This window comes from Primulina tabacum, chromosome 10, assembly GCF_025594145.1.
Source record: "Primulina tabacum isolate GXHZ01 chromosome 10, ASM2559414v2, whole genome shotgun sequence".
NCBI lineage: Eukaryota > Viridiplantae > Streptophyta > Magnoliopsida > Lamiales > Gesneriaceae > Primulina > Primulina tabacum.
Genome location: NC_134559.1, coordinates 23501123 through 23573211, shown reverse-complemented (window position 1 = coordinate 23573211; position 72089 = coordinate 23501123). Strand labels below are relative to the sequence as shown.

General features: G+C 36.8%; 3 protein-coding genes across 3 annotated transcripts; 2 read left to right on the top strand and 1 right to left on the bottom strand.

The window, feature by feature from the left end:
* Nucleotides 1–24688: 24688 nt before the first annotated feature.
* On the bottom strand, nt 24689–26283 carry LOC142504983 (uncharacterized). Its single transcript, XM_075617815.1, has 3 exons — nt 25507–26283; nt 25219–25434; nt 24689–24994 (listed from the first exon to the last, which is right to left on the bottom strand). The coding sequence occupies exons 1-3, from the start codon at nt 26281–26283 to the stop codon at nt 24689–24691; spliced, it is 1299 nt and encodes a 432-aa protein (XP_075473930.1).
* An 8635-nt stretch (nt 26284–34918) lies between these two features.
* Nucleotides 34919–35659, top strand: LOC142505278 (abscisic acid receptor PYL4-like). The gene has a single exon (XM_075618190.1). The coding sequence runs from the start codon at nt 34955–34957 to the stop codon at nt 35582–35584; it is 630 nt and encodes a 209-aa protein (XP_075474305.1). The 5' UTR covers nt 34919–34954; the 3' UTR covers nt 35585–35659.
* A 17996-nt stretch (nt 35660–53655) lies between these two features.
* On the top strand, nt 53656–55502 carry LOC142505494 (protein trichome birefringence-like 34). The gene is made up of 5 exons (XM_075618482.1): nt 53656–54183; nt 54302–54476; nt 54555–54751; nt 54874–55032; nt 55108–55502. The coding sequence occupies exons 1-5, from the start codon at nt 53792–53794 to the stop codon at nt 55460–55462; spliced, it is 1278 nt and encodes a 425-aa protein (XP_075474597.1). The 5' UTR covers nt 53656–53791; the 3' UTR covers nt 55463–55502.
* Nucleotides 55503–72089: the final 16587 nt, after the last annotated feature.

The window sequence follows — 72089 nt, the reverse complement described above, 5'->3', positions numbered from 1 at the left end:
AGTTTTATTTGTCTTCTCTGTCCGTCTCTGGCTAACATATATTGGTCTTCTTCTGCCTCAGTTTCAGTTTCTTGTTCCACATGAGATATCCTTTTATCTGTTTCAAGTTGTTCCTGAGGTAGTTTTATGGAGTCCCCGGTATTCTCCACCTCAAATTTAGTACCAGAGTTGAAGAATTCCTCTTGGCTTGTTGAGGTGCTTCCCCTGATGTAGGAGTATCTCATTTTTGTTTCATCAAAAGTTATATCCCTTGTGATGATACACCTTGGACCAGCTGATTCTAGATTCCATGCCTTGTACCCTTTCACACCCGAGGGGTAGCCTATGAATATACACATGTATGCTCTTGGTTCTAGTTTATCTTGTTTGACGTATGCATATGCAAGACACCCGAATACCTTTAGGTTTGAATAATCAGCTGGTTTTCCATTCCAGTATTCCATGGGTGTCTTAAACTTTAGGGCACTTGATGGGCTTCTGTTTATCAAATAACAGGCAGTGACAACTGCCTCTCCCCAGAAAGTTTTAGGTAAACCATCATTTAGTATCATGGACCTTACCCTTTCAAGCAAAGTTCTGTTCATTCTCTCTGCCAATCCATTTTGCTGTGGAGTCCCAGGAGCGGTCTAGTGCCTCGTGATTCCTTTGTTTTTACAGAACTCTTTGAATTGGTCAGAGCAATATTCAAGGCCATTGTCAGTCCTGAGGTATTTTAGTTTCTTGTCTAAATGATTTTCTGTCATTATCACCCATTCTTTAAATCTTAGGAATGCTTCATCTTTGGACTTCAATACATACACCCACAGCCTTCTTGAGTAGTCATCCAATATAGTCATGAGTACCTCCCACCACCATGTGTAAATGTTTTTGAAGGCCCCCACACATCTGAGTGTACATACTCAAAAGGTCTGGTTGTAGTGTGACTTCCTATTCCAAAACTCACTCGTTTTGCCTTTCCCAGAATACAGTATTCACAAGTGTCCAGACCTTGTATTTGATCACCACAGAGAAGATTTTGTCTGGACAATTCAACTAATCCATGCTCACTGATATGTCCATGTCTTAAGTGCCAAAGTTTAGACTTGTTGTCATGGTTTTCAATGTAAGATGATCCTCCTAACACTGTATTTCCTAACAGGACGTACAAGGAGTTCTTTCTTGCAGCTCTCATGACAACTAATGATCCTTTGAGTACTTTCATGTTCCCATTCTCGGATTTGAAGGCATATCCTTCGGATTCCAGGGTGCCTAGTGATATGAGGTTCCTCTTGAGTTCAGGGACATACCTTACTTGTTGTAATATTCTGTCTGCACCATCATGCATCCTGAGCCTTATAGTTCCAATGCCCTTGACTCTACATGACTTGTTGTTGCCCAAGATAACCAATCCTGCATCTGATTCTTGCAGAGATTCGAACCAAGACTTCGAGGGACACATGTGAAATGTGCACCCTGAGTCTAGGATCCATTCGTTCATGGTATCTTGCTCTGAAATAGTGAGGGCTTCAGCCGATCCATACCCATCAGATACCACTGATGCTTGGCCATCATCATTTACTCTGTTTGTCCCCTTTTTGTTTCTTTCTGGACAGTCACGTTTAAAATGCCCTTCTCTATGGCATATAAAACACTTATATCTGATTTGACTTTTGGATCTTGATCGGCCTCTCTTGTCCTTGTATTGTTTTCTTACAGTCCTTCCTCGAGTATTCAAGCCCTCACCATGAGAGTGCCCTTGAGACTGAATGCTTCTTTGTAATTCTTTGGTTTTTATGGCAGATTGTACCTCTTCAAGTGTGATGGATTGTTCCCTCCCATACAACAAGGCGTCTCTAAAATGTTCATAGAAGCTTGGGAGGGAATTCAACAGTATCAGAGCCTTATCTTCTTCATCCAGCTTAACCTCGATATTTTCAAGGGTCATCAAGAATCTTGATGAAATCATCTATTTGATCAGGGACCCCTTTGCCTTCACCAATCTTGAATGAGTATAGTCTCTGTTTCAAGTATAATCTATTGGCAAGAGACTTTGTCATATACAGCTTCTCAAGTTTGCTCCACATGGCGGCTGCAGTGGTTTCTCTGGAGACTTCGCGTAGTGGTTTATCCCCTAAGCATAGTATTATGGCACTTTGAGCCTTCGCTGCGATGACTGCTTGTTCTTTTGATTCTTCTCCCGTTGGTTCTCCTCCTCTCTGAGCTTCGGCTAGCCCTTGCTGAATTAAAATAGCACGCATCTTGATTCTCCAAAGACCAAAGTCATTATTCCCAGTGAATTTTTCGATGCCAAATTTCATGCTGCCCATCTTCTTGTTTTGTCGATCGTTTGTTTATCGACCTTCCCACGGACGGCGCCAATTGTTGTAAGTATTTTACTCTATCTTCAGAAGGATGAACAAGAAACAAACGTGACGGCTTTTCTCGCTTAGCAATGACACTCACGAAAAGAAATAAGCATAAACTCAACAAGAAGAATTACGTGGTTCAGCCTGAACTGGTCTACATCCACGGGAAGGAAAAACAGCTCTATTAATCACAATCAAGAGTTTTCCAATTACAGAGATATCACTTTGCACTACACTAGAATTTTACCGAACAAGCCTAATCTCCTTGATCCGTTTTCTTCCTCTTGTGCATCAGTATCTTGCCAATTGTTTTCTGCTCTCATCTTTCGTCTCAGAGAGTTCCCGTATATTTATACCACATGCTGCTTTTGCAAGCTTTTCTTTCCAGCTCATCCAACCTCTTATCATAACGGCTCCTAATTCCCTTAACTACCAGAATCCATCATGCTTGAACTTGTTGGACCAACCAACGGCTTTTTAATACTCCCAATTGACTTATCATTCAAGGCATGCATTTATTTATGAGACACCAGTCTTTACAACAGTGTCAATAAAGTGTTGATGGAAGAAGGCCGGGGTTTCGACGAAAGTGTCACTGGAGAGCGGGAACGATGAAGAGGCTTTGTTGGTGCATGCAACTGCCGGCGAGGCGGCCGGTACGCTGGCTGCAGCCATAACCACGCTGCTTGATGTTGTCAAAACTCAGTTGCAGTGCTAGGTTAGTATTCCTATTGTTCTTGGATTGTTATCTGTATGTATTTATTATCTGTGCACTTTCTCTGATAGTATATATAGGACGTTTGTGGTGTGATCGATTTTTGAGTAGCTCGATAGGGAGGGAACGTTATTCAATCGATCTTGAAGAATGATGGATATACTGGACTGGTGAGAGGCTGGATTTTCAGAATGCTATTCCATGCACCAGCTGCTACAATCTGCTGGTCTGCATATGAATCAATGAAAAGCGTTTTGGAAGAATTTAATGGACAAGAAATAGCTCTTTGAATTGAGAAAGTTGTTTACTTTAGTTGGATGTTGGATATTGGCTAACTACTCGATTCGGTAGAGCAATTGGCTTCTTATATTGTACAGATGCTATTTTTAGCTCAAGTAAAGGAAGTTTCAAGCTGTATATAATCAAAATAAGCATGCATTCCAAATACTTGAGTTATCTCGCTCCAAAAATATATTTAACAGAAAGCCTTGCTTTTCTTTTTCTTTTTTCCGTTTCGTTACAAGAAGCAAGAATGAAGGGAGAGAATTTCATGGTTTTAATACTTCTCTAGGCTTATCCCATCACGTCTCTACTTCGAGATTTCTTCATATATACCAGCAGTGAAATGGAGTTTTGCTTTCTCAGATGATATGCAAGTCGATCACATTGACCCAAACAATCACCTTAGTTTTAATTCCCTCGATATCACTCAGTTTACCTTTATCCAGATATAACCTGCCTGTTATAACAGTAGTGAAACGCAGAACAAATGAATCCTTGTAACCAACTTCCCACGCTGACGGAATGTAAACAGTAAGCTTTCTTGTTTCTTCATTGAACTCATAATTGGTGAGGGAAAATGCCTATGGTTAGGTCATACTCATTCAGGAGTTCAGGCAATGGTTTTTGCATTTTTCCTAGAAAATAACAAGTTCTGTACGTATATTGAATATGTAATACTACCGAAAAACAAAGAAAGATAAAAATATATAAGCCATGGATGAGAGTGAGAAATCTTTTGTTTAAACAAGCAGACGAATCATGAAGCAAAAACAGAGAAAATAAAAGAACTAACTTTGATTTTGTTAACCAACCATTTGGCCCCTCCTTCAATTAAAAATTAGATCAGTGAGAAGGTAAATGCAAAGCATGTTAAGGACCAATCATAGCTTAAAATCTCTTCAAACTCGTAGCTTAGATGCCTATTCAATCTTCGGGATTTAAGCCATCCAGCATATACTCCAAATATTTGAGTAAAATATTGACAGTGTTAAATCAATTATCTACTTACTGCATGTCTCTTTCATGATTTTCAACAATGGAGGACAGACTAAAACCCACAATAAGATTACCATATCAATTACTGCACTATAATCTAGAACCACTTTCGATAATTGTGGCAGTAAATCAATCGTTGTTCCAACAGTCCATCGTAGCAATTGTACCAAGGAAGAGGAGATCTTGACCCTAATGTTTGCCGTTCTAACATAAGTCACAGTATATGATCATCATGAATCACAAATATTTTGAATCATATACCGTGCTAGCAGTGTATCTTTTGATGGATAAACTAGCAGCAATCCAAACATTAGGTTCTTCCAGGAACCCTTTTGTGCTACACATTCCCTCACAAGTCTCAAACATCAATTGTTTTGCAAGACATTATTCAGGGTCAACTATTAAAATTTTCAAATTTTCGTGATACAGAAAACTAAGCAAAGAAATTAATTCTTAAAATCGCATACCTTATTCGACTCATGATCGAAAACAAAGGTGGCTCTCATAGGGAGATTTTGCTAGAAAAGAGCGAAATCCAGGAATCAGCCCACCATGAGAAGTTATATAAGGTCGGTATGGTCTCATGAATTTGACACGAACAACACATTACAGGCTTCCATGGAAACATGATATTTTGGGAAACCGAGTAATTAATATATCAAAAGTCGAAGACTTTTATGAATAAACTTGCATAAAATATATAATTGCTCTTTCTAGTTACAGAAACATATATAATTTCAGCTTACTGGTAAGAAAAAATAACATTTGTCTATAAATCCCAATCTATAGCATTCAGAGTTTGGGTTTACGACTTCTCTAGACAATCGAGAAGTCCAGAGAAGCATTACATGCTATGATAATTGCTTGAAACAATGAGAATATACATATATAAGGTTTTTAATAGGTTCCTCAGATTATTTAGATTTTTTGTGTGTCTGATATGAATATCGTTTTCGATTCGGATTTTAATGGGTTCCATCAACTAGTTGATAGTAGATTTTCTATTTGCTTTCTTCCCCTAGCTCCTACCTCCCTGTGCCTTAATATATTTTCAGCTAACAACTATTCTCCTCTGTAAAATTTCGAAGTTTGACTTTTGCCTTATAGTTCAATCTTAAAAGTTTTTTTTTTTGTGCCTTGAAACTGGAATTAAGTTTGTTTGTTTTTTTTTTTTCCAGAAGTAATTTTGTTCTATTGGAGAAGCTAATAATTGTGAATTCCTAAATTTATACAGTAACTGTATGAATAGTTGAGATATGCTTTTGTCAGTTTCACTCCAAAAACGAATTCCTAATACAATTGAAACAATAATTTTTAAAATTTTCGCTTTGATAAATCTTAGGTACAAGATATGTGTCGATTGGTTGTCAAATAGGAAACTGAAATCTTAAAATATGGCAGTGTAGATATGATGATATAAAATTTTAGCAAATAATTTTAGTTAGAAAGGTGTATGAAATGAGATTAAGTCAAAATTTAAACTTAAGTTTGAAATAAAAGATATTAAAACAATAAAATATTTTTAATTTCCTTTAATTTATTTAGACTAACTATCTTACTATTGGATTTATAGTTATCATTACTAATATATGATGATAGTATTGTATATTAAGTCAAAGAAAGTTGAGTTATAAAATCATCATATTTTCTAAATTGTGCGTTTGTCATTTTTTTCCCTAAGCAGTGGTAGAAAATAGTGGTGATGATTAGCTATTCATTCCTCAAGTTTCAGATGATCGAAAACCGGAAATTGGGATGAAATTCGCATCACTAGAGGATGCATTTTCGTACTATAACCAATATGCACAAGAAGCCGGGTTTAGTGCAAGAATGAGCAATAATAAGAAACAAAATATGACAAATGAAGTTGTCTGAAAAAAATTTGTATGCTTTAAAGAAGGCCATACATATGAACTCCATTAGACGAAACATGTAAAAGACGATCAACCGAAACAGGAAAGAGCTCGTGGTGAAGTTAGAACTGGAAGAAAGTCAAAGATTTCAATTGTCAAGGAACAACTCGGTCCTAATTGAGTTGTCAGTACCTTCATGGAAATCCATAATCATCTACTCTCGACTCCTTCAAAGGTGCATTTGTTATGCTCACATCGAAATGTCTCAGCATCAAAGAAAGCATTGACTCAACAATTTTCAGAAGTCAATGTACCTATTTTTCAACAAATGCGATTATTGGAGATAAGGTATGGAGGACCTGTGCGTGTAGGTTGCACAGAGAAAGATATTAGAAACTATGAGTAAGTCCTAAGGGATGAACAAAAGGGTATTGATGCTGAAACACTTATTGAGTCCTTTGCATCTGAGAAAGACAAGTGTTCGGCTTATTTCTTTGATTATGAGACTGATTCAGATAACATATTTAGCATGTGTTTTTGCGCGGATCCTGTATCAAGGATGACAAACAGTGTATTTGGTGATATAGTGGTGTTTGATACGACGTATAACACCAACAAATATGATATGATTTTCGCACCATTTGTAGGAGTTAATAATCATCATTAAACAATCGTTTTTGGTTGCGGATTTCTAAATGACGAGAAGATTGAGTCTTTTATTTGGTTGTTTAACAAGTTAATAGAAGCCATGCCTAAAGATGCAACAAATGTGATCATTGCTAACAAAGACCCTGCTATGACGAAAGCCATTGCACAAGTTTTCCAACAAGTAGTGCATTGATATTGTTTGTGGCACATACTGAACAAATTTTCAGATAAATTAAATCATGTGACTTTTCGTGACTACTATCGAAGCATAAAGAATGTCATTCAAAATTCTACAACACCTGATGAATTTGATAAGTCTTGGGAAGATGTTATAAAGTGTTCTAATTTGGAAAAAAAATGATTGATTGTTATTGATGTATGAATTATGACAAAAATGGGTGCTAGAATATTTTAATCATGTATTTTGTGCTGGAATCTCAAGTATTCAGAGATCTGAAAGTTCACATGCATTTTTCAAGATGTATGTCTCTAATAAGAACTTATTGATGCATTTTACCACTCGTTTCAATAGGGCACTCCGACATCAAAGACATAATGAGTTAGTTGTTGACCATAATGATTTGAATGAGTGTCCCAAAATTAAGTCAAAGAGGCCTAAGGAAACTCAAATGGTTAAGGAGTACACGAAAAAAAATGGCTAGAGTTTCAAAGTGAAATGAATGAGAGTGATGGTTTTTTTGTGCAACAAACATCTGAATGAGTTGAGTTAGTGGTTTACAATGTGATGAATTTTCAAAGTTGCTCTTCCTCAAAACCAAGGGTGCTCACTCATAATAAATAGATGGACTATATATCGTGTAGTTGTATGAAATTTGAGTTCGATGGCATTCCATGCAGACATATGTTAGCTTTTTTTCGTATTAGCCAAGTGTGTCAATTGCCTGATAAGTATGTACTGAAACGATGTACAAGAGTTGCAAAGGTTGATGCCATATATTTTATGACTGAGCAAAATATCATTGACGATCCAGAAAAGAGTTTGATGTCAAGACACTCGAGGTTATCTTATAAAGCTTCCGTGGCAATTGATGATGTATCATTGACAGATGAGGAGACAAACTTTTTGGATGAACAATTAGATTATATTTTAAGCAAAATTAAAGAGATAAACACAAGTAAAACTTTCAGGAGTGAAAACCAAAAGAAGAAAACCATGGACGGGGTCCTTGGTATAATTGATCCTTCTAATATAAGAGCAAAAGTGTGTGGGAAGAGATTGAAATCATCAAAGGAGAACTCAATCTCAAAGGCCAGACTATGTCATGGATGCGGGAGTTGAGGTGTGTCTCATGACATGCGCAATTGTCCAATTTCCATAGCGGGTATGTGTTAATTAATTTTGTGTGTGTTTTATAAATTTTTTACAAATCAAATAATTTCATTAATTTTTGTAAATATGACGATGTGTTGTTTACTAGATCAAATGTACACGATCATCATAACAAAGATGACAACATAGATGAAAAAGATTTTTCATCGATGGCTAGTACTTTAAATGTTTATTTTTTTTAAAACAATAGTGTCACGAGAGATTGACGTTAAAAATTGTATTTATTATTGCAGGTTCTAACAACATGTTGACAACTGGGACACATTTGGATGAATGAATTAAGTTCATTTATGTACGAGAATCTCCTTTTTGTTTTTTATTTTTTAATCTTTTGGTGCATTGTGTTATTCTGTGTTTTCATTCAGTTCCACCTCTGAGATGGATAAGTTCTTTATTATTCAGTCTTTATTTAATTATTTGATTTTCAGAATTGTTTTTCTATTATATAGATTAGTTTTGTTGTTTTTTTACGGCTTCAATTCATAAAGAAGTTGTATGATGGATACAAAGCTCCTGTTAATTTGACTATTTAATTTTTTTACGGATGCTTTACGTGATAAGATAGCAAGAATGAAAACTCTGACATGTATTTACTGCACGGAAGACCATAAGGTTTTAATCGTTTGTAAACGGTTCTGTGATGAATTTTCTTAATTGTTGATATGAGATTCTTTGAATTGATGTATTTACCATTTCTATTGATTGCATTTCTAAGAATAAACTCCTCTAAGAGCATTTGAAAATGCCATATTTCAAGGACACTTATGTGTGCCTTGTTTTTACATTAATAGTCAAATGCCACCTATACTTAATAATTATTGATAATTAATTTATAATGGCCCGAAAATTCATGTTTGAAAATTTGCGAAAAAATTAAAAATGTTCTTTTTAAAATAATCAAAATTGCCTCATTCACAAAATCAACTGATAAATCAAGTTTAAATGTTTAAAGTAGCAGCGGAAGAAATCATTACTCGCCAAAATAACAAGTTAAAGTATCCAAAAACTGATAAAAATTGTTTGAGCATAAAAATGGCAAGTGCTGTAAATGAGGTCCTCGGGTTCCACTACTGCCGACCCAAGCTAGCTCACTGTCCCCGCCCTCGGCCCCGACATCATCAGTACCTACAACAATCAAGTCTAGTGAGCCTAAAGACTTAGCATGCATATATCGTAAATAACGAGTAAATAATATAATAAGTTGCATGGGAGTAAAAATATCATGTCATAAGGCATAACGTGAAATATCGTGTCATGATTAATTATAATACGTGCATAACTGAACTGAAAATCATAGTAAAAATGTTTGCTCCTTGGAGCCCTGTAATAAAATGGCATGTCATAAATTTTCTGTTGAGATTATGGTCTACGCAAGTGGCCCCTGCACTGAACTGAACTGAACTGACCGGTAACTGGCGACCGGACCGATAACTGGCGACCGGGTGAAATAATGAACGTCTAGTCAGACTAATGCCACAGTATACTGGGTGGTACATAACTGAACTGATCGGTAACTGGTGACCGGATAATACAATGCTCCCATGATAGTGAAATGGCCACAAGCAATATCGCATAAATCTCAAAAATGAATATTTTCTATTTTTATGCACGTAATATAATTAACTGGCATAATGAAATATCCTGTATTATTTTACCACATGGATTGAATTGTTCCCAGGCTCGCTGCAACATAAATTTATCATAAAAAAATATGCAAATGGTTTTCTTGACCAAACTTTGTAATTGAATCCAAAAACGAGACAATTACGCCCAACGACTTCGTATTTAATCATGACTCCGTGCCAACCCGAACCAACACCAAACCATCATTTAGTCATGATTAAAATACACTTAAAATGATGAAATAATACTCCTAAAATGACAAGGGCCGAAATTTTGGTGAATAGAGGCCAAAACATGAAACGCTCTTTCGAGATTCAATTTGGCACATCGCACCGTAAATTCTCGTACGACTTCTAAAATGATCCGAATCACAAACGGTCAAAAACATGACCTTCCTAACTCGATGAGGCACTGTTCAGTCCAAGGCCATAGGCTAAAATCCAACCAAGAACTCGAACGAGCCACTGAACCTAAGCAGCAAGTTGCTGTCCACAAAAATACAGCAGCTGTGCTTTGGTTTCCTTGCGTCGTTTGCGAGGCTAATGGCCATTGGGGCTTGAAACACTGATCAGAAACTCTTACCAACATCCTAAGAAATGATTTGAACCATGGCTAAGGGCCCTAGGCCAGCCACAATTCGAACCACACAAGAAACAAAACAAACGTCCCAACCGAGCACCTAATCTGCGCGTGGGAATGTTGCGGCGGATCTTGCTATCATGGACCATTCCAGTGGCCATTTGGTTGACCATGGCATGATCTAGACATCCAGAGGTAGGGTGTGAACCGTGGCTAAGGGCCATAAGCCAACCAAGATCCACATCACTACACAAGTTACTAAACAAATAATGGAGGGGTGGCCGAAAATTAAACAAATAATGGAGGGGAAATATTGTTTAGTTAGTAAATTTTTAAACCTTAAGAGCCTTACCTATCCTTTAATTAATTTAGTAAATTAACACCTCAATTAAGGAACCTAAATGAACTTATTTCCTACTCACCTCAAGTTACTAAATAATTTCTTAAACATCCTTTTAACTTAAATCAACTTATTAGCTAGCTAAAATAAACTCTGAGAATGATTTCTTAATCTTAAATTCTATCTCAAAACTCCAACTCCAGTCCGACCTCTCTGAATTAACTGAAAAGATAAAAATTAAACTACTGCATAAAATAATTAACTTTAAAGAAAATTATTTAAATACTCATGCAATAAAATCATTTTAATTTAAAATACTATAATTATGCATGGCTTATACGTAGTCTAATTTATGGGTTCTACAACTCTCCCTACCTTAAAAGAAATTTCGTCCTTGAAATTAAAACTCACCGAATAACTCGGGGTACCGACTCCTCATCTCTGGCTCAGACTCCCATGTAGCTTCCTCCTTTGAATGGTTGAGCCATTTGACTTTGACTCGCTTAACCAGCTTGTTCCGAAGCTTCTTCTCCTGCCTGTCTAAGATCTGCACTGGTCTCTCCTCATAAGATAGATTCGGAGTAAGCTGCAACGGCTCAAAGTTCAAGACATGCGAAGGATTTGCCATATACTTCCTCAGCATAGAGACGTGGAACACATTGTGTACTCCGGCCAGATTCGGCGGAAGAGCCACACGATAAGCTAGCGTCCCAACTCTGTCGAGGATCTCAAATGGTCCAATGAATCTCGGACTGAGCTTCCCTTTCTTTCCAAATCGCATGACACCCTTCATAGGTGCTACCTTCACGAAGACATGGTCGCCAACGGCGAACTCTAGATCTCTCCTCCTCTGATCGGCATAACTCTTCTGTCGACTCTGAGCAGTCCTCATCCTATCACAGATCTTGACTACTACATCGGCAGCCTGCTGAATGATCTCCGGACCCAACTCTGCTCTCTCTCCTACTTCATCCCAATGAATAGGAGATCTACACTTACGGCCATATAGTGCCTCATACGGAGCCATACCAATAGAAGACTGGAAGCTGTTGTTGTAGGTGAACTCTACTAATGAAAATTTTGACTTCCAACTCCCAGAGAAATCAATCACACAAGCACGGAGAAGATCCTCCAAGATCTGAATAACTCGCTCTGACTGCCCATCTATCTGAGGATGGAAAGCTGTGCTAAACAGCAACTTCGTACCCATAGTCGAATGCAAACTCTTCCAAAATGATGAAGTGAATCTGGGATCTCTGTCAGATATAATAGAAACTGGAATACCATAAAGTCGGACTATCTCCCGGATATACAACTCTGCATACTGAATCATGGTGAAAGTCGTCTTAATAGGCAAGAAGTGCGCTGATTTGGTAAGATGATCTACAATCACCCAGATAACATTTGACCCTCTAACTGACTTCGGCAATCCGGTCACAAAGTCCATGGTAACATTTTCCCACTTCCACTCGGGAATGGGAAGAGGCTTGAGCAAACCTGCGGGTCTCTGATGCTCCGCCTTCACTAACTGGCAAATCAGACACTCGGATACAAATCGTCTGATGTCTTTCTTCATCTCAGGCCACCAATACAATGACTGCAGATCTCGGTACATCTTCGTACTGCCTGGATGAATAGAGTACGGCGACATGTGGGCCTCTGATAGAATATCTGCTCGGATAGAACCACTACTGGGAACCCACATCCTGTCTCGGTATCTCACAATACCATCGCTGACTGAATACAAGACACTGCCATTGGCCTCATATCTCTGCTTTCACTTTGCTAACTGCTCATCTGCTGACTGACCACTGCGAATACGGTCAAGGAGAGAAGACTGAATAGTCAAGGTAGATAGACGGGGAACTCTACCTTGAGAATATGACTCTAGATCAAACCTCTGCATCTCAATCTGAAGAGGTCTCCGAATCGTCAAATGAGCCATCACTGCGACTTTTCTGCTCAATGCATCCGCAACTACATTAGCTTTACCCGGGTGGTAGCTAATGTCACAGTCATAATCCTTCACAAGTTCCAACCAACGCCTCTGACGCATGTTCAGCTCCTTCTGCGTAAAGAAATACTTGAGGCTCTTGTGGTCGGTAAAGATCTGGCACTTCTCTCCATACAAATAATGCCTCCAAATCTTCAAGGCAAAAACCACGGCGGCCAACTCTAGATCATGGGTAGGGTAGTTCTTCTCATGGATTTTCAACTGACGAGAAGCATACGCTATCACCTTCCCATGCTGCATCAATACTGCGCCCAAACCGAGCTTCGAAGCATCGGTATACAAAATAAAATCTCCGGGACCTGACGGCATGGCCAAAACTGGTGCTGAGATAAGGGCTTGCTTCAAAGTATCGAAGATCTTCTGACACTCCTCGCTCCACACAAATTTAGCATTCTTCTTGGTCAATGATGTGAGTGGAACGGCAATAGAGGAGAATCCCTTAATGAACTTCCGATAATATCCTGCTAGCCCAAGAAAACTACGGATCTCTGATGCATTCTGCGGCACAACCCAATCTCTGACTGCTGCAACTTTCGCTGGGTCTACCTCAATACCACTGCTAGAAACAATGTGGCCTAAGAACGCCACCTTCTCTAACCAGAATTCGCACTTACTGAACTTTGCGAATAACTTGTGCTTCTGCAAGGTCTGTAGCACTGTGGTCAGATGTCTGCTGTGATCCTCCTGATTCTTGGAGTAGACGAGAATGTCGTCTATGAATACTATCACAAACTGGTCAAGATACGGCTGAAATACGCGATTCATGAGATCCATGAAGATCGCTGGTGCATTCGTCAGATCGAACGGCATCACAAGGAACTCATAGTGGCCATAACGAGTCCTGAAGGCAGTCTTGGAAACATCAGCATCTCTCACCCTCAACTGGTGATAACCGGAACGCAGATCTATCTTGGAGAATATCGAAGCTCCCTGCAACTGGTCAAACAAATCCTCGATCCTCGGAAGTGGGTACTTGTTCTTCACTGTAACCCTGTTCAACTCCCGATAGTCAATACAAAGCCTCATAGATCCATCATTCTTCTTCACAAATAAGACTGGCGCGCCCCATGGTGGAAAACTCGGGCGAATGAACTCCTTGTCAAGAAGCTCCTGAATCTGCTTCTTAAGCTCTGCCATCTCTGTCGGTGCTAGTCGGTACGGTGCTTTTGAGATCGAAACCGTACCTGGCATAAGCTCAATAGAAAACTCTACCTCTCTCTCGGGTGGCATACCAGAGACGTCTTTCGGAAAAACGTCTAGAAAATCCCTGACAACTGGGACATCTGAAGCTGACTGACTGGGTGCCTCGGGGACAGATATAAAGGTCACTAAAAATGCCCGACACCCTCTATGCATGAGCTTCCTAGCCTGGACATAAGGAATAATGCGCGGTAAAGGAAAGTACCTGTCCGGCTCGAATAAGAACTGCGTCATTCCAGGCGGTCGGACTAGAACATATCTCCGCTGGAAGTCAATCAAAACTCTGTTCCGCAATAGCCAGTCCATCCCTAGGATGATGTCAAACTCTGGCATCGGCAACACGATCAGATCCACATAAACGAGGTTGCCACGGAACTCAAGATCTATGTCTCGGATCACATTGGTAGCTGCCATCTCCTCACCAGAAGGCAATACTAGTGAATAGGCTACATCTAGCCCAACGGTCTTGACCTTGAGGAAATTAGCAAAGACCTCCGAAATAAATGAGTGAGTGGCCCATGAATCTATCAAGGCCTTCGTAGCGGAACCAGATATAAAAATTCTCGCTGAAAGGTTGGAATACTAAGCTAAACCCAATAATCACAAGAACTAACTTATAGACATGCAAAGGTCAAAGTTCTTCTAACCTAATTCCCGAAAATAATACTGAGTAGAGCATGCAATCCTATCGCAATTCTAAGTTCAAGATCTCAATCCCGATTCCCAAAACATTAAATCCCAAATGTAAACTTAAAGCTTAAATGTACCTGTCATGAGCATCGTATCTGGGTTCGTCTCCGTAGCATGGAGAGCAAACACTCTGCCTTGGGTAGATAGATTCCTCTGAGGGCACTGCAGCAACATGTGGTCTGGACTGCCACACTTGTAACACTTCCCTGAGCCAAACATACATGCTCCAGGATGGCGACTTGAGCACTTAGGGCAAACTGGGTGCTCAAAAGTCCTCGGGGCTGGGCGTCCCCGCTGCTGCTGCTGACCTCTGTTTCTAGGCGGCCCGTGGAAAAACCTCTTGTTCTGCTGCTGGTGCTGTTGAGGAGGAGGGCGGTGTGGTACCTGGACTGGGTGCTTGCCCTGGCGGTCTCTCTCGATATCACGTTGATCCTGCTCTCCGGCTAGAGCTTTGGAGACAGCGACCTCATAAGTAGTAGGGTTAGACACCCTAACATCACGGCGCAAGATCAGCCGTAGACCCACCAAGAAATGCATCAACTTGGCTCTAGCATCATTCGCGATCATGGGCACAAAATGACAACCCATCTCAAACTTACGGATGAACTCTGTACAGTCATATCTCCCTGTCTCAGGCTCATGAACTCAGTGGTCAACCTGGTGCGCACTTCCTCAGTAAAATATTTGGAGTAGAATACCTTCGTGAAGCGTGTCCAGCTCAGCGTAGCCAAGTTCAGGGCTACCGATGCTCCTTCCCACCATAAGCGGACATCTCCTCCGAATAAGTAGGTGGCACATTGGACTCTATCTGCATCTCCAAGCTCCATGAACTCGAAGATAACCTCGAGGGACTTGATCCAGCCCTCGGCAATCATGGGGTCCGTCGTCCCTGAAAACTCCTTAGGACGCATCTTCATGAATCTCTCGTAGACAGCCTCGGGCCTTGTCGGCCTGGTCGCCACAACATGGTTCCCCGCAAACTGTGCGAAGAACTGAGTCATCCCAGCTAGCATCTGGGCATTCATGTCAGGTGGAGGGGGTGGTGGAGGTGGTAAGTCTCTCTCCTGCCTCTGCTCCTCCCTGTCCTCTTGGCGAAGCTCCTCATTTCTAGTGCGCTCGAGAATGCGTCTAGGGGGCATACTGTTCCATACATAACCCATACGTAACCAACATGCATAATTCCATAATTTATTTAAATTTAAATGCCGAACAATAAAATAAATCTGGACGTAAAATAATTCATAAAAACATGCTGTCAAATAATTCATGCTTTGAATAAAATCCGTAAATGTAAAACTTACAGACCGAAGACGTGACTTCATGAGCTTCTCGTGGTCAGTAGTAGTACAACCCTTTACAGAACCATTGCTCTGATACCAGCAATAATGGCCCGAAAATTCATGTTTGAAAATTTGCGAAAAAATTAAAAATTTTCTTTTTAAAATAATCAAAATTGCCTCATTCACAAAATCAACTGATAAATCAAGTTTAAATGTGTAAAGTAGCAGCGGAAGAAATCATTACTCGCCAAAATAACAAGTTAAAGTATCCAAAAACTGATAAAAATTGTTTGAGCATAAAAATGGCAAGTGCTGTAAATGAGGTCCTCGGGTTCCACTACTGCCGACCCAAGCTAGCTCACTGGTCCCCGCCCTCGGCCCCGACATCATCAGTACCTACAACAATCAAGTCTAGTGAGCCTAAAGACTCAGCATCCATATATCGTAAATAACGAGTAAATAATATAATAAAGTTGCATGGGAGTAAAAATATCATATCATGAGGCATAACGTGAAATATCGTGTTATGATTAATTATAATACGTGCATAACTGAACTGAAAATCATAGTAAAAATGTTTGCTCCTTGGAGCCCTGTAATAAAATGGCATGTCATAAATTTTCTGTTGAGATTATGGTCTACGCAAGTGGCCCCTGCACTGAACTGAACTGAACTAACCGGTAACTGGCGACCGGACCGGTAACTGGCGACCGGGTGAAATAATGAACGTCTGATCAGACTAATGCCACAGTATACTGGGTGGTACATAACTGAACTGATCGGTAACTGGCAACCGGATAATATAATGCTCCCATGATAGTGAAATGGCCACAAGCAATATCGCATAAATCTCAAAAATGAATATTTTCTATTTTTATGCATGTGATATAATTAACTGGCATAATGAAATATCATGTATTATTTTACCACATGGATTGAATCGTTCCCAGGCTCGCTGCAACATAAATTTATCATAAAAAAATATGCAAATGGTTTTCTTGACCAAACTTTGTAATTGAATCCAAAAGCGAGACAATTACGCGCAACGACTTCGTATTTAATCATGACTCCGTGCCAACCCGAACCAACACCAAACCCTCATTTATTCATGATTAAAATACACTTAAAATGATGAAATAATGCTCCTAAAATGACAAGAGCCGAAATTTTGGTGAATGGATGCCAAAACATGAAACGCTCTTTCGAGAGTCAATTTGGCACATCGCACCGTAAATTCTAGTACGACTTCTAAAATGATCCAAATCACAAACGGTCAAAAACATGACCTTCCTAACTCGATGAGGCACTGTCCAGTCCAAGGCCATAGGCTAAAATCCAACCAAGAACTCGAACGAGCCGCTGAACCGAAGCAGCAAGTTGCTGTCCACAAAAATACAGCAATTGTGCTTTGGTTTCCTTGCGTCGTTTGCGAGGCTAATTGCAATTGGGGCTTGAACCACCGACCAGAACCTCTTACCAACATCCTAAGGAATGATTTGAACCATGGCTAAGGGCCCTAGGCCAGCCACAATTCGAACCACACATGAAACAAAACAAACGTCCCAACCGAGCACCTAATCTGCGCGTGGGAATGTTGCGGCGGATCTTGCTGTCATGGACCATTCCAGTGGCCATTTGGTTGACCATGGCATGATCTAGACATCTAGAGGTAGGGTGTGAACCATGGATAAGGGCCATAAGACAACCAAGATCCACATCACTACACAAAAATCGAACTACACATGAAATAAGGGGAATGGCCGAAAATATGTTCTTGTTGTTTGATTTAAAAACCGATTCCACCATGGACCAGGCCTCGAAAGGGCAACTTTATCACGTCTTATACATCACAAGGAGAGGTTCTAATCATGGCTATAGCCCTTATGGCAGCCAAGATCAGATCCATTTCCCTTGGACATCAAACAAGAAAATCGAATGCAATTGGGACATGTTTGGGGAGTTGCTGTCATTTCGATTTCCAGCAAGCATGGGGGCTGAACTAATGGACCAACGTGGTCCTAATCCATCCTAGAACATGTCTAGATGTAGCCTTGGGAGCCTGGAATCGAACCATCCACCTGTACTCACAAAAACAAGCAAACCGTGAAGCATGTAAGAAGAACAAAATTCTGCACTTCATTTTCGAAAATGGTATGAAAAGATTTCGGTTTTTGAGCTTAAATAAATCATGATTATGATGTTTCAAAATACTACTATGGCTTGATTGAAGAGTTAAAAAAATATAAACATGCCTGGTTTTGTTTTGAAAAGAAAACGAACGAAACGCAACGACGCGGGGCGGAGGAGACGGTGCGCTTTGCTACCTTGTTTTCTACTCGATTTTTCCCTCTTGATTCTTGCTATGATGCTCACGTTTTTAGCTCTGAAATGCTCTCAATTTTCGGTCATGGGGGAGGGGAAATGATGGTTAGGAGAGTGAGGGGAAGGGGTTGCAATACAGGTGGGATAGCAAGACCAAGTCTCCTCTCTTTCGAATTTTGAATTTGTTTGATATCAAATGATTTTTGGAGGGATAAATGAATGGGGTGTGGCCGATTTTTACATGCCATATCAAGGTTAGGAAAATGATCTAATAATAAATAAATGGTGGTAAATAAATGAAGGGATTATCATGTTAAGAAATGACAAGGAATGGGTCAAAGGTGAGTTGGCAAAGAAATGTTTAATCATCTAAGAGGGGTGGCCGAAAATTAAACAAATAATGGAGGAAAAATATTGTTTAGTTAGTAAATTTTTAAACCTTAATAGCCTTACCTATCCTTTAATTAATTTAGTGAATTAACATCTTTATTAAGGAACCTAAATAAAATTATTTCCTACTCACCTCAAGTTACTAAAATAATTTCTTAAACCTCCTTTTAACTTAAATCAACTTATTAGCTAGCTAAAATAAACTCTGGGAATGATTTCTTAATCTTAAATTCTATCTCAAAACTCCAACTACAGTCCGGCCTCACTGAATTAACTGAAAAGATAAAAATTAAACTACTGCATAAAATAATTAACTTTAAAGAAAATCATTTAAATACTCATGCAATAAAATCATTTTAATTTAAAATACGAGAATTATGCATGACTTATACGTAGTCTAATTTACGAGTTCTACATAATTAGTAGTGTCTTCTATATAGATTTATAAGGACATCTACTTACAAACTCTCTACCTCAAAAATTGTCACACCAACAAAATGGAATCGAATTAAGGATCATTTTAAACAATAAATATAGTCAAACAAACAATGATTCATCTAATTAGAAAATTGATATTAGTAAAACCACACTCCTACCATACTTTTATACAATAGTCAACACCATTATTTACATCCACAAATTTGGGAAAGTCACTATAATCGGTAACGTAGTTGCTTTAAATTCGAAATGAACTCTTAATTAGTGTTCAAATATCTTTTAAGATTATTTTATCAATTTAATGAGAATGGTTAACATTGAACCTAATCATTGCTCATACCAAGAAATGGTAACTATCAAATTCGCAGTAAATGGTTTAGATTAGGAGACTTAATAAAAATTCATAGAACAAATTTTTTGCATAGAAAACCAAAATTTTTAACATTAATACACACACACACATACCTCTCCACACAAGAAAAAGAATTGGTTGATTATCATAACAGGCGTATCGTGGCATACATGATGCGTGTCTATCGTAAAAATCTTATATGCCAATTTTTTTTTTAAATATTGATCCTTAATATCGTCTAGCACTCAAGCACACACATCGTGTGTAAGTAAATATTGATTACTCAAGTTTGGGAATCTTGAAAATTAACATTTTTTTAAAAAAAAGAAGTTACAATTGAGACGATCGGAAAAATTCATATGATTAGTTTCTATATTGTATTATTGTTACATATTAAGTTATATTAGTTTTTGCGGTGTATCGTAAATTGTAAGGAATGTACAAAAAAATATTGCATGAAACTTTAATTTATTTATAACTGAAAGGGAACGTGACTTGCATTGCAACACAAAATTTCTTAAAATTATTTATTTTTTATAAGATTTTGCATATGACTTTTGTCTTTCTAGAATATTGAATGTCTTAAACTCTAGATTTTATCTTTAATATTTAAAAGATTTTTTTTCCTAATGAAAGAATATTTTTCTTATCTTGGAATCTATTCAAAGAATCTCATCGAAATCAATGCAAATATTTGTCATATATGTTTAATGAGCTTGCAATGTCACGACAAAAAATAGACATACAATCTTTCTGTGTCATTCAAGACCAAATCTATAATTTTTTTTTTAAAAAAAGATAAGCAATTTGGGTTCTCGAATATCCGATCGATGTCTATCCGAACCGCGCCAATTTACACGATTTATCCTTCCTAACAAAGATATTATCGGCGGTCAGAATTCCTCTGCTGCACCAATATGCAACATACCTATTAATTGTGTACAAGTATATCAAGTTCCCCATTTTGAATTTTCGGTCATTTACTTGCTAACATCTCTCAAGTAAAACTTATTAGATGATATTTCCGAAATATACTCAAAAATATATATGATGCGATCCAGGTGAAATGGATGAACAGGGTCGGATGCTCCACCGGATCGAATCAATAATTTATAGTGTTTGGGAATTTGAGTGAAGATAATGGCTGCGATGACACCTGAAAACAAGAAAAGAAACTCGTGAATGGGCGCGGGATGAGTGTCCGGCATAGCCACTCCGATGCTAAAGTCAGCAGGTTTTCAGATGAACACAAGCAAATATTTGAGAGAAAATATGTAAAATTCTTGAGAGTTTAAGGATTTCAGAATTTATAAATGAATTTGGTACCTGTTAGAAAATGGGGTATGTACCTCATTTCTAGTGTCACCTACTAAATATGTCAAGTCGGCTGCCCATACTTATAGCTTCTGATGACTTCCCGAACACTCCAAACCCAAGTGGTTCTGACAGATTAGGCGGTCTGTATCAATCACACTTGAGTGTGGTGCAATTTTTGAGGTGGCCCAAGTGGTAAGGTACCCGGGAACTCATAAGACAGTCCGGGCTCTTCAATGCCCGGGAAGAGAAGAGGTGCCTGGGTAATTAGGCAAATACCCGGTGTATTAGCTCCGATTCGGGCGGTCCAATTAATATCCCGAGTCATTGATGACCCGGCTCCTTATGGGGGTATCACCACCCATCCCTAAAATAGTCGGGCTAGAGTCTGACTCGCTATCCCGATTAGTCAAAAATAATTCAGAATGTGTAAGAGCATCGGAGGCTTCAAATATCCCATAGATGGGACGAGATACCGGGGTCTGATACCACCCGGGTTTAAGATAATATGCCGTGATTGATATATCCTGATATTTAAAAACTTTAGCAGGGGCTTCATGTCTCCCGGGCTTAAGATAAGATGCCGGGGCCTCACATCTCCCGGGCTTAAATAAGATGCCGGGGCCTCACATCTCCCGGGCTTAAATAAGATGCTGAGGCCTCACATCTCTCGGGCTTAAGGTATTTTGTCGTTTAATATTCTCGGGTAGTTAATGTCATGTAATTATGACGTATGCCCTAGCATTAAATCCCGCCGAAAATCGCTCTGTATTCCGAGAAATGGATAAGCCTGACGCCTCGATAACCGCATGCGTCCTTTCGTCTGCCTGCACAATTTCCTAGACTTATCCTGATCGTCTGATTTGATCAAGATATACGGTGGAGATTGATTCCCTCCCTTTATATATATTAGCTTACCTATTTTCGAAAAATCACTTGCAATTTCAAACCCTCGGCGAAGCCCTTGCAAAATTTCCTCCCGAAGCTCCTCTGCACAAATTCCCCCATCTCCGACAATCCTCTACCAACAACGCTTAATCAACCTCTCTTATTGCGAAAAACTCGTAAGTCTTCTTTCTTGAATCATGTTTAACTCCACTTCTTCAACCTCTAGAACCAATGCGCGAGGCTCATCTGGGTATGAGCCCACCGCGATGTGCTCTGATTCATCTCCTTCTCCTCCCGCCGTCGCCTTATTCCATTTTCCAAACAAACCCCAAGCCCAAAAAACTAAACCCTCCTCTCTCAAACCTTCTTCCTCGGGTACCTCCCGAGTTCTGAAAAAGGACAAGGGTAAAGGCAAAGCCCAGGCTTCTAACCCTCCTTCTACCGAGGCCCCAGGGGTTCCTTGGTTCTCCTCAATGAGCAGCACCTTGCGCTCGGCGGCAGACGAGGAGCTCCGAACTCTGGGGTCCATTCCTTCCACCTACTCCATTCTCATACCCGGTCCCTCTGATCGGGCAAATAACCCTCCTTTAGGCTATACAACCTTCTTCCGGGACCAAGTTAAAAATGGTCTCCGGTTTCCCATCCCTTCTTTTATATTTGAGGTCGCCAAGTTCTTTGGTGTACCTATCAACCAATTCCACCCTAATTCTTTCCGGATTATGGCTTCGGTCTTTGTACTCTTTCGGATGCACGACCTTGTCATCAACCCCTTAGTCCTTCATTATTTTTTCGTTTGTAGATTAGGTGATAATGCCTTTTCTCTTTCTGCCCGGCTTAATGCCCGGTTCCTTGATGATATCCCTTCTTCTCAGAAGGGATGAAAAGGCAGATATTTCTTCATTTGACTCCCAGCCCCTCTCTCATGTCAGACTGGCTTCCTCCCTTCACTCCCCCCTCAACCTGCCCTTCCCCAGACCTATAAACTTGAGGAGTTTTATACCCGAAGCCAAGCCTTGGTGGAGGGTCAAAAGTTCTCCTCCTCCACCCTCATTGCCCAAGAGAATTTAGTTACCTATCGGTTGAGCGCCCGGGCTGAAGATCCCATAGACCGAGTAATCAATGAAGTGGCTGGCTCGGGCTCTCAATCTGGTAATTTTTTTCCCTGTCCTCAACATTTTATCTTTTATTTGTAATTTGTACTAACCTTCTCTTTCCCCTTATGCAGACAAAATGCAGGAAGCATTCCTCAAGAAATGGGAAGAGGAAAGGATTGCCAAGGAGAAAAAATTGGCAGCCCGGAAGACTGCCTCTGAAAAGAAGAAAAAAGCGACCGAGGAGGCAGCGGCTTGGGCAAAGGAAACAGCCCGGGTCAATACTGACAAAGAGCGGGAGGTGCCTGGCTCCCAAGAAGACGCTGAAGACCTCATCCCTCTTTGCCAGAGGAAGCGTAAGGCTGTCACAAGCCCAGAGGTGATTCTTGCTGAGGGTAACCGGGAGGGAGACCAAGGGTCCTCCCAAGCCAACCAGTCTTCCATCCCTCCCCGCCAACTTCATACTCAAGAGCTCTTCCAAAGGCCTCTTAATTCTGAACAGCCCGCTCGGGCTAAAGTTTTTGAAGAAGGAGCTACCCCACTCGGGGCAAACCTCCTTAGGCAGCTGTTAACCTCTGCTGAGGAGGCTTTTCTGAAAAATTCTTCGCCAGTTCCTCGGTTCTTCGAGGGCTCGAACAGGCTTTTATCGGTGAGTTCTCCTTTCTTCCTTTTTTTTACTAACTTTTTCTTGAAATAGGGTGCTCTCATGCTGGTGTCAGCCTTCGAGGAGGTAGCTACCATAGCTACCCGGCAAGCTCCCCAAGTAAAGGCCGCCCGGGAGACTCATGATAGACTCCAAGGAGAGATTGTCCGGCTGTCAAGGCTTCATGAAGAGTAAATGGCCAAGCTTCGGGCTTCCTTGGAGTCATCCCAGGCGGACCTAGCCAAAGCCCGGGATGAAATCAACGATGGCCTCATCAGGGAGGAAAACCTTCGGAGACACAAGACTGTTATTGAAGGAAAAACCCGGTCCCCGATGGATGGTATGGAGCAACAAATGTCCCGGGCTGAAAGAGCTGAGAGGGCCCTGGCCGAGGCTGAACACCAGAGGGAGCAACTGCAAACCTCCCTCCTTATTTCTCCGGAGTTTAAGGCGGCTGTGGCAGATAAGGCCTACCCTTTATTCAAGACCGGCTTTGATAAATGTCGGGAACAGTTTGAAGAGGTCGGGCTCTTGCCTTCTGATAAGGGGAATTTTCCTGATTTCAAGCGATCTATCGAATCGCTCCCAAAAGATGGAGAGGAGGAGAAGGCAGACTCCCCTGCTGAAGAGCAGCCAGAGTCTGAGCATATAGATATAGATTAGGATTGTACTTCCTTTTGTTTCTTTCTTTACTTTCCTTGTAATTCCTGCCTTCGGGTTTTTTAATAAAACTTTATTCCTTCCATCCTTTGTGCTACTGATAATAATTGATAAATCTTCCAAAACCCGGCTAATACGATCATTTGTGAAAAATCAAAAAAAATTTCTAAGTGTTGGGAACGAACCGGGAACCTTAGTGAGTAATCGGGCTAATGAGCTCTTGAATCCACATAACAATAATAAACCTGATAAATGCCCGAGGTATAAGCCTTTTTAAATCAAAACATAAGGATTTTCTTTGTATAAAAAACTAGTGTGGAAACCTCTGGGCCGAGTAGCATGTCCCGGGACTTAGGAATGATCGAGATATGGTACCTCGAGCCAAGGTGTTTGTGCCCTGGGCTTTTTACTGATCGAGGTGTGGTTCCCCGAGCCTGGATGTTTATGCCCTTGGCTTTTTGCTGATCGAGGTGTGGTTCCCCGAGCCAGGGTGTTTGTGCCCTGGGCTTTTTGTTGATCGAGGTGTGGTTCCCCGAGCCAGGGTGTTTGTGTCCTGGGCTTTTGATTTGTCCGGGGCTTTGTGCCTCCCGGGTGAAGACATAATAAATAAAGACTCAGTACTTCTCTGAGAGAATAGATCTTTCATTAAATATTCCAATACATAATTACATCTGTCAAGCATAGTACTTCTTTAAATGAAAAACATTCCAAGGTCTTTTGAGAGAATGTCCTTGAGCATCTTCTAGATAAAAAGATCCTGAGCTGACCCTCCGGGTTATTCTGTAAGGTCCTTCCCACCGAGTTTCCAACTTCCCGACATCCCAGCTGGATTGACTTTCTTCATGACTAGATCCCCCACTTGGAAGTTTCGGATTCGGACTTTCTTGTTGTATGATTTCATGACCCGGCCCCGGTATTCTTCCATCCAAATCATTACTTAATCTCTCTTCTCTTCTACCAAATCCAACTCCATGGCCCGGCTTTGATCATTGTTATCCGGGTAAGATTCTACCCGGGAAGAAATTTGTCCAATCTCAACTGGTAAGACTGCTTCGGATCCGTATACCAAGTTGAAGGGAGTTTCTTGAGTAGGTGCCCGGGGAGTAGTTCTGTACGCCCAGAGAGCACTGGGTAATTCTTCCACTCAATCATTTTCTTTGCCTTGTAGCCTGGTTTTTAATGCTTGTACAATGATTCTATTTACCACTTCTTTCTGGCCATTAGCTTGTGGGTAAGCAACAGAAGTGAAATACTGAGTAATCTTCATTTCCCGACACCAAGATGTAATCCCTTTGCCCTGAAACTGTCTTCCATTATCTGAGATCAGTCTTCTAGGTACCCCAAACCGGCATACTATGTTCTTCCACAAAAATTTCAATACTTTCTGCTCAGTAATTTTGGCCAAGGGCTCGGCTTCCACCTACTTGGAAAAATAATCAATAGCCACCAGTAAGAATTTCTTCTGAGCCCGGGCAATCGGGAAGGGACCTACAATGTCCATACCCCACTGATCAAAGGGGCAAGATGCCCAGATTGGCCTCATAGGAGTGGCCGGGCTGTGTTGAAAGTTTGAGTGATATTGACAATCCTCACAAGCCCGGACTATTCGGGTAGAGTCCAGAGTTGGCCACCAGAATCCAGCCAACGTCTTCCGGGCCAAAGATACTCCTCCGAGATGCTCAGCACAACATCCTTCGTGAACTTCCCGGAGGACATAATCCACTTTTTCCTTAGACAAACATTTCAATAAAGGCCCTTGAAATGATCTCCTGTACAAAACATTGTTTAAGAGAACAAACCTGGGAACTTGTCTCTTGATTTTTTGAGCTCGGGATTTGTCTTCAGGTAATTCATTTGTTGTAATGAATTTGATTAAGGATGTCATCCAGGAGTCTTCAGGTTCTGGTATTGTCTCTTCATCTGTGGAGAGAATTAACCGAGAAACATGCAGTACTTCTCGGGTACTGGCCTCTGATATAGAAGCAGCCATTTTGGCCCAAGCATCTGCTTCATTATTCTCCTCCTGGGGTATTTGTTCAATACCCCAATCCATAAAGACTTCTAATTGGGTTTTGATGAGCTGTAGATATTTGAGCATCCTGTCATCCTTAGCTTCATACACACCCTTGATCTGCTGGGTAATTAATTGGGAATCAGAATACAAGATAATCCGGGAAGCTCCAACCTCCCGGGCAGCTCGAATACCAGCAAGGACAGCTTCATACTCGGCCTCATTATTGGTTACCTGGGAATCAATCCTTAGAGCCATTTTAATTTTTTCTCCCAGGGGATATTATCACAACCCCTACTCCACACCCAGCAAGGCTAGACGCCCCATCCACAAACACTCTCCATACTTCCTCTTCATCGGGCTGGACCATCTCGGATAAAAAATCTGACAAAGCATGTGCTTTGTTGGCCATCCAGGGTTTGTACTCGATATCATACTCTCCTAATTCTACTGCCGACTTGATCATTCGCCCGGCTACCTCTGAGTGAGTCATAATTCTCCCCAGAGGGCTATTAGTGAGCACTATGATTTTATGAGATATGAAGTATGGTCGCAGCTTCCTGGCGGTCACAACCAAGGCCAGGGCAATCTTCTCTACTTCACTATATCGAAGCTCGGGACCTCTCAGAGCATGACTGACATAATAAACAGGCCTTTGATCAGAGCTTTCTTCTTTTATTAAGACTGAGCTGACAGCATACTTCGTAGTAGATAGATAAATAAACAGTTTTTCCTCGGGCTCTGACTTCACCAAGACAGGAAGCTCGGACAGATGCTTCTTCAATTCTTGGAAGGCTTTCTCGCATTTATCATCCCAACCAAATTGATGGGCCTTCCTCAGAACTTGAAAGAAAGGATAAATTTTGTGCGCTGACCGGGATATAAATCGTGACAAGGAAGCAATCCTCCCGGTCAGCTTCTGTACTTCTTTGACAGATCGGGGAGACGACATGCATAATACATTTTTAACTTTCTCTTGATTTACCTCGATTCCCCGGTCTGTCACTATAAAACCCAAAAATTTGCCACTCTTTACGCCAAAGATGCATTTGGCAGGGTTGAGCTTGATTCCGTAGTGCATCAGAGTGGCAAAAGTCTCTTCTAGATCAACAATAAAGTCCGCAACCTCTTTGGATTTGCCCATAATATCATCCACATAAACTTCCATATTCTGACCCAGTTGTTTCTCAAAGACTCTGTTCATGAGACGGTGGTAAGTAGCCCCTACATTCTTCAACCCAAAAGGCATTACAATATAACAAAATGTACCTCTCGAGGTGATGAAGCTGGCTTTATCTTGATCATTCTTGGCCAGAGGGATTTGATGATATCCTTGGTATGCGTCCATGAAACTCAGCAGTTCAAAACCCGAGGTGGAATCCACCAGTTGATCAATCCTGGGCAGGGGATAATGATCTTTGGGACAAGCTTTATTGAGATCACGGAAGTCCACGCACATCCTCCACTTCCCGGTGGATTTAGGCACCAACACCACATTCGAGAGCCATGTAGAAAATTGAATTTCCCGAATGTGTCCGGCCTTCAACAGATCTCTTACCTGTTCGTCAATAACTTTGTCCTTTTCCGGACCAAAGTGCCTCTTCTTTTGCTTCACCGAGTGAGATCCCGGGAGAATATTCAGTGCTCCGATATTAGGGGTGATATCCCTGTCAACTCCTGTTGGGACCAGGCAAGCACATGAATATTAGCTTTCAAACAGTTAATCAAACTAACCCGGGTGGATGTACTGAGGTCCCGAGCCACCCGGATTTGCTGGCCTGGTCCAACTTCTATCCCCTTCTGCTCCTCCTCAGCTACAAAATGTACTTCCCCCTTCTCCACTATTCTCCCTCCCACTTCATCAACCCTTGCTTTCTTTCCCTCCATTTTGGTTTTGCTCTGATCAGCCCGGACTGCCTCCACATAGCATTTCCGGGAAGAAGGTTGATCTCCCCGGACTTCTCCTACCCGGGCTCCCACATGAAACTTTATCTTCTGGTGATAAGTGAATGCCACAGCCCTCAGATCATTCATAACCGGCCTCCCAAGAATGATGTTATATGATGATGGGGAGTCCACCACAGCTAAAGAAGTCATCACCGTCTTTTTGAGATATTGGGAGCCCAGAGTTAGTGGCAAGACAATCTCTCCTTCCGGGTAAACCACATGGCCAGCAAAGCCAAAGAGGGCAGTTTCCACAGCTTCCAAATGATAACCTGCAAATCCATCAGCATAAAGGCATCTTTAAAGATAACGTTGACAGAGCTGCCCGAGTCCATGAAGACTCTCAAAATATCTTAATTGGCTACCCGGGCTTGGATAACAAGGGCGTCATTGTGGGGTAGATTCACCCCCTTCAAGTCCTCCGGGCCAAAACTGATCACCGCCTCATTTCTCCTCACCCCCTCCACTTCCATACAATCCCTCCGACTCTTTGATTTCCTCGCCCGATTGGAGTCTCCATCAATTGAGCCTCCTGATATCATTTTAATCAACCCCATGGTAGGGGGTGAATTCTTCTTCCTCTCGGGCTCCTGCTCTCTCCTTTTCCCGGGATCATTCCTTGGGGTCTCTTGAATCTACCCAGGCACTGGGTCCTGATTGCCGAGGTGTCCAAGGTGGACCTCTCGGTCTTTTACTAGACTGATTATGTCCCTGGATGGTAGGAGAAACATAATCTCTTTTCAAAGTCTTGCAGTCCCCGGTATTATGAAAACAGACTCCATGAAGGGTACAGAACCCATTCTTCTCGGCCCTGGCGAACTGCTGTGATGGCAACAAATTTCTGCTACACTCTTGGACCTCTCGATTCCCTATTGATCTTCAAGGGCACGTGCTGAGAAAAGTGCCCCGGATTATTCCTCCTCTGTCCCCTCTCCTCGGGCTTTACCACCCGGTCTCTCCTCTCTTTCCTTCCCGCTTCTCTCTTCTGTTTCTGGACTTCCTCCATATTAATGTATTTCTCTGCCCGGGATAACAAGTCCTCGAAATCCCCGGGCACTTTCTTAGTTAAAGATCTGAAAAACTCACCCTCCCTTAGGCCTTGAGTGAAGGCAGTTGTCTTTGTTTCGGTGGCACAAGTAGGAACATCCAAAGCCACTCTATTAAATCTTCTTATATAAGCCCTCAAACTTTCTTCCGGGCTTTACTTGACCTCAAAAAGACTAAATGCAATCTTCTTGTATTTCTTGCTGCTGCTAAAATGGTGTGAGAACAGCTTCTAGAATTCTTTGAAGGAATTGATACTTGAGGGACAACCCCTCAAACCATCTCTGAGCAGAATCCACCAGCGTTGTCAGGAACACCTTACACTTGATTCGATCAGTGAAACAGTGTAACATGGCCATATTTTCAAACATGGCCAGGTGCTCCTCCGGGTCCGCATTGCCATCGTAATCCTTTACTTTGGCAGACTTGAAGTTCCCGGGAAGAGGTTCCCGGACAATGGCTTCAGTAAATGGGCATCCCTTGACAACTGCCCGACAAGTGCTTCGGCTTTCCAACTGCCCTTCTAAGACTTTCATCTTTTGTCTCAATTCCAACAGCTCTTCCGCCATAGTCGGGGATTTGGACCCGAAACTAGACTCATCATCCTCCTCTCTTACTTCTTCCTCTTCTCTCCTTCCTTGATCCTGCTCCTGCTCCTGCTCTTCTCTTGCAGGGGTGGCCTGGTGTGAATGATCTCTCCGGGCCATAGCTTTATCCACGGCTTCGGAGATCCTTCTAGCCAGCTCCTCTGGGACATGGTAATAAGATTGGGTCCTCCTGAAGGAGCACCACCACCTTGTCCCGAGGTACGCGCATTATCCCTATGCACCTGGGAATTATCCTGGTTAGTTCTTCGTGTATGAGCCATATCAACCTCTTAGTCTCAATTTCTCACAGACGGCGCCAATGATGCGATCCAGGTGAAATGGATGAGCAGGGTCGGATGCTCCACCAGATCGAATCAATAATTTATAGTGTTTGGGAATTTGAGTGAAGATAATGGCTGTGATGACACCTGAAAACAAGAAAATGAACTCGTGAATGGGCGCCAGAGGAGTGTCCGGCGTAGCCGCTCCGATGCTAAAGTCAGCAGGTTTTCAGATGAACACAAGCAAATATTTGAGAGAAAATATGCAAAATGCTTGAGAGTTTAATGATTTCAAAATTTGTAAATGAATTTGGTACCTGCTATTTATAGGAGAAAATGGGGTAGATACCTCGTTTCTAGTGTCACCTACTAAATATGTCAAGTCAGCTGCCCATACTTATAGCTTCTAATGACTTCCCGAAAACTCCAAACCCAAGTGGTTCTGACAGATTAGGCGGCATGTATCAATCACACTTGAGTGTTGTGCAATTTTCGAGGCGGTCCAAGTGGTAAGGTACCCGAGAACTCATAAGACAGTCCGGGCTCTTGAATGCCCGGGAAGAAAAGAGGTGCCCGGGTAATTAGGAAAATATCCGGCGTATTGGCTCCAATTCGGGCAGTCCAATTAATATCACGGGTCATTCATGACCCGGCTCCTTATGGGGTATCAATATATGTCTTGTTTTTAAGCTTGAATATAATAAAATTGATTATTAAATTTGAAGTTTTTAATCCGATACCATTTCTTGATATACTCAAAAAATATATTGTTATATTCTTGCAAGATTCAAATTAATTAACACTTACCATGCAAATATATTAGTATAAAGGGGTATGTGGATGATCGGGTTTCGTCTTTATTTGAATCAACTTTAATGTTGTCCCTTATAGTTGCGGTTCAATATAATGGATTAAAACTTGTCACCATATATGCATCTTTTATAACACAGAAATGACATGGTTTGGAAGGAACGAGAATTTTGTTATGTAAAATTCATTTTTTTAAAAAAAAATAAAATACAAAATTTTAAATTTTATTTTTTGAAATCCTAATATCTCTTTTCTTCTATTAATAGAAGTTCTTATTAAAGTGGTTCTCAATTGTATTTTTCTTTTTTGAGAAGAAGGGGATTGGAATTTTTTCCAAATAAGACTCTATCAACTAATGAATAAATGATTAGGTAAATAGAACTATCAGACTTAAATGTAAGCATTCAGAGAGATTGTGTGGGAGTGGACGAAATTATGATTTAACTATTTCCGGAGGGGATCAATGTAATTCAAAACTCGCCAACCTTTTTAAACATGTACCCCACTTCCACATTTTCTTAACATTCCCACCACCTCCAGACACCATGGTAGCCACCACCACCGTCGCGGCGCCAATCTATAAGGCGCTATGGAGATAGGTGCAGTTCTTGGTACCAATTCTATCTCAGCTTCCATTTTCTTTTCTGGGGAAATCCGGGAATTTCATCAGGAAATTCATCAACAACTGGAATGTTCTTCACGTCGATTACATCCTTCGATACATCTACAACATAGATGAGGTATCTATCTCCTCCTTGTTAAGATTTGGACTTTTTTTTTACTAAGATTGTAGGCAAGAAAATTGTGCCTATGTTCATATTTGCCGTCCAATGTGAGCGTCCGCACTACCGTCCAAACGATGCCCGCTTCCGTCGTCGCCTACTGATGATGTCTAGATCTGTGTGTCCGATTTACCGACTCATCGTCGAGTCGACACTAGCTCCAAAGCTTCCCGACACTAAACTGTCCTAAAAAGTGGCTAAAAACCTAAGGTATATAGCTAGAGGTCGAGAGAGAAAAACTGAGGGAAAGCAGTGTAGGATACAAATGAAATTAGCTTCCGTTTATAGGCTGCACTCGGACTAGTTCAGAAGATCCGAACTCAATCTTATCAGTCATGTGTTTCATTCGTCTAGTTGGATTTCTCGGGATAACATAATATGAAGTAAATTGGCTGGTTCATTTTAAATTCGGTGGATCCCAACATGTTGATAATCAATTAATCAGTTTCTTAATAATGTTAAATTAACAACTCTTTAATCATGTCCTAATTAGTACTTCATTCAAATAAAGATTCGAGTCATTACATTAATTGTTATCTACATTTGCTAACCCTTAAATAGGAGGGAGATTGAATATCTTGGCATCTCAAAAAAAAAAAAAAGACACCAAAATTTTTATGAGAATGTCTCACAGAGTAATTATTTGAGAAAAATCTCCTACCTGACTCCGACTCGACTGATCAACTCAAGAAAAGTACTATTTTTTACTACATATATGAATTAGATTGACTTGCATGACTGTAGCATAATTGATTTACTAAAAAAGAAATGAAAGGTTTTCATTAGTATAACAAATGTTTTTTTATTTAAATTAATATATATGTGGTTTATAATTGAGAATCACTTTCTCACGCACAAATATGCAGGGTGATAAAGAAATTTTGTTTTTTTGTTGGAAGATTCCTTCCACACAAGGATGATACATGAATCTTGGTTAATTCATCACTGTCAATGAAAAATGCCATTACTTTAACCAAAGAGCAGATGGATTGTTATTGTCCAGCTACCACGAACCAACCAGTTACCAATATATCATGTTATATATTGTTGTGGGAGTGCAATATTAATTGCTCAAATTGAACTATGATGTTTGGACATATATATAATTTAAAATATTTGAGTTACATCATTATCATCAGCTACAGTTTTTGGCAAAACAATAAACATTTAGTTCTACATTTGATATTAGAGTCAATATCACGAATTCGATTATCAGTGATTGTAAATAGTAATATTATTGTGAGCAAAGCAATACTCGTCCTTGGTGTGCGAGTGTAATAAATGTATTTATGAAGATGTAATTGGGTGCAATAATTGTCCATGCTTGGTAGAGCGATCGAACCGTGGTGCTTGAGCTTCTGTGCGGTTTAAAAGATTTGAATTGCACTATTACCACTAGCTATAGATTTTGGTAAAGCGGCAAGTGCTCGATCCTACAATTGATATCAGAGCCAAGGTCACGGGTTCGATTCCCATTGATTGCAAGGAGTGCAATTATTGGGAGGGAGATTGTTGGGTGCAATAATTGTCCCTACTTGGTAGAACGATCGAACCGTGGTGCTTGAGCTGATGTGCGGTTTAAAAGATTTGAGTTGTACCATTACCACTAACTATAGCTTTTGGTAAAGCGACAAGCGGTCGGTCCTACAAATTACAATATATATTGATATGGGTGAATATATATAATTCTAGGAATAATCTATACATATTTTTTTATTAAAAAAACAGACATGACATTGTCATTTAACACGAGCAAAGATATAACTTGATCAAAATTTCGGATACGGTTAAGAGTTATTCTATAGTTTTAATATAATATGACACCATAGTTATATTGAATTTTTTGTACGTAAATAACTGAAAATGATCAAATGAGCATATAGTTTGGAGAATTTGCAAAGACGAGTTTGCATTTTTGAGGGAATTACTTTATATTATATTGTTATTTTTTATTGACATTAATTTTATTTCAACTCGAACTTTAATGAGCTGTTGTACAAATTTTATATAGTATTTTATATGCATATAATATTAGTGCTTAACATGATATTAAATAGAATAAAATTAATACAACGTAACTATATTTTACAATTTTGTTGTGATTAAAAGTATACTCTATGTTGATATTTAATATGTACTAGTGAATCGACGTAATTGTTGCGTGCTTTGTATATTATTTATTTGGTTTATATCAAATTATTATTAAAATGTAACTATAAAAAATATTGAAGGATTACACTCCAATTTTTTTATATGAATAAAAAAATAAATAGAAAAACAAAGGGAAAAAAAAAGACCTAAGTATAAATTGAACTTGCAACTCGATGTTTAGGAAATAGGTGTTCTATCCACTAAGCTACATGTGTCTTGCATTAAAGTTTTGGTTTTTTTTATATATATATAAAATTATTAAATATACGATGACACAAAAAATTAGTTATTCTTTGTGTTTCAAACTTAATAATATAGTGTGTGTATATATATATATGTATGAAATCATAATAATAATTAACATATATATAATTGTTGTAATATTGCAAATATCTAAAAAAATTTAAAATTATTTCATCATGTGTGTTCATCCGTTTGAAAAATGTAGGTATTATTGGACAATAGCTCCAATGGGGTTGAAAAATTTTATATGGTGATTATATATGTAGATAATTTTGTGGAATGAATTTTGTCCCGACTTTTTAACATTATTAATCCCATGACATCCCATTAATGCATGCGACAAGTTGACCGCCCCATTAATTTTTAAAGCTAAAAACGGCTGAATTCAATAGGGGCAGTTGAGCCCGTTTGCTCCTTTTTACATTATCCCAAATGCTGCCTCCCGTGATTGATTTCACCTTTTTTCCAATTTGACATGAACACGTGTGCCATTCAAGGATTTTTCGTCCAAAATATATAAATTTCCCGAAACAATATTATTGAAAAAGTTATATGTATATATGTTGCTTATTTATATAGAAATCAGGATATAAATATTACAAGATTAAGATTTAAATATATATCTCAAATTTCTAAACAATAAACATGCATAACATAGCTATTTAATTTATGTATTATCCTATGTTGTTAGTTTTCAAATAACATAATATGGAAATATATGGACTGGTTTTTTTTTTTTTTTTTTACTATTTTGATCTAATTGTTAACCTAACATTAAACAAATCAATAATTTTCAATATAATATAATGTTAACTGTTTTCAATATCATGTCACTGGAACATGAAAACCAAATCCAAAATAGGAAAAATTTAAAAAGTTATTTTGATAACTACTTATTAAATTTTATTTGCGGATTAATTAATCTTACATTGTGTATGATAAATGGTATTATTTTTGAGCTTGATCATTTTTAAATAATAATGTCACATGATTAACTCATTTAATATCGTGGAGCCCCACTTGTGCAAATGGATCCTCTCACATGAATATAAATCAATACTCTCCCATCCCATCTCCAAAACAATCCATGAAAATGCCTTCCCAATCCTCCCTTCTGCTCCAGAGAATCAAAGAAACCCCCACCACTTATGCAGCAGCCGTGTGCAAGCAAACCTACCGCCATCCCTCCGCCGCTCAAGTCCCGGACCACGTGTTACACCACCACAACCACGCCGTAGGCCCGAACCAGGGCTGCTCCGCCGTCTCCCAGCACGTCTCAGCTCCTGTCTCCACTGTTTGGTCCGTCGTCCGCCGATTCGACAACCCGCAGGCCTACAAGCACTTCATCAAGAGCTGCCACGTGATCCTCGGGGACGGCGACGTCGGCACCCTCCGGGAGATCCATGTCATATCCGGGCTTCCCGCCGTGAGCAGCACCGAGCGTTTGGAGATCCTGGACGACGAGCGGCATGTCATCGGCTTCAGCGTCGTCGGCGGGGATCACCGCCTGGCGAACTACAGGTCCGTCACGACGCTGCATGCGGCGGAGGACGGAGGAGGCACGGTGGTGGTGGAGTCGTACGTGGTGGACGTGCCGCAAGGTAACACTAAAGAAGAAACCTGTGTTTTTGTGGACACAATCGTGAAATGCAATCTTCAGTCCTTGGCGCATATTGCCGAGGCTTCAGCTAGGCGTAACGCAAATAAATATATTTAAATTACGAATCATAATTATTAATTAAATATGTATAATGTAAGTATGATAGATGTAAGTTGCTTTAATTTTTTCCTATATTTTTTTTGATTTCAGCCTTTCGGCAATAATTTCTACTTTCTTAGGAAAATTTAAAGGCCGACGACCTTTGGAAAATTATGGCAAAAAAAGCAAGAATTAAATTTGTATAATATTCTTAATAAAAATGAAGTAACATATAATAGTTGGGGAAAATTAAATTAAATTATTATCGATAACATATGCGTGAAGGGAATCGATCGACAGCTAACTTTTGTGAAAGTTGCAACAATAAATTAAAAAGCCAGTTGGAATTCAAAGTTATCCAAAATGGTAAAGTGTGTAACATACAGTAGGTTAGGCAAGTTGGACGTAATATTATTTATGGATCGTGGTTATTGATTAATGTATGCAAGTTGCATATTGTGTAGATGTGCTTTGGCTGACACTGGAAGAGCAGGTGGTTCGAGGGATTTGGATTCTCTACTGTGTTGAAAATACAGTACCAAGTAATGTGCATTTTTTACACGACATGATCATCTTGTTTAATCTGACAATTTTTTAAATTTATCTCGTATGTCGTGATGTCCACAAGATGATCACGTGATCATCTCGTGTAAAAAATACACAACACCAAATGCTATATTTTCAATACAGTAGAGGATCCAAATCCGTGGCTCGAGCTACACAACACCAAATGCTGTATTTTTTAATAGCTTTGCTTCTACTTATATTATAATAATTGTTAGGATCAGACATTAATTTTTAGAATCTCAATAAAATTTATAAATATTTCGGTTTAGTTAACAACATTGAAATGAAATTTTTGTCATTTTGTTTTTCGATAAGTCAATAGTGAAAACTATGCAGGAATACACTTATTGAGACTATTGGAACAAAATGGCTTATCAAAAATCAATTGGGCTATCAAATGGAAAGTAAATGCACATAGACTGAAATGTATATATATGTACATGTTTTTTTCTAGATGTTCGAATACTTAAATACTCATACGTCTCCTTTTCTTCGTTGTGGAAAGATTGCACTAAAAGACTTTGATAATTACAAATAATTTGAAATCATCAACTTCAGTAGGACTTAATACTATCTAACTGAAACTCTAGTAAACTTCAATCTTAATTGAATGAGTAGTAAGACATCTTACTCTCAGTTACAAGGATTTCAAAACGAAATTATAAGCACAAATAGATTCTCGAATGATCAGATAATAATTTATAAACACATGCTTGCTTTGATCAATTTGACTAATAAAAATATTTTTCAAGAATCACATAAGTTCGAAGAATTCAGATATTCAGAGAGAATTAAAAGCTTGTCTAACTTATTTATTTATAGACTTCATATGCAATAGTCATCTTTCTAAATCATATATCCATTTCAAATGCAGATATCTTTGTTATCATGTCATCGTACTTTCTGACAGATCGTATATTTCTGTTAGTATGCATGAATTCTGACATTTTGTTGGGAAATCAATTAGCATACTGATAATCTTCAGAGAATGGTTGGGGTTGGGCTGACTCATCGACTGTAATAAACTGTTATTAGTTGGGCTCCATCAGTTATTTTTTGATCAGTTTGACTACTAGTACCATTTTTCAGCTTTGAATAATGCACTGTCAGCTTGGCTCGATAGTCAGTTGGACTTTGATTGTCTTAGAAAACTTTTGCTCATGAATATTCAGTTTTTTTATTGAATTCACTTTAGTTAGACTCTGTAATTATCCATTGGATCAACAGTTTTTTTAAATCACAAAAACTTAAATGTTAACAATAATGTTCATGGTCTCAAGTGTGCAAACCATATATAGAATTTAATTATTTATTTTTTCTAAAACTATGTTGGATACGTAGAACTTAACGCTTGTCTTTTATCAAAAACTAGTCGATGTTAACGATGTGATTCAAATATTTTAAATCGTACAATAACTCTAGTGTCACAATTAGATTACTTTACCCATCGAGGACAATTATTGTAGTCCACAAAAGAAAAGAATTTTTTTTATAAAAGATTATTATTGTTGTGAAAAAGTAAAAATTTATGGTAAAAAGTAAAAATCTCAAACTCTCAAAATTTACCAAACTACACACTTTATAATATTTTTCTCTCTACTCAATTGTAATTTTCTTCACAAATGAGATATCTATTTATAGAAAATCTTTACAAATAATCCAAAAATAAAATACATCATTACCTACATCATCACACACTAATTTTCAATATTTACAACTCTTATTTTCAACATTCAAATATTCAACATTCTAATATTCAATACACATATTTTAAATATATTTTTCAACACTCCCCTTTGTGATGATGATCATAATGATTGTCTTCATTACGTGTTTTTATACTGCCTCGTTAAAAACCTTACTAGGAAAAACCCATTGGGATAAAAACCATAGCAAGGGAAAAAGAGTGCAGTCACGTAAACTCCCCCTCATGTTGACACGAACAATTCTTCACAAATTTCGTAGATTGTGCATCCCAATATTATATATATGCTTTCTGAATATTGACGTAGGAAGCGCCTTTGTGAAGAGATCTGATGAATTTTCACTTGATTAAATGTGACGAACATCAATACATTTATTCTTCTCAAGCTCCTTGGTGAATGCAAAGAACTTAGGAGGAATATGTTTAGTTCTGTCGCTTTTTATGTATCCTTCTTTCATTTGAGCAACACATGCAGCATTATCTTCATATAGTATCACAGGCTTCTCGTCGAATGATAATCCGCATGAGATTTGGATATGTTGGGTCATTGATTTTAACCACACACATTCACGACTTGCTTCATGTAGTGCAATAATCTCGGCATGATTTGATGAAGTTGTTACGAGCGTTTGTTTCTGTGAACGCCAAGAAATTGCAGTGCCTCCACGAGTAAAAACATATCCAGTTTGGGAACGTGCCTTGTGTGGATCAGATAAGTATCCAGCATCGGCATAACCAATTATACTTGGATTAGCATCTTTTGAATACAAAAGTCCCAAGTCTGTCGTTCCTCGTGGATAACGGAATATATGTTTAATTCCGTTCCAGTGTCTCTTTGTTGGATATGTGCTAAATCTTGCCAACAAATTTACGACAAAAGATATATCAGGCCTTGTACAATTTGTAAGATACATAAGGGCACCGATGGCACTTAGATATGGTACTTCTGGACCAAGAATATCTTCATCATCTTCACATGGACGGAATGGATCCTTTTCTATGTTTAATGATCTAACAACCATTGGAGTACTTAAAGGATTTGCTTTATCCATATTAAAACGTTTAAGGATCTTTTCTGTATAATTTGTCTGGTGAACAAACATTCCACATTCTTTTTGTTCAATTTGTAAACCCAGACAATACTTGGTTTTTCCAAGATCCTTCATTTCAAATTCTTCCTTCAAGTATGACACAACTTCTTGAATTTCTTTATTCGTTCCAATGATGTTTAAATCATCAACATATACAGCAATAATTACGCATCCGGATGTTGTTTCTTAATGAAAACACAAGGGCATATTGAATTATTTACATATCCCTTTTTCATCAAGTGATCACTTAGTCGATTATACCACATTCGACCTGATTGCTTTAACCCATATAATGATCTTTGTAATTTCACAGAATAACATTCCCTGGGTTTTGAACTTTGTGCTTCAGGCATCTTAAATCCTTCAGGGATTTTCATATATATATTACTATCAAGTGATCCATATAAGTAAGCTGTAACAACATCCATAAGACGCATTTCTAAATTTTCAGATACCGCCAAGCTAATCAAATACCGAAACGTAATTGCATCCATCACAGGAGAATACGTTTCTTCATAATCAATTCCAGGTCTTTGAGAAAAACCTTGTGCAACAAGTCGAGCTTTATATCTTACTATTTCATTTTTCTCATTTCGCTTTCGAATAAAAACCCATTTGTATCCAACAGGTTTTACACCTTCAGGTGTAAGGACTATAGGTCCAAAAACATTACGTTTATTTAGCGAATTTAATTCAACCTGGATGGCATCTTTCCATTTTATCCAATCCTGCCGATTTTTACATTCACCAAAAGATTTTGGTTCATGATCTTCGTTATCATTTATGATGTCGATTGCCACATTATAAGAAAATATATCATCAATTTCATCTATATCTTTTCGGTTCCATATTTTTCCAGTATTAATATAATTGATAGAGATTTCATGATTCTCGTCAGTTTGTGGTTCTGACAGAACATTTTCATCATCATGTGTTTCTTCAGGAACACCATTCTCTATTTTGTGATCATCATGTGTTTCTTCAGAAACGTCATTCTTTATTTTGTGATCATCGTGTTTCTCTATGAATTTTCTTTTTCGAGGATTTTTATCCTTGGAACCGACTGGCCTTCCACGCTTCAGGCGTTTAATGACATCATGAGTATCTTCCATTTGTTTCTTTTGAATTTCAATTCGAGTAGGGGCATTTGCAGCATGTATATATGATTTAGTTACCCCTTTTGTGTCTGCAAATGCATCTGGTATTTGATTTGCTATTCTTTGCAAGTGTACAATTTGTTGTACATCTTTTTCACATTGTTTTGTTCTTGGATCCAGATGTAACAGTGATGATACATACCATGTAATTTCCTTTTCGGTATGTTTCTGTTCTCCCCCTAACATTGGGAAGATTTCCTCATTAAAATGACAATCAGCAAAACGTGCTGTGAACACGTCGCCTGTCTGAGGTTCAAGATATCGAATGATTGATGGACTATCATAACCGATATAAATTTCAACCTTTCTTTGATGTCCCATTTTCTTTCGTTGCGGTGGTGCAATAGGCACATACACCATACATCCAAAAATTCTCAGATGAGAAATGTCTGGTTCTTTACCAAATGCAAGCTGCAATGGGGAGTATTTATGATATGCACTTGGTCTGATGCGAATTAATGAAGCAGCGTGTAAAATTGCATGTCCCCATATAGAAATAGGGAGCTTTGTTTTCATCATAATTGGTCTAGCAATCATTTGCAGACGTTTAATCAATGATTCAGCCAATCCATTCTGTGTATGTACATGAGCAACAGGATGCTCAACAATGATTCCCATAGACATACAATAATCATTGAAAGTTTGGGAAGTAAATTCACCAGCATTATCAAGTCTAATTTTCTTGATTGTATAATCTGGAAATTGATTCCTCAATTTTATTATTTGAGCAAGTAATCTTGCAAATGCAACATTTCGAGTTGATAATAAACATACATGTGACCATCTGCTGGAGGCATCAATCAATACCATAAAGTATCTGAATGGTCAACATGGTGGATGGATTGGTCCACAAATATCACCCTGAATACGTTTAAGAAACATTGGTGATTCAGTTTGGATTTTTACTGGTGATGGTCTTATAATAAGTTTTCCAAGAGAACATGCTTTACATTGAAACTTATTATTCTGAAAGATCTTCTGGTCTTTCAGTGGATGACCATGTGTATTTTCTATAATTCTTCGCATCATTGTTGAACCAGGATGTCCCAATCGATCATGCCAATTGGTTAATATCGAAGAATTATCAACTACCATGTTTGATTCAATGAGACTTATATGTGTATAATGCAATCCAGTAGGGAGCATTGGTAGTTTTTCAATCACATATTTCTTTCCTGATTTATATGTGATAAGACACATATATTTCTCATTCCCTTCATTCATTGTTTGAGTATCATACCCATGGGAATATATATCATTAAAACTCAACAAATTTCTTTTCGATTGTGGTGAATATAAAGCATCATTGATCAAAAATTTTGTACCATTAGGTAACAAAAATTGTGCTTTACTACATCCTTTAATCAAGTCTACAGGACCTGATATTGTATTCACCGTTGTTTTTGTTGGTTTTAGTTCCAAGAAATATCTTTTATCTCGGAGGATAGTGTGCGTTGTACCACTATCGGGTATGCAAACTTCAGCTTTGCTCATAGCATTTTCCATATTTGAACTTCAAAAAAATATGCAATGAAATAAATTACTTGCAATATATACTTAAATATAACACAAATCATAATTATACAATAAAACATTATTCTATGAATACATGAAAAATAGATTATTGTACATTTATATTCTACCATTATATTGTTCATTTTCAGAGATATCGTTGAGAAAATCTGCAGCATCAATATTGTTCATTTCTATCTCACCAACATATTGATCATTTCCAGAGAAATCATTCATAAAATCACCAGCATCAAAATGAGTTGAATCACTCAAACGGTCACTGCGTTCAGTGAAGTTGGTCTCCTTTTCTTTCCCCTTTAATGATTCTTTATAAAGTTTACAAAGGTGCTCAGGGGCTCGACAAACTTTGGACCAATGTCCTGGAGTACCACATCTGTAACAAGAACTTTCATATCTTTTTGAGTGCTTCTCATTAACACTTGTATTCTCATGATGCCTTTTCTGTGGATGGTTTGGGACGTTCTTTTGAGATGAGTTATAAAAATAACTATCTCGATTATTTTCAAAACCACGGCCTTGACCACGACCACGGCCAATTCCACGTCCACGTCCACGTCCACGTCCACGACCTCGACCTCGACCAAAACCTTGTCTTTGAATTTGATTTTGGTTTCCAGGTTTAAATTCATTTTACTTACAGCATTTACTTCTGAAATGCTGTTGATCCAGTGGGTCGGGACTGATGATTTCTCATTAATAGCTCGTTGTTTTTTTCCGCCACAAGAAGACAGGCGATGAGTTCAGAATATCTCGCGAATCCACGTACTCTATATTGTTGCTGTAGAGTAATATTTGATGCATGAAACGTGGAAAATGTTTTTTCAAGCATCTCAGATTCTGTGACCTCATGTCCACAAAATTTTAATTGCGAGATTATTCTATACATCGCCGAATTGTAATCACTGACTTTTTTAAAGTCTTGGAATCTCAATGTATTCCATTCATCCCGGGCGGTCGGAAGTATAACTTCTCTTATATGTTCGAATCTTTCTTTTAATCCCTTCCACAAAGCCATGGGATTTTTTTCAGTCAGATATTCACATTTCAATCCATCGTCGAGATGTCGACGCAAAAATATCACGGCTCTTGCCTTTTCTTGTGACGTGCATATGCCATTTTCTTTAATGGTCTCGCTTAGACCCAATGACTCAAGATGCATTTCTACATCTAGAGTCCATGGCATATAATTCTTTCCCGTGATGTCGAGCGCAACAAATTCGAGCTTTGTTAAATTTGACATAGTGGTACTAAAAAAAATTACGATGCATTTTATTAGTTAATAATTATTGCAATACAAAGTAATGGATAAACAACAAGTACAAGTATTTGTAAAAATAAAGAAAACGCACGAGGAGGATATTCTCCGATAAATACAAGACTGGTGAGTATGACAACCAAAATAATTAAAAATATCCTTGAGAAAGCCATCTTCTTTTTTCTTCGAAAAATTTGATGATGAATAATTTTTAGAGAAGAAGAGAAAGTTGGAGTGATGGAATGTGTTTGTGAGATCATATTTATAGGGCAAAAACTAGCCGTTTTTTACCATTTATGACCGTTGGGGTAAAAAAAAATAAAGGTATGTATTTGTATAATTTTATGGTAATAATATGATATATATATATAATATTAGACATGTTTAAATAATTATGTATATCATATCATAATATTATAATGAGTGTCATAATTTATTTTGTTTAAAAACCTTATAGGCTTTTATACTTGTCGTATCCCTTACCGGGAGTGTGGGATGTCGTGTTAACATCCTCCCAGGATTTATAAAAAGTTTATGAAAAATTTATTTTTATTATTTCTAATAATAACATTATATTGTATATTAAATAAATACACAATAAATAAATAACAGTAAAATAAATATAATTATTTTTGTTACCTTTTTCTTCTGTTTGGAGCTTGGAAAAGTATGTAGGACTTTTAGAGCTTCGTGCTGATTACGTGTTGTGAAAAAGTAAAAATTTATGGTAAAAAGTAAAAATCTCAAACTCTCAAAATTTATCAAACTACACACTTTATAATATTTTTCTCTCTACTCAATTGTTATTTTCTTCACAAATGAGATATCTATTTATAGGAAATCTTTACAAATAATCCAAAAATAAAATACATCATTACCTACATCATCACACACTAATTTTCAATATTTACAACTCTTATTTTCAACATTCAAATATTCAACATTCTAATATTCAATACACATATTTTAAATATATTTTTCAACAATTATATATTTTTTGTTAGACCCAAATAATGTTAAATTCTGATTTCACCTCGGGGACTTGATGATTGTTCATGATAAGAGATATTAAAACGTGATAACTATAGTTTAAACTTAATTTAAAATATTATAATTATAATGCTAACGTATGTATAACCAATTGAAAGCGAACTTCCACAATTACATTAAAAAAAAAACTTCCATTAATATTAATAAACTGAAAGTTATGTTCCCAAAGGCAAAAACTTGTGTGAGACGATCTCACGGGTCGTATTTGTGAAACAAATCTCTTATTTGGGTCACCCATGAAAAATTAATACTTTTTATGCTAAAAATATTACTTTTTTATTGTGAATATGGGTAGAGTTGACCCGTCTCACAGATTATGATCCGTGAGACGGTCTTACATGAAACCCACTCATTGCCAAATTAATCGCATTCTTGTGGAAACCTCTTCCCTTTTGCTAGTGTATTGTTTTTCTCAGTTTCCGAAAACATAAATGTATCGTGTACGTGGAGTAACTAGTTATTGTTTTATATGATAGGAATGTATTTACAAGTGAAATTCCATAAATAACCTTGAAACAAAGGAATACAAATTATAATATTCACCCCTACACATTTTTATGTCATCCACATGACCTCATTACTATATTTTAACGTCTAAATAATGCAAATTTTTTACAAGATATAAAGCGCATCTCTAATGCTAAAAGGAATATTCTCAAAAAATCCCCAACTATTTTATTTAAATAACTATTTTATTACCACATTAACTAAAATATCATTACATTATTTTTTATAATGAAATTGTTTAAAATTATTTATTATTTTCTATACTGAGTAATTAATTTAAATACCTAAATTAAAAATTTTTAAACAATTACTTTAATTAACTTAAATCTTGAATTTTATTAATTTATATAATTAACTTATTACTTAATTTAAATATTACACATGCAATTAATATTAAGATAAAACAATTAAATATGGTTTTCATATTTATCCAATTAAAATTTGATTATTTTGTTTAGTTAAATATAAAATTATAAAAGAATATTTAATATAATTATTTATTGAATAATTAAAGTTTTTAAAATAAAAACTTACAAATCTACAGAGTAATATAATCAGATTATTGGTAGGTAAATTTAAAATACATTGCATTTAATAATTAACATAATTAAATAATAAAGGCCATCAATAAGATAGCCTGGTCGTTGCAACACTGTAGCTTTCTCCAATCTAAGCAAGGAACCGAAGTTTAATGTTCCATATATAAGTCGTACTTGATGAAACATGAGTCATCTTGTCGTGGTAAATAGCTATAAAATTTAATTCACGAATAACAAATAAACAAAACAATACATAAAAATATGTCATAAATAATATATTATGTCAATAACAAGTCAACAAATATTCGAAATGACTACATAAACACTATTTTTTTAATTTTTTTAGAATAAAAAGTATTTATAAAATATGTATAATCCAATTGTCGGACTATTTCTTTCTCAATCGACAACACAACTAGCTCATTTAATCTATACCACAACATTTTTTACCCAAGATAATTCTTGATTAACTTCAAATTTGAAAAGCTTATTTCTACTAATGCAACTGTTCATGTTAGTGTTTACAAAATCTTCTAGATAATATAAATATTTGAGAATAAACAATACAATTTACCAAATATTTAGCATCGCGTGTCGTATTTTGTGAGACGAGTATCTTATTTGGGTCATCCATGAAAAAATATTGCTTTTTATGCTAAGATCATTACTTTTTATTGTGAATATCGGTAGGGTTGACCCGTTTCACAGATAAAGATTTGCGAGACCATCTCAAAAAAAACTTATTTTTTTTTAAATTTGTTAAATAACATCTTACGACCACCAACTCCAAACACAACTCAACGTTATTAATGTCTGAACTTCATGCTGACTCAAAAATGTTATTATTTTATCGGTAAATTTCCCAAAAATACATATGTCAATGTTTTCATTAAAATTCAGTACCTAGCCATAATTTTTTAGAAATCAGTACCTGACAATTCTATACATTTAGTTTTAACTACCCATTAAGCAAACTTTACATTTTTACCCTTTATTATTTAAATAAATATATTATTTTATCCATCAAAATTATATCATTTTTCTCCATTTAAAATATAATTTTATCAAAATATTGTTTCTCAATTATCATGAAATAAAAGTAAATACTTATTTTGACATACAAAGTACCTATTATGGGGTTTCAGATACTTGATTTCGCTATTTGAATACTCCAAATATATAAGAAAATACTATATTTTCGAGCATTCACCGTAAATTCAGTCATTGTTGGTATTTTCATGAAAAATGCATTAGGATGACTTATTCATGTCATTTTATTTTTTAAAAAAAACATAGGTCATCACTCATCATGAAATAAGATTAAGTATTTATTTTGACCAACAAAATATCTATTTTGGAGTTCCAAATACTTGATTTTACTCTTTGAATACTCCAAATGTGCAAGAAAATATTGGATCTTCGAGCTATCACAATAAATTCAATAAAGTTGGCATTTTCATTGAAAATGCATTAAGATGACTTATTCATGTCATCTAATTTTTGAAAAAACACAGTTTCTCACTCATTGTTGAATTAGAAAAATTACTTATTTTGATCAATAAAATACCTATTTCCGGGTTCCAAATATTTGATTTTGGCTATTTGAATACTTCAAATGTGTAAGAAAATACTTAAGTTTCAAGTAATATTAAGTGACTTTTGATTGTGTCATTTGTGAAGTTAAAATGTGATACTTAAATTGGTACAAAGAGTATCTAATTAGAGTATATAAATACATTATTTTACCCCGTAAATACTCATATCCAATTATTTGAGGATGCCAAAATATAATTTGAAGTTAATATTAAGTGACACCGATGATGATATTCGTGAAACAAAAATGTGATACCTAAATTAATACAAATAATACATAATTCGAGTTCACAAACACTTGATTTTACCTTTTAAATACTCAAATTCGATTGAGTATGTCAAAATATATAATTTGAAGATAATATTGAATATTTTTTTATGATGAGATTTGTGAATAAAAAACGTGCTACCTAAAATTGGTACAAATAGTACCTATTTTGATTTCACATATACTTGATTTTACCATTTTAAGACTCAATTTTGATTATTTCGGGATATAAAAAAATATAGTTAGTAATATTGAGTGACTTTTGATGTGTCATTTGTGAAGTTAAAATGTGATATCTAAATTAGTACAAAAAATATCTAATTCGAGTCTACCAATACTTTATATTACTTCCTAAATGAGAAGTATTTTAATTTGAGTTTGCAAATACTTGATTTCGTAAATGAGATAATCAGAATATGTATTAAAATACTGGATATTCGAATAAGCAACGTAAGTTCATCAAGTGTTGGTATTTTTATGGAAGATATATTTGGATGACATATTCATCTCATTTAATAATTAAAAAAAAAACAAATTCTCAACTAAGCATGAAAATTTTAAAGTACTTAGTTTTACTTGAGAAGTACCTAATTTGAGTTTGCAAATACTTGATTTCGTAAATGAGATACTCACAATATGTATTAAAATACTATATATTCGAATAGGCAACGTAAGTTCGCCAAGTATTGATATTTCCATGGAATAAGCATTTGGATGACATATTCATATCATTTAATATTTTTTCTGTAAAAGAAAAAACAAATTCCCAACTAAGCATAAAAATTTTAAAGTACTTGTTTTTATTTGAGAAGTACCTAATTTGAGATTGCAAATATTTAATTTGGTACATGAGATACTCATAATATGTAATAGAATACTAGATATTCGAATATGCAACGTAAGCTCACCAAGTGTTTATCTTTCCTTGGAATATGCATTTGGATGACATATTCATCTCATTTAAAGAAAAAAATACTAATAAATATAATGAATAATTACCAATAAGTATTATGTCAAATAAGTATAATTGTCAAATAAGTCATTCAATGAATATCAAAAAGTATTGTCAATTAATATTTATGAGTATTTTATAAATCATTGATCCAAGAATCGATAGATATGCTTAAAGTGCAAACTTCAAGCTCATTTACGAACTATGTTCATAATGCATCTCTCAGTTAGTCCATGATGAATAATGAACTATGTTTATTTATTTAAATGATATGAATAAGTATACTAATGAATTTTCCATGGAAAGATTGCATATTTGAATATCCAGTATTTTAATGCATATTGTGAGTATCTCATTTACGAAATCAAGTATTTACAAACTCAAATTAGGTACTTCTCAAGTAAAACTAAGTACTTTTAAATTTTCATGCTTATTTGAGAATTTTTTTACCAAAAAAATATTAAATAAGATGAATATGTAATCCATGATTAGTGATCGAACAAAACTTTCATTGTAAAATTCTTAGTAAAAATTAATAATATTCAAGCTCAAAATAATCGCAAGTGCACGATGTCAAGCAATAATATAGTCATTGACTTTCAATAATCGCAAGTGCATGATGTCAAATGTTCCATGCTTAGTGATTGAGCAAAACTTTCATTGTCTAAGGACTGTATTTCTCAATTATTATTCTCAGTTATTCAATTTTTAGCAGCGATACTTCAGATGATTGTTTACTACTACAATTATTAAATAAAAACTCAATGAAATGGTTCAAGGATTAAATGATGAAATAAATAAGCTAGAATGATTGATTAAAGTTCAATGAGAAATGAATTTGTTGTGAATCTCGGTTCACCTACCCCTCGCTAATCTACTTAATTCGTTCGACAATGATCTATGCTTTCGACGAGATTTCATATCCAACTGAACACGCCCTCTCAAGCTATGCCAAACTAATTCAACTCAGTGAAATAATTAAATCTCTTTAATTATTTATAAATGGTGAATTGCATGTCGTTTTATTAAATCTCATAGCTTTCGACCTACTGAACTATGACTATCAACGTGTATCCGACTTCATATTTCTCTGTAAATTGTAAATCCACGGATTATGCTACTCGTTCCTATCACGGACTATTCTCTCGAAGAACATTGTCCGGAAATCTTCAAATCTTCGCTCTAAGCCTTTTTTTCTCCTTCAAAGCTTTGTGGCTGCTGAAATGTCCTTGAACATGTCGTCCAAATACATCTTACGCGAGCACTTGATGAACTTACGTTACATATTCGAATATCCAGTATTTTAATACTCATTTTGAGTATCTCATTTACCAAATCAAATATTTTAAAACTGAAATTAGATATTTCGCAAATAAAACTAAGTACTTGAAAAAGTTCAATACTTAGTTGCGAATTTGTTTTTTTTTAACAATTAAAAAAACTATTAAATGAAATGAACATGTCATCCAAATGTATCTTGGATGGAAATGCGAGCACTTGGTGAACTTACATTGCATATTCGAATATCCAGCATTTTAAGACTCATTCTGAGTATCTCATTTACCCAATCAAGTATATTAAAATTGAAATTAGGTATTTCGCAAGTAAACTAAGTATTTGAAGAAGTTCAATGCTTAGTTACGAATTTGTTTTTTTAACAATAAAAAAATAATTAAATGAAATGAACATGTCATCCAAATGCATCTTGGATGGAAATGTGAGCACTTGGTGAACTTACGTTGCATATTCGAATATCCAGTATTTTAATACCCATTCTATCTCATTTACCAAATCAAATATTTTAAAATTGAAATTAGGTATTTCGCAAGTAAAACTAAGTACTTGAGAAAGTTCAATGATTAGTTACAAATTTGTTTTTTTAAACAATAAAAAAATAATTAAATGAAATGAACATGTCATCCAAATGCATCTTGGATGGAAATGTGAGCATTTGGTGAACTTACGATGCATATTCTAATATCCAGTATTTTAATACTCATTCTGAGTATTTCATTTACCAAATCAAGTATTTTAAAATTGAAATTAGGTATTTCGCAAGTAAAACTAAGTACTTCAAAAAGTTCGATGCTTAGTTGCGAATTTGTTTTTTTTAACAATAAAAAAATAATTAAATGAAATGAACATGTCATCCAAATATATCTTGGATCAAAATGCGTGCACTTGTGAACTTACGTTGCAAATTCGAATATCCAGTATTTTAATACTCATTCTGAGTATCTCATTTACCAAATCAAGTATTTTAAAATTGAAAGTAGGTATTTCGCAAGTAAAACTAAGTATTTGAAAAAGTTAAATACTTAGTTGCAAATTTGTTTTTCTTTTAAAAATAAAAAAATATTTAAATGAAATGTACATGTCATCTAAATGCATCTTGGATAGAAATGCGAGCACTTGGTGAACTTACATTGCCTACTAGAATATCCAGTATTTTATTAATTTTTATGAGTATCTCAATTATCAAATGAAGTATTTAAAATTGAAATTAGGTATTTCGTAAATAAAAGTAAGTACTTCAAAATGTTCAATGCTTAGTTGCGAATTTTTTTTAAAAAATAATTAAATGAAATGAACATGTCATCCAAATGCATATTGGATGGAATGCGAGCATTTGGTGAACTTACGTTGCATATTCAAATATCCAGTATTTTAATACTCATTTTGAGTATCTCATTTACCAAATCAAGTATTTTAAAATTGAAATTATGTATTTCGTAAGTAAAACTAAATACTTGAAAAAGTTCAATGCTTAGTTGCGAATTTATTTTTTTAAAAATAAAAAAATAATTAAATGAAATGAAAATGTCATCCAAATGGATCTTGGATGGAAATGCGAGCATTTGGTGAACTTGCGTTGCATATTCGAATATTCAGTATTTTAATACACATTCTGAGTATTTTATTTACTTAATCAAGTATTTTAAAATTGAAATTAAGTATTTCGCAAGTAAAACTAAGTATTTCAAAAAGTTCAATTAGTTGCGAATTTGTTTTTTTTTAAAATTTAAATTCAATTTACATGTCATCCAAATGCATTGAGAATGGTGAGTGGAAAGAGAAGATGACCAATAAAAATATGTATTTATATCATTTTTTATTAATCAAAAGGGTAAAAAAGTAAAAATGCATAAAACATGTATTAAAAACTAAATTGATCTTTTGTCAGGTATTAAAATACAAAAAAAAACTCCTGGGTACTGAATCTTAAATAAATCATAGACAGATGTATTTTTCTCCAAATTGCCCTTATTTTATTGGGTTTTTTATTTTGATCCTTATACGAACTTGTACATGCAATTTTTAAAAATTTAAAATAAAAAATTGGGCCCCTTATGAGCCGGGCCCCATGGCCATTGCTTGCTTGGCCTCCTAATATTAAGATATTCAAAATAATTTGATCTTACCTTAGATAAATTTGAATTATTAATCCTAACTTTTTTATCATTTTGTATTTTATTTTATCTCTTATCATTTTGTATTTTATTTTATCTATTATCTGACCTTGATAATAAAAACTATAATAAAATTCACACTACATTTAAATTTGTAATATTATGCTTCGCAAAGCTTTTCTGTTTTTAGAATATTTTACGCATTATAGTATCGTGTTGTAATACATTAAAAATGGGAAAAAAGTCAAATTGGTCGTCTAACTTCACATGTTTTATTTTTTAGTCATATAACTAATCAAATTTGAATATTGGTCCTTTAAATTTTATCTTTTTGCTATTTTGGTATGTTTTTTTTTATATCGAAATGTATGATTTAAACTAAAAATTGCTGATTAGGTTATATAATCTGATTGCATGACAACAAATTTGGAGATTTCAATTTAGTGGGGAAATTATAATATATTCTTTTTTTAAAAAAAGAGCAAACCCGAAAAACAGGACGATGAACACATAAAATAGGAAAAAATCCCAATTTTGTTTCCATATGATCGGATTTTACAGCTAACTCAACAATTTCCAGGTGAAATTGAATAATTTAGGTTAAAAAGGTTTTTTCAAAAAAAGGTTAATTTTTTTTTGTTTATCTATACTCTATAAATAGGTTCAAATAATATCTTTATATTGTAGAAAAATCATGTTAATAATCATCGGGGATATATATACTATTGTACCGACGCACGCATTGCTATAATATTTTTTTATAATTAATTTGGTTTATATGTAAATTAAGATCAAAATGTCATTATAAAAAATAGTTAGAGACTACATTGTAATTTTGATATATGAATTAAAAACATAAGTAGGAATTAAACCTATAACTTGTTGCTTAGAATTCAAAAAATTTATCCAGTGAACTATATGTGACTTACATTCAAGTTTTAACACTTTATTAATATATATAATTATTAAAACATACCATAATACCAAAAATTAGTTAATCAAAGTGTCTCAAACTTAATAATATAGTATAGAAATATGGATACATATATGTAAATAACGAAAATCTTAAATTTTAGATGCTTAAAATTCAAAAACATTATCCACTGAGCTATATGTGACTTAAATTAAAATTTTAACATTTTATTAATATATATAATTATTAAAACAGACCATGACCCCAAAAGTTAGTTACTTTAAGTGTCTCAAATTTAATAATATAGTATAAATATATATATGTAAAATAACGAAAATATTAATTTTAATCTAAACTATTAAGATATTTATTATTTTATCCCAAAGTTAATAAAATTTTGGTAAATCAAAATTTTTACACCCCAATAACTTATTTTGAAAAAATAATTTTCCAGTATTTTGAATATACATACTAAAATTTGGGATAAATATAAATAATATAAAATTTTGTTGTTATTTGTATTTTTATATATATTAAAATTTTGAGAACGTTTTTTGTTGTTGAAAATATTAACTTTATTTTTTTGAATAAAAAATTTAATTGTTGACATACAAAAATATTGTGAGTTTTTCAAGGTGAACTAAAATTTTATCATATAAGGAAAAATATTTGAAGAACAATATTGTCTAATAATTAATTAATTAGGCAAGATGGAGTGTTATCAACACTTTTTTGAGTATAAATAATACTCCCAAATGAAATATGTTATAAATATATTCTTATTATAAATGATTATCTTATTTAGTTAGATTTGAAAGATTTGTGATTAAGATAAACATATTAAGATAATATCTATAAAGATTTGTACCTGAATATTGACTCTCTTCTCTTATGAATTTTCTCTATTATTCCATATTTTATCTGATTATTTATAACAAAAAGACCTTAATGCACCACAACATATTTTAACTAATTAATTGACGAGAAGATTCTAAAATAAGCCAATTTATTAGACAACTTTGGTGATTTCTCCAACCAAATTATATATATGAGCTAGCATTTAGATGGAAGGATTTGAGAGGATTTGATTTAAAATCCACATATCAAATCTATCATATGAGTCTGGCTTAAAAATTAAAATGAACGATTAATTGAAGTATTGAAGACTACTTTTTCGGACTCTAATTTCAAATTAACTTACTAAAATAGTCACAATCATTTGAAATTCATATATTTCAAATTCTTTGATTTAAAATCCTTCATTGTATCCTATCATCATCCAAACGCAACATGAGTTAAATATTACAACTTCAAAAGATTTTTCAACATACAATATGTACATACTTGTGTGTATATATAATGGAGTAAATGGAGGATTTTCAGAAGCAATATCTTTAAGCAAACGATTCATGAATATGACAACCACTTCCCCAAATATATGTTGTATCGATCTAATTAACAATTTAGTTGTTACCACCTAATAAAAGACATTGCCTTAAAAATACTTCCCATGTCGTCGTTACACCAAAGCCCTCAAAGTGCTGAATTTACTAAACCACCCAATTTCCCACTTCCATTGAATCCCAACAGATTCTGAAAGCTTAGTCTCACCAAATGCCTGCAACTTAAAGAAAGATCAGCACTAGACAAGTTAGAGGCACATGCATTAATGTAAGAGGATATCAATGAATGATCCAAAATTAATGGCGAAAAGGATGGGTTCACTTGCCGGAATATGGGATATACGGTGCAGCTTTCGGTCCCTGATAGGATTTCTTGCGGTGGCGTTGGTGGTCGGAGCCATTTATTTGACGGCAGAGAGTGGCGAATACCTAGTTAAGAATGGAGATGGCGGTGATCAGAACGTGATAGAAAGGAAAAATGAGTCACCGTCGGAGTCTTCTTCGGAATGCGATGTGTTTTCAGGAAAATGGGTTTTCGATGATATTTCATATCCATTATACAAGGAGGAAGAGTGCACGTTCATGTCGGATCAATTGGCTTGTGCGAAATTCGGAAGAAAAGACTTGAGTTACCAAAATTGGAGATGGCAGCCTCACCATTGCAACCTCCCTAGGTACCCTTGCTAATTTGTTTCTGATATACAAATGTTTCAAAATATTTATAAGATCATCAAATATATGTAATCTAGGTTTTTTTTTAATGGAGTTTTACAATTTTCCTTTAATATAAAGGTTCAATGCCACAAGACTGTTAGAGAGATTGAGGAACAAAAGGCTAGTTTTTGTTGGGGATTCTTTGAATAGAGGACAATGGGTATCTATGGTATGTCTTCTTGACAAGGCAATCCCAAAAGGCCAAAAATACATGCACAACAATGGGAGCTCACTCATCACTTTCAAGGCCAAAGTAAGTCTGATTATTATATTTAAAGGCATGCGGTTTTTCATCAATCGATATATTAATTTTTATCATGCAATAATAAAGGAGTACAATGCGAAAATTGAGTTCTACTGGGAACCGTTGCTGGTGGAGTCGAATTCGGATGATCCAGTGAACCATCGGTTACCAGATCGAATAGTACGAGCACAGGCTATTGAAAAGCATGCCCGTCATTGGACTGATGCAGATATACTTGTGTTCAACACCTATCTCTGGTGGCGACGCCCTCAAATGAAAGTATTGTAAGTAGCTATCTAACTTATTTATAGTGGCTTTATTGTTTGTTTTTCTGTGTTAAACACAACTCATGAATTTCAATTTTCTATCTGCTGTAAATGATGATGTATGTTCCTATATATATAAGATGGGGTTCGTTTGATAATTCGGATGGAATCTACAAGGATGTAGACATGCTACGTAGCTACGAAATGGCAATGAAAACGTGGTCGGACTGGTTGGAAATCCATGTAAATCGCAGCAAGACTCAATTGTTCTTCGTGACCATGTCTCCTACTCATGAAAGGTATCACCGTCTTAATTAATACAAAGTTTTGTAATTTCAAAGGCAACTTGTAACCGTGGTGTTGAATCATTTCAGGGCGGAAGAATGGGGAAATTCCATGGGCGAAAATTGTCTCAACGAAACCGCAGCCATCAGGGAAGAAGGATACCGGGGAAGAGGATCGGATCCTAAAATGATGCGAATAGTGGAAAAAACAATCGATGAAGTTAGACAAAGATCAGGATTAAGTGTAGAAATAATAAATATAACTCAGCTTTCGGAGTATAGAAAAGAAGGGCATCCCTCAATTTACAGGAAACAATGGGAGCCTTTGAGTAAGGAGCAGATTTCTAACCCTCTTAATTATGCTGATTGTATACATTGGTGTCTTCCGGGAGTTCCTGATGTATGGAACGAGCTCTTGTATGCTTATATTTTCAAATACAATTGATTTTGACGTCAAATTAAGATACTTTTTTTTTTTTTTTTGTATTTTCATAATTATTGTCGCAATTGAACTTACTATTAGAATTCTTCAGGGTGTTGGCAAGATTGCTATGAATATGACTCACAGAAATTGAACATCAGATTGCTTTTGACCAATTAGAGGTCCAACAATCTGCGTTGGCCAATTAATTATCATGACCGATTTTAAAATTTTCGAGTTGAATTGTGTAAGGTTCATTTTTGTCGTTGTTATATCCATATTGTATTTGTGTAAAATTTGTGTTGTCCTCTTATCTTTTTCATTTATTGTGAAAATTATATGAGTGAGGATATTATTTTTAACTCCAACTGTTATATGTTAATCCCCAAACTGCTTGGTGCCCGAGCAGAATATTACAAAAACCAGTATTAGTATATTAATCTCATAACTCCTTCCAAAAAACAAAATTAGCTAGTCACCTGATATACCAGCACTCGCTTGTTCGTCCATATTCAGCTTAAGACGTAGGTAAACCTGTTCCCATAAAAAATAAATAAAAAACTGGAATAACATTTAATAATGAAAACGAAAAATGGAACCTTTGAAGCAATGTAGTTTTGCCGTATCAGCAATCAGAATCTCCAAACTGCTTGGCAAACTCCTACCGAACTGAGCAAAACCTCCGTCCAATTGAGCTGATCGATCGTACATAGATCGAAATTCGAACAAAAGCATTTTCCTTAGCCAAATTCATGATCATGGCAGCACATAAAGATTTCCAGAAACTGCAACAGCGACGCCACTGCATCGCACGCCGACAAATTCCCGGTAAAACCAACTTCCATTCAATGTAGAATCGGATTTCTTGGAGTCTCAATCGCTCTTTGATGCTTCACCTGCTTGTTAGTTTACCAAGGCATCAATGTGTCCGATGGCCCAAATGGTGAAACAATTTCCTCTTTCATTGAAAAATAAAATAAAATAAAATCTTAGAAGCTTCGACATAAACTTTTTGTTGTTACTTTTAAATTTATGATTTTAATAATGATTTGTTTTTTTTATGTACGAGTTATATGATCATGTAAAATTCAAAAATGATATTAGATATTTTGAAAATTTTGAAAAGTAGATAAGAAACTATGACTTACAAATTTATTATAATTGGTTTTATGATATTTTTTAATAAAATAGAAACATATATATTTTTTTTAATTTGAGAACGAGTTTTTTGATAGTTTAAAAATACTTTACGACTATAAAATTAGTTACTCAGAGACTCGTCAACCTTATGGTGAAGTAAAATAAAATAGGGATCCGTTGTAACGTTTGTTCATGAAATAAGTGATGACCCACAAGATAGTTAATTTTACATATATGGGTTTCTAAATGTTTACTGAGTAGAATGAATAGAATGGCTAGAAACGGGAATATAATTTATACACTTACCCCCTCCTACTTTCTTGGTCTCGAAACTTTATACGAAGTTTCTTAGTTTTCTCTGCACCTTCTTGAGGAAAATTCTCTAATAATAGTATAATGAGTTGGTTGACCCAATCGATATTTAGAATAAAAACTACTATTTTGACATGAGTCGGATCTTATATAATTTTTCTGTGTAAAATAATAAATGGATGCTCGCCTTCCCAGCTAGTCCAACTTATAAGATTAATTAATATATCATTTTCCCTGCAAATAGAAGAATCTAGAGCAAATTAAGTATGGTCCACTGTTTATATCGGACTCCCTCCTTTTTTTTTATGGTAACGCTTGTAATTTTATTCAAAAAGCAATAAATCGTCTGTTACAAGATTCACCAACCAAAACGGAAAAATCTCATTTTCCCAAACAAAAGAAGTAGGGGAAGAAAGCGAAAAAAATGCAAGTGAATGCGCCACCCGATTCGCCGATCTGCCAATCTGTCTAAGATCGGTAACAGTGCAGCTGTCCAATAAGTTCTGAATATCCAATGCCAGTGCACCACAATAACTTAAATCTTCTGCTGGGTTGATGACTGCTTGCACCGCCAGCAGAGAGTCAGTAGTAATTACAACAGCCTCATCCCATCTCTTATTGAAAGGAGCTCAGCGAAGACCACCGACTGTGGCTTAGAGATTCTTTTTCTGAAGGCAAGCAGTATTTGACCATCATGATCTCGCACTACTCCCCCAATCGAATAACCACCAGTGTCAAAATTAACCGCCGCGTCTACCTCAAGATTCAAGGTGTTGACCGGTGGTCTCGTCCAGCGTTCGAGCTGGGGTAATGGCTTCGGATCAGGTGCGGTAATTAAGGATTCCCGAGCTTCCTTGAAGTCTTTCAAAAGGGAGGCGCTCCACTCCACATCCAATTGAGCACATCCAGGCACCTTCTCATGCAAAATCCGCAATCTATCATGCCATACAGCCCAGGTGCGCATCGCAAAAACCTCCATATCTTCCTTTCTTAACACTGCTTTCATTCGGATGAATGTATCCAAGAAATCCATGTCTTTTACCTGTTTCAGAAAAGGATGAAAAATTATATACTTCCAACACTTCTTTGCAAATGGACACCAAAACAGAGCGTGCTCGGTTGAATCATGACCATAACCACACAACTGACACTGATCTGTGACGGGAACATGATGCCGCAGCAGGTTCGCGCGAGATGGAATAATGTTGTGCAATGCTCGCCACAAAAAAATCCGAACCTTAGGAGAAACTGACAATGACCATACAAATTTCCACCAAGATTTCGCATGGGTGTTCGAGGTATGGCTGGGTGTATCAAAGAACCCGACTTCAAGCTTGTAACCATTCCGCACAGTGTACTTTCCTTTGGGATCATAGAGCCAGAATCGAGTGTGGTTCGAATCAGCTATATAAGACGGGAGTGTGGTTCGAATCAGCGACTCATTCCATGCTCCATTCACGATGAAAGAGTTTACGTTATCAAGATCATTCGGGATACCTGCAGGTCGCATTAGAGACTGCACTCCCGGAATCCATTGGTCTCGAAAAGTTGCGATTTTTTCTCCATTACCAACTCGCCAACACAGACCTTTCCTCAGTAACTTTCTACTCCACAAAAGTGATCTCCAAATAAACGAGGGATTATTACCTATCGGAGCGTCCATAATATCATGATGCTTGAAATATCTCGCCTTAAAAACCCGAGCTACAAGAGAGTCAGGATTAATGGCAATTCTCCAAACTTGTTTTGCAAGAAGGGCTCTATTGAACGCTTCCAGTTTACGAAAACCCATCCCTCCCATACATTTTGGCACACATAATGTATGCCAATATTTCCAGTGCATTCTCTTTCTCCCTTCTTCCATGCCCTACCAAAAATTCGCGCATTCCCTTTCAATAGCCTCACAGATCGCCTTAGGTATATGGAAACAAGACATAGCATACGTGGGAATGGACTGTAAAACGGACTTGATTAACGTTTCTTTGCCTCCGGCGGAAAATGTCTTGTTGCCCCACCCTCTCAAACGTTTAACTATAGTCTCAATTAAATATCTGAACTGGAGCTTTTTGCTACGCAAAGAGAATGTCGGCAATCCCAGGTAAATGTCATGACCCTGTGTAGTGGAAATATACAACACCCTCGATCAGCAATCACTGGATCCGTATTCGGGCTAAAGGATAAAGATGATTTCTCAAAGTTTATTAGCTGGCCCGAAGCTTTTTCATACAACGATAGACACTGGCGAAGATTCAAACAGTCGGCGATAGTAGCCTTTAAAAATATGAGACTGTCATCAGCAAAGAATATGTGAGATATTTGGGGACTAGAATTTGCAATACGGACACCAGTAATCAACTTACGTGATTCAAATGAGCTCAAAATCGATGACAACCCTTGAGCGCACAGAACAAACAGAAAGGGTGATAGAGGATCGATCCCCTTGACGCAATCCTCTGCCCGGATTAACGTGGCCTATAATATCGCCATTGAGTGCAATCGAGTATTTGACAGAACGAACACACCGCATCACCTTCTCAACCCATATAGGATCAAACCCGAGCTTACCCATAATTAGTTCTAGGAAGCCCCATTCCACTCTATCGTACGCCTTGCTCATATCGAGCTTTAATGCCACGTATCCCTTGCTCCCCTTTTTCCTGCTTCGTATCCAGTGTAGAGCCTCATAACCCAGTAAGATGTTATCTGTTATCAGTCTACCTGGGACAAAAGCACTCTGGAACTCATCTACTGTCATAACCAAAATCTTTCGAAAACGATTAGTCAAGGCCCGGGAGACGATTTTATAGCAGACGTAACATAAGCTAATAGGCCGGAAGTCCTTCATAAGCATAGGATTTTTAATTTTTGGAATGGGAGTGATTATAGTCTCATTCCACTCTTGAAGCGGAGCTCCATCATTCAGAACCCTCAACACAGCCTCTGAAACCTCCGGGCCTACCACCTGCCAATATTTCTGGAAAAAGAATGCCGACAAACCATCCGGTCCTGGAGCTTTCTCCGGATACATATCAAACAAAGCTTTCTCAACTTCCTCAGACGAAAATGGAGAACATAATACCGAGTTCATCTGCTCATTAACCTTCGGTTGAACACATTCAAGCACCGGATTTATATCTTGGATCCTTGGGTCGCCCGATGTAAATAAGTTAGAGAAATAGTCCACCACAATCTCGGCCATCCCCCCCTTATCAGAACACCAGTCACCATGCATCGATAACAGCCCACTAATAAGATTCTTCACCCTTCTGATTGAGGCACAAGCATGAAAGAATTTCGAATTTCTATCCCCATGAGCCAACCAATTTACCATACTTCGCTGTTTACAATAAATCTCATCCTTAGAGGAAAGGTACTAAATTTGATTCTCCAGCTCTTGTATGTAGTCTCTTGAAGCATGCCATTTATCATGAGTCTTCAATCGATTTCGAAGGGACCTTTTTTGCTTTATTTGACTCGGAATGCATCTAAATCGATCTCCAGCCCATGCATCGAGGGCTAGCTTGCACTGCATGATGCGGTCCGAAAGCGTGAGTGTGGCATCATTTGAGCACCAGCCTCGAGCAACTACTTCCGCACAATCCAATTCCGTGGCCCAATGAGTCTCAAAACGGAACATAAAGTTATGGGGATGAAGATTTGCTGTCCCGGAGCCCAGTTTCATAAGAATAGGCCTATGATCTGAATGATAGAATTCCAACGATTCGGCTCTAGTGGTAGGATACAAAAGTCTCCACTCCAATGTGCTGACATACCGATCCAGGCGTTCAAAAATGAGATCATTTGATGAACGCCTATTAACCCATGTAAAAAATTCACCGCTGCCATGTAAATCCTGTAGAGTGCATTCATAAGGGCATCCCTAAATGCCTGAGTTTGATGTAAGGGCCTCAAGTTACCTCCCAATTTCTCCCGATCGAAACAGATTTCATTAAATTCTCCTCCTACAAGCCACGAGAAACCTATAAATTCCTGGATTCCAGATAACCGTCGAAGAAGCTCCCACGAGAGGTGTCTGTTGCTAACCTCTGGGTTGCCATAAAATCCAGTAAATCTCAAACATTTCTCAAAATGCTTCACCATGCAGTCGATATGGCCGGACGAATAGGAGTGAACCGTGACATCCAACGGTGCTTTCCACAAAAGAATCAATCCCCCGCTTCTACCTTGACAACTCACAGTAAACATACCGAAAAATCCAAGAGTATTTTTCCACCATCGACACTAATAGTCTCTCATTTTAGATTCTGAAATGAATAGGAGAGACGGGTCCTTTTCAGCGACTAATCGCTTAAGTTCACGGAATGCCCGTTGGTTCCCAAGCCCCCGAGCATTCCACACTATACAACTCATTGGTGTCGACGGGGTTGCTTAGCAACCACCGCCGAAATTGTACTGTTGGTACCATCCATCGGCTCCTCAAGAGCACGTTTTGTCCCAAGCACTGGATGATCCTGCTGAGAGCCCGTCTCGCCATGTACTATACTGTTGTACGGAGTAGACAAATAATGTTGTTTGACTGATATAGAACCCTTCTCTCTGGCCCTGCGTTTCCAACGTGTATGAGACTTCGGGTTTGGGTGCATCGTAGTCTCTTGGTCATCCATCGGATAAGTAAGACTACAGGCGTTATCAACAGATTGCTTCTCATGGTTGCTTACCTCTGGCGTCAACTGCTCAATAGCCAAATGAGGATGGGTATGGTTTGACTCACCTACAGCCAATCTACCTTTGGTTTTTGGTGTCCCCAATGTATCAGTAGCCATTATACTCCCCTCTTTAGATTGCTCATCAACACTTTGACCAGCCACAGCAACCCCCTTTCCATCTTTATGTAAGAAACTACTCGAATAACTTGCACCGATCTCCTCAGAACCGTAGGAGGGGCTGCCTGAAGTACCGATTGGCTTGCTGCCTTGGAACTTCGGTGGGGGGATTGTCGTATATGTTGTTTTAAAGGCCTCATAATATCAATACGTACCTTAACACGAGTGTATCTGCCCATAGCGAAGCCATTCTCTTTCGTGTCAATCTCTTCTACGGCCCCAAGGTGTTGGCCTAGTTTCTCCAGAAAGTCCTTATGCATGAATATAAGTGGGAGATTATAGCATTGGATCCAAATGGAAATTTCCGTGAAATTCATCATGCTAGGCGTTTGCAATCCACTCGACTGCCGAAATATAATTAGATCTCTGAAGAAATTCCATGGGCCACCATAGAGAGCACGTTTTTTTATCCTGTGGAGATTTAAAATCTAGAAGAAACAAGTTATCACCCAAGGGCCCTATCTCGATGTGTTTTGTGGCTTGTAGTATGCGAGAAATCTGAGTCACGAAGGCCTCTCGGTTAACGGCCTTGGAAGAGAAGACCTTAGCCACAAGGCAATTCCCCATACGCTGCTCACCAAACAAAAGAGATTCAGTCTCAATTGTAAGGGGTGGATCGTTGTTTGGTGCTGTAGAAAGCTTGAGGTTGGTGACCAATTGAGCAACTTCATCTGGGTCCATGGAGAAAATAAAAGACGCTCAGGTACAAGAACAATTCCAAGTGGATTATTGAGAGAAGAAAACCCAATCAATGAAGAATAAAACTCCCACAGACGGTTTCACGAGGAAACCCAGAAGAGAAGAAAACTCTCACGGCGGCTTCACGTGGAAACCTAGGAGAGAAGAAATTTAAACAACCCACACTTCACCTTTATCAGACTCCCTCCTTTAATTTCAAAGAATGATAACCTTTTCAAAAGAACGATTTGGAATCTGAACAAATCGGCACTTAGCTGTTGCTATAAATTTTTTAGGCATAAAATTAAATATTTGACAGCCTCAATATTAGATGGAAAAAAAACTGAGCAATAATAATTTATATAAACAATAAACACTTAATTTGATGTTTTATTTCGGTTGCAATATTCAGAAATTGAATTGGTGAGTTTTAATTTAATTTGTTTTCTAAAATGATATATTTATTGTATATAATATACTACATAAAAAATGTAAATTTAGTTATATAAAAGCATATATCTTTAATTTTTTTTAACAATATTTATACTATCCACAACTATGTCATAATAGATGGATGTAGTGAAACTACCTTGGTGTAATATGTATACCCTTAATCTAAAAAATAAAACAACGTGGATTTTAAAAATAACAAGAAATTATCCTACTTGAATAATTATTTCAATTAATTATAAAATCACCTTTAAAATTATTAATTTTAATATATCGATCTCTGATTTTTGGTAAAAATATTTAACATCAAATGTATATTGTACATTAAAAAAATACTGTATTGTTTTCTCAACAAAAATGTGCACTCTGTTAATTTCTTGTGTATTTCACAGTTGATGCGTTCGCCAATCCTTAATGAGATCCAGATGTCTGATGTACATATAGATTTATAACAATTAATATTATTTTTTATTTTTCCATAAAAATAAGGGTTAATGAAGTTTCATTTGATGCTAAAAAAAATTACTAAATAAGTAAACATCGCTTGACTGATCTGAGAAAACGCTACATATATAATTAATAAAATAACAAGAAAAGAGTGAGACTTGATAAAAACATACAAAAAATGCAACAAAGAGAGCGCAAATGTGCTATTATAGAATGTTTGTTATTTTTAAATATATGCATATGAATATGCATCGGGGAGACGAAGAAATTTGAAATGTCTGGTTGATATTTTTTTTTGGGTTTAAATTAGAGATGTAAACGGATCGAGTCGAGCAGAATATTAAAGCTCGAATTAAGTATATTCGAGTTTGAGTTTGATCCAAAGCTTGAAATTTTTAATTTTTTTGGCTCAAAAGGAAGTTCGAGTTTGAATTCGACTTAAAAACTTTGAACCCATTTGCGAGCTATTCAAACTATTGTGCGAATAGTAGGTTTGATAATGAAAGTTCAAAGGCTCGAAACATCCTAAAGCTCAAAGTGTATATATATTTAATATATAATTATTAGCAATAAACGTAATAATTGGAGTTAAAAATAATAATTTTTTAAGATCGATTAGGGGGATCATCCTTGAGCTACAATAGCCTGGTTCTTGAAATATTGAACACCGATGAATTAAATCGAGTTTGTATTTCAAACCAAACGGAAGACACTCAAAATAATCATTCGTAGAAACCAATTAAATATTTTTGTGAAACATTTAAAATATATGCAAGTTGAATGAGTAAAAATATTTTGGTTGAATTAAACATTTGGTATGCAATATTTTGATATTTGAAGAACACATAAATTGCTTCAACAATGCATCTTTAAAAGCGGTGGAAATGACAAGTAAATGTAATAAATAAATAGACACGAATTTGTTTATGGATGTTCGGAGATTAATAACTCCTACGTCACCCTTCTTCCCCTTAAGAAGGATCCACTATAAAACTTTGATTTATATGACACCTTGTACAAAACCATTTCAACTTAGGACTTATCTCTTGTCTAATTGAAACTCATAGCACACTCTCGATTGTAGGCCATAACCTCATAATCCGCACAATGTTTATTGTCTCTTATGTCAAGACTACAAACACAATATTTAATGTCTTTGTGTGAAGACCTACTCAACTAATCTTTGAAGTTCAACTCTCTTATATATGTGTGAGTGATTGTGTGTGAGGAATTTATCATTTACAATGTACATATCAAATGTATCATCACACAAGGGCTTGTGCTCTCAAATAGCAGATTTCTTCATGGTAGTTGCTCATGCTTTGAATCCCCTTCAAAAGCTCTTGTTTGATCTTCAAGATGTTGTATTTATAGACTCTACCAATGATATATACGTTAGACACAATAATATGACCGTTTAAAAAGTTTTTGTACTGTTTCTGAAATTGCAACGGCCAAATTTGCTTTGCTGGACATTTTCTCGAGCTTAAACTGGTCGTTCAGCAATTGGTCAGCGGTTGAAAACTGGTCAGCGGTTAGACTGGTCAGAGATTGGTCAGCGGTTGAAATTGGTCAACATCTCAACCGCAGCTCAACTGGTGTGTTGTACAGAACCAGTAGCTTCATCTCCATTTATTAACATCTTAAACTTCGATTCAGACTTGAATTTTGAAAATGATTTGTAGATCATCGTCTTATCTTTTCAATGCATACTGAAGCACTTCATTTCAATAAGAGAGCTGAGAGATATGTCCAAAATACTGCAACTTCTCATACCCAACTGATTGTTGTTTTCGTGCAATCAGTTTGACCATTCAACAACCGGTTTGACATAGATACCATTTGATTTTGCCAAACAGACGTGAGATACGACTTGTTCCAAATTGCGTTTTATGATCATCTAAGTTGGCGGATTGTCATTTGAATCATCCAGCTGAGAGATATCATTAAAATACCAATGCTCGTCAGAAATTTAATTTGGCTAAATTCATTTTCAGTTTCCATCTTGTGTTTGCAACTTCACACGTGAGTAAATATGTTAGAAATACAATAACAAGTTTTGTAAACATCAAAATGAAGATTGCGAAAATGAAATGTTCCAACAATCTTCACATTTTTTATGATCACAAAACTTGGATAAACAAAAGATACAGCTAACATATTTGTTCCGGGAATTTTCCTCGCAGAAAATTATTATATGGTATATCCAGCATAATACTTCCGAGAAGAAGGGCAATTTCCTTGACTTCTTTTAATATGTTCCCCCCAGAGAACTTGATCTTCTGGTGATATGCTGATGAGGTGCCCGTAAAAGCATTCATTGCCGACCTACCCAGAATTACATTATATGAAGAAGGAGTGCTTACTACCATAAACAATTTCATGACCGTCTTCTGCATATCCCAGTTCCCAACTGTTAAAGGTAGCATGATTTTCATTTAGGGGTACAAAAGACCTTCGAAATTCGATAACACAAACTGTTCATCCCCAAAGTAGTTGCACAAAAGACCTCAAAGTAAAGTTTGTCCAAAAGTATTTGTTTAAAATCTCATAACCAGTAACATAAATCAAAGTATTTTGAACATTCATAAAAAGCTTAAAACATGGCGGTCCTCGAGTTTAGCCTCCCGCTCAGTCCAAGCCAGCTCACTGGTCCCCACCCATCGTCTCCTCAAACTCATCCTCACATGCATCGATCAAGTCTAGTGAGTCTAAAGACTCAGCATGCATAAACTTGAAGTAACAAGTAATACATAATAAAACCACACGCAACTTTAAAATAGAGCATACATACATGGAACTTGAAATTGCAACTAAAACTTGAACTTACATACATGCATAGATAGACGTGCCATCAACATAAAGCTTTTCATTAACATACTTGCATATTTGTACATACTTGAACTTCATCATTTTGCGTAGAGATATGTTCAATGCAAGTGACCCATACATAAATATGCCTGATCAGACTAAACCACAGTACTGGGCTGACAGGGAAGATCCACTGCCACATACATGAGATCCTCGTTCATGCTTTAACGGGTGGATTGGTCCTTGGTCATGCTTTACTGCTTTTCAATCCTGATCTAAACTCGTTAATGCTTTAACGGGGTGGATTGGTCCCTGGTCATGCTTTACCGCTTTCCAATCCCATACATAATTTGGTCACAAGGCATTTAGCATACCTCAAAAACTTAAAAATATTTTCTTTGCACGTCGAGCATACTTACTTAGTGTTGAGAGATTCTTTGGATCTCGCTTGGGGCCACTGCTGCAACATACTAACATGAGTTCGAATACTTAATTTGCATAACTTAGACGTAGGTATTCGTGCTCACCACCGAATCAAATAAATAGCTTATGACATTCTAAATCACTCGGGACTTGAACTCATTTAATCATCATACTAAACCATGATATGAAACCCCAAAGCAAACAATAAAATTTTCCCAAAAACTGGCGTACACGGACCCCGTGCACCTCTCCGGGTCCGGGTCCGGGTCCGTGTAGGTACTGTAAAAGCATACTCGAAAAGAAGTGAGGACACGGACCCCATGCCTAGGTCCGTGTAAGGGTCGGTGTAGGCTCCGAAAATTGAGACTTCGAAGAAAACAATGGCACGAACCCCGTGCTTTGGTCCGTGTAGGGGTCCGACTAGCCTCGGATAAAATCAAACCTGCGGAAATTCTTATATTGTGCTTATTTCTCCCAACTCAATTGAATGGGCTAAGAATCGATATCTAGAGACCCATCCTAAGATGCTACGGTAGCGACTCTCATCCATACCAACAACACAAACGACCCCAATAACGAATGCAACAACAAAACGACCCAAAATCCAAGATTCAACACCATTATTCTTCCTAAGGTTTCTATTACTTCCCTAGCCATCCCCGACTAGAAAACCTCAATTAGTACCCAAACACATCCCATATCATTTCTAAACTCAGTAGTGATGGCCTAGCGATGTCCAACGAAGCCTACAACTCAAACACTTCAAGAATTCATCAACGACATAATTTTCAGAAAAACGCAGTTTGAGCAGTCCCACAAAAACAATCATAACTCACTCAATGTTTATCCAAATAATTCAAATTTTATATCAAATCGAAGGTATCAAAAAATTATACGTTTCATATGTTGAAAGTTTTCCCAAATTCCCGACTGAAAAATCGCAGTAACTCAAAATACAGTGAAAAACGAAATTTCATATCTAAAAATTATTTCAAACCTGATCCAATAAATCTTCCGCTCAAACTTGTACATCATACATGGATTTTACGCATCAAAAACATCACAACGCATAATATGACTAGATCGGCGTAGGGAAAAACAGAATATACGTGCCTTTTGATAATTAAAAGTACCGAAACAGCGATACGGACACGGGAAGGATGCGAGAGATGATCCGGGACGATCGTAGAGCGATTTCTTTGAAGAAAACTCAACGAAACATTGCTGAAAATTCAGAGGAAGGGGCAGCTGCCGTTCTATATGAAGAACCCTAATTCTCTGCTCTCAAAAATATAAAAATCTGAATGAATTATGTGTGTGTGTGTGTTTTGTCATGTGGTGTGTGTGTGTAAAAGTGTGTGTGTGTAAAAGTATGTGTGTGCGTGTGTTTGCTAGAAATTAGCGGATAATTTGGCTTAATAAAATCATTAACAACTAATTAAAATGATAACCTTCCCCTAACTTGAAATAAAAACTTTTAATTATAATAAATACACAATAATTTTATAAAATTCTCTAATTAACGCAATAAAATACAAAATGCTAACTTTAAAAGGTTTAAAATTCTAAAATCACTAAGTACATAAATTAGGCTTTAAATTGCTAAAATTAAATGAATTATTTAAAAATTCCTCAATCCTAACTTAAAATAAGTTACCACATTTTAAAATCGCCAAAATCGTCACCGGTCTCTTTTCCTCGATCCCGCCTCAACTAATCGCCTGAAACATGAAACTCAAGAAATATATTTTAACGTGCATCAAAAAACATAAATAATTTAAAGTAATGCATTTAAATAATTCATGCACCGCTAAAACTCATTTTTAAACTTGATTAAATAATTTAACAATTTAAATAAATGCATGAGTTTTACGTGTACTGAATTTGGGCACTACAGTTTCTCTCTCACTTATATAAATTTCGTCCTCGAAATTAAATCTTACCAAACTCCGAGTAGCGGTTCCTCATATCTGCTTCTGTCTCCCAAGTGATAGATCTGATGACATTAATTCTGTGAAATTTACCCACAACTTGTAAATTCCACAACTTGTAAATTGTTCTTCTGTAAATCGTTGTAATTTATATCTTGAAGGACCAATTTACTATTACTGAATTTGTCATGCTTGTTTGGGCCAATTGGAAAGAGCTTTGTAAAGTGAATCACCATTGTCCGATTCCCAACAAAGCAATTAAGCTAAATTGGGTCATTTCCTATCTTGATCCATTTAGGAAAGCTCACGATGCATGCTTGTCTCGTCTCTTTGATAAATATAATGTTGGTACGGTGATTCGAGAACAATTTGGTATTTATATGTGCTGCTGCTGGTATGGGTATCTCTCACCCAAGATCAGTGGTGTAAGTAGATATTACAACTATTTATTTTGGTATGCGGCTAATAGTGCATGGTAATTTTAGTGGTGTTTGGGTGGGTGTGTCTTTAATTGATGTTCAATATGTGATTTTCCGGTCCGAAAATCTTAAACATCAAGGATTGCTTGTCTCGAATATTTTGATTTTAGCAGATTTAGGAGTATAGATCATCTTAGTAGATTGCAACATGGTAAGTCATTGTTGGCACAAATAAGAAATTCGTCTCACAAAAATACGACCTGTGAAACCGTCTCACACAAGTTTTTGCCTATACACACAGATATATTATATATATATATATATATAAAGCAATGTCCGTACAAGCAGTGTCTCATTGTCCCATGGAAAAATTAAAAATAATCACGCAACTTTTCTTTAGAAAAAAGGGAGTGCCACGCGAAATTCTCCACCCCTCCCCAATCAAACATCCCTCCGGCATGACGGAGAGTGTAAGGCCCTGGCCCTGTCCTCAGACCATGCAATCACAGTTCCTGGACTCAGACCAGCTTGCACTTACTCATCGGACTTCTCCACGCCAGGAAAGTGGAGTTTGTGCCTTTCCAGGATTCGACCCCTCAACCTCCTGGCATATAGGTATATTGGCACAATCCTGGTAACCACTTGAGCTGCAATAAAAGGCGCCTTTTATTGTAAGGCACTGGCCCTGTCCGCAGACCCTGCAATCACAGTTCCTGGACTTTTTTCTCCTCGAGAAAAAGAATCTTGGTTTCCTAGATTAGTTTGAGAACTCACCGGGTTTGATGGGACAACTGAGCCATGGTCTTTTGGTATCCAAGGAAGGCCCCGAGCTTTCTTGACTGAATGCCTGAACTCACTCGCGTTCGGTCTGGAATGGGTCTTCTTGAGCCTTCTGCATTCATTAGTATCATGAGTGCATTCTTGGTTATATGAGTAGATTTTCCTTTCATTCCTTTTTTGTTCCTCCCTGAACCGGGAAGGCGTGGAGACAACTCTATCCTCATCACCTAATTGGACGGTTTGGTCCCTGGAAGTCTTTAAAGAAGTGTACTGGGAAAAAAATCCCAGTGAATTTCCACCTGCCTCATATCCTCTGTCCTTCTTGCTCGGTATCCCTTCCCGCTTTCTTTTCCCACAGATTCCCTTTTTTTCTTATGTGCTTCTTCCATGTTAATGTATTTTGAATACCTGATGTATTTATCTGATCGGGAAAACTGGTATTCAAAATCCTGGAAAAAATTTTTAATTAGAGATCGGAAAAAATTCGTCTCGGAGTCCCTAGGTGAAAGTTGTGGTCTTGGCCTCGGAGGCACAAGAAGGTACCTCCAGAGCAACTTTATTGAAATGACGAATGTATGCCCGTAATGGTTCCTCCCCAGTTTGTTTCACTTTAAACATACTGAAAACACCCCTTTTATATTTCTTAATACTATTGAAGTGGTGTAAGGAGATGCTTTTGAATTCCTCAAAGGAATTGATTCTTTGGGACCAAGCTTGTCAAACCACCGCTGAGCTGAGTCCGCCATGGTGGTTAAAAAGGCTTTACATTTGATTTTATCCTCATAACAATGTAGCATCACCAAATTCTCAAATCAGGTTAGGTGCTTCTCCGGATCAGTATTTACATCGTACTCCTTGATCTTGGAAGACTTTTAGTGAACTCGCAAGGGGCTTGTTCACTATTTGAACGGAGAAGGGGCACCCTCTTAACCCTATCCGGGCAACCCGGAAAGATCCAACCTTACCATCCAAGTTTTTCAATTTCTTCCTTAATTTAAATCCCCCAATTTCTCAGCCACTGTGATAGCCTTTGAACCCATATGAGAGTTCTCCTTGTCCTTCTTAAGCTTGCCGCGAGGATTGGGATTTGCCATGAGATTCTTCCTCCTCCCAAGGATTTTTTTTAGATGAGTCAACCTATCTGTGATGGCCTTCTGGACAACAGCTTCAATCCATTGGACCAATTGCTCTGGAGTAACAGTAAGGGTTTGATGAGGGTTATTAGGGGGTGGGTTTTCCCAGTGCACCCCTAAATCCATGGTATCCCTCTCAATTAATTCCTCAAAACTGATTTTCAATTGGAAATCATATCTAAATATATAGACCTAATTTCCCACAGACTGCACAATTGATGTCATCTGAAAAAATTGGGTAGGCTGAGCGGGAAATTTCCCGGGTAAAAATGTTTCCTTCCATGTAAAGCTGTCTGACCAGGTGTGTTGAGCCCAGGTCGGGTGGTCTGCACACACTCAAACGAAAAACATTAGTGGAGTGCTAGAAGGGTTTTTGGCGTGACCATTCCGATGCTCAAGTAAGTCAAGTATGCACGCAAAGAAAAGAAAAAATGTTTCAGAACTGAATATTAAGATTGTTTTTTTTTTGGAAATGAATTGAACTCTCTGTGTTTAACTCTATTGGGGATATTTATAGAGTGCCAAGATTGGTGATTACCTTGGGAAATTTGGGTAGTGGCCATGATTCTAGATCGGGGCCCACTTCTCGGTCCTTAAAGGATATGGTGAACATGGGGGGAAACATTCCTATATATATCAAGGGACATATGATCAGTTGACTTAGTTTCTATATATGTAACGTACCGTACTTTCAACTATTTTCAATTTGCGGAAAATAAAAATTTTCATAAATAAATCGTGAACCTTCGAAATTCGATAACACAAACTGTTCATCCCCAAAGTAGTTGCACAAAAGACCTCAAAGTAAAGTTTGTCCAAAAGTATTTGTTTAAAATCTCATAACCAGTAACATAAATCAAAGTATTTTGAACATTCATAAAAAGCTTAAAACATGGCGGTCCTCGAGTTTAGCCTCCCGCTCAGTCCAAGCCAGCTCACTGGTCCCCACCCATCGTCTCCTCAGACTCATCCTCACATGCATCGATCAAGTCTAGTGAGTCTAAAGACTCAGCATGCATAAACTTGAAGTAACAAGTAATACATAATAAAACCACACGCAACTTTAAAATATAGCGTACATACATGGAACTTGAAATTGCAACTAAAACAGGAACTTACATACATGCATAGATAAACGTGCGATCAACATAAAGCTTTTCATTAACATACTTGCAAATTTGTACATACTTGAACATACATAAACTTCATCATTTTGCGTTGAGATATGTTCAATGCAAGTGACCCATACATAAATATGCCTGATCAGACTAAACCACAGTACT

Bases quoted from the DNA above. Each gene is read 5' to 3' on its own strand.
- LOC142505278 (XM_075618190.1), top strand. From the start codon at position 34,955: ATGAAAATGCCTTCCCAATCCTCCCTTCTGCTCCAGAGAATCAAAGAA.
- LOC142505494 (XM_075618482.1), top strand. From the start codon at position 53,792: ATGAATGATCCAAAATTAATGGCGAAAAGGATGGGTTCACTTGCCGGA. The intron at 54,752-54,873 runs GTAAGTAGCTAT...TATATATATAAG, and splicing joins CGCCCTCAAATGAAAGTATT to ATGGGGTTCGTTTGATAATT. The intron at 55,033-55,107 runs GTATCACCGTCT...GAATCATTTCAG, and splicing joins ATGTCTCCTACTCATGAAAG to GGCGGAAGAATGGGGAAATT.
- LOC142504983 (XM_075617815.1), bottom strand. From the start codon at position 26,283: ATGGCTCTAAGGATTGATTCCCAGGTAACCAATAATGAGGCCGAGTAT. The intron at 25,435-25,506 runs GTAGGTCCCTTC...TTTTCCAAGTAG, and splicing joins ATCAGTGGGGTATGGACATT to GTGGAAGCCGAGCCCTTGGC. The intron at 24,995-25,218 runs GTAAATAGAATC...CAATGATCAAAG, and splicing joins CTAATGGCCAGAAAGAAGTG to CCGGGCCATGGAGTTGGATT.